Source organism: Hevea brasiliensis, chromosome 11, assembly GCF_030052815.1.
Source record: "Hevea brasiliensis isolate MT/VB/25A 57/8 chromosome 11, ASM3005281v1, whole genome shotgun sequence".
Taxonomy (NCBI): domain Eukaryota; kingdom Viridiplantae; phylum Streptophyta; class Magnoliopsida; order Malpighiales; family Euphorbiaceae; genus Hevea; species Hevea brasiliensis.
The window spans coordinates 93,765,356-93,837,444 of record NC_079503.1 but is presented as its reverse complement, the minus strand read 5'-3'; the positions used below and the strand labels follow the sequence as shown (position 1 = coordinate 93,837,444).

At 36.6% G+C, this 72,089-nt stretch overlaps 3 protein-coding genes and 1 non-coding gene across 4 annotated transcripts; all 4 read right to left on the bottom strand.

The window, feature by feature from the left end:
- Window positions 1-32,168: 32,168 nt before the first annotated feature.
- LOC110666066 (G-type lectin S-receptor-like serine/threonine-protein kinase At1g61390) lies at window positions 32,169-33,682 on the bottom strand. The gene is made up of 5 exons (XM_058129411.1): window positions 33,499-33,682; window positions 33,193-33,403; window positions 32,834-33,071; window positions 32,565-32,715; window positions 32,169-32,474 (listed from the first exon to the last, which is right to left on the bottom strand). The coding sequence occupies exons 1-5, from the start codon at window positions 33,631-33,633 to the stop codon at window positions 32,169-32,171; spliced, it is 1,041 nt and encodes a 346-aa protein (XP_057985394.1). The 5' UTR covers window positions 33,634-33,682.
- A 3,833-nt stretch (window positions 33,683-37,515) lies between these two features.
- Window positions 37,516-51,943, bottom strand: LOC110666054 (uncharacterized). Its single transcript, XM_058129410.1, has 15 exons — window positions 50,102-51,943; window positions 49,873-49,995; window positions 49,079-49,251; window positions 48,773-48,983; window positions 48,412-48,649; window positions 48,142-48,292; window positions 47,748-48,050; window positions 47,578-47,646; window positions 40,055-41,381; window positions 39,826-39,948; window positions 39,051-39,223; window positions 38,745-38,955; window positions 38,378-38,615; window positions 38,108-38,258; window positions 37,516-38,016 (listed from the first exon to the last, which is right to left on the bottom strand). The coding sequence occupies exons 1-15, from the start codon at window positions 51,408-51,410 to the stop codon at window positions 37,711-37,713; spliced, it is 5,106 nt and encodes a 1,701-aa protein (XP_057985393.1). The 5' UTR covers window positions 51,411-51,943; the 3' UTR covers window positions 37,516-37,710.
- Window positions 51,944-59,063: 7,120 nt separating this feature from the next.
- Window positions 59,064-61,438, bottom strand: LOC131170356 (G-type lectin S-receptor-like serine/threonine-protein kinase B120). Its single transcript, XM_058129409.1, has 7 exons — window positions 61,426-61,438; window positions 60,788-60,873; window positions 60,495-60,705; window positions 60,150-60,390; window positions 59,909-60,056; window positions 59,520-59,786; window positions 59,064-59,306 (listed from the first exon to the last, which is right to left on the bottom strand). The coding sequence occupies exons 1-7, from the start codon at window positions 61,436-61,438 to the stop codon at window positions 59,283-59,285; spliced, it is 990 nt and encodes a 329-aa protein (XP_057985392.1). The 3' UTR covers window positions 59,064-59,282.
- A 2,090-nt stretch (window positions 61,439-63,528) lies between these two features.
- Window positions 63,529-63,635, bottom strand: LOC131170793 (small nucleolar RNA R71). Its single transcript, XR_009141559.1, has one exon. It is a non-coding gene; the product is annotated as a small nucleolar RNA R71 (small nucleolar RNA).
- Between the last annotated feature and the right edge of the window lie 8,454 nt (window positions 63,636-72,089).

Genomic DNA, 72,089 nt, shown 5'->3' with positions numbered 1-72,089 from the left:
GCCATCCAAGAGAAGTCCTCCTCTGGGTAACGCTTCTGGAGTTCGGTCAAGAGATCCTTGTGAGCATTCACATAGGCACCGGCTATTCCTGTCACCATCTCTTCATCTTTTGCCTTAAGCTCCTCAGTAAGGTGAGCAACCTGAGCAGCTTCGTTGGCCCGGAGCGCCTGGACTTCTCCAAGAGCATGATCCCTTTCAGCCAGAACATGAGTCTGTTCGGCCAGCTTATCCTCATAGTACTTCATACGCCCCTCAATTTGAGATATGTAATCCTGAGCGGATGAGAGTTGGGATCGGAGGGATGCCACTTCTTGACTCTTCTTCTCGACCTCCTTACCTGTGCGGGAGCCTTTTCCTGACTACGTGCTAGTTCACCAGGCACTCTACATTCAAACTCATGGATCGGGTCAGGATGTCGTCAAGATTGTCCGGAGACAGTCTGTCCCGATCCTCCTGAAGGCAGATAGAAGACCCCAAGACTTTGGCAAAATCGGGGTTCTCCCGATCAGTCCGGTTGTTCTCCAGGGAAGCGATCAGCACTTGAGCGCCACGAGAAGGGGGCCTCGCAGGAGGTCGAGAACGACCCCCTTCTGTGCTTGGAGCAACTGGAGGACGTGGAGGCGGCACTTCTCGTCGAGGAGGAGATCGGACAGCTTTTGCGATCGGCGGTCCCGAAGGTCGAGGCGGGTCCCCTTGTATCTCCCCAGGTTCATGGCCGGGTGTTTGAAGTAGTGCCGAACGCTTCATCTCTTTTACTTTCCGGGAAATCTCTCTTTCTTTCTTCCGCTTCCTGGAACCCTCACCACCCGCCATACCTGCACAAAAAAGAGGTCAGTGAGATCGCTAAGGTCCTGAGATCTGAGATGTAGAAAATACCAATGCCGAGGTCAGAGAGCGAAAGTTCGCGATCTTGGCCGGTGATCAGCTGTATGGTCCAATGGTGCAGCTCGGCAGTCACCGCATCTAAATAGGAGAACTTCTGAGTGGCCGCCTGATTCTTCAGTTCCATCACTATTAGGCTTTCCTCCTTGTTCAGGGTAATACGCTTCAGAATCAAGGGCCCCTGGTGCCACCAGCTACGGGGGAAGTCCTCAAAGCAGGTCGGATTTTTGCTCCACCAGACACGATCGAGATCCGCGATCCAGATCGGTTAATTGGTCCAGTTCTCTCACCATCATCAGACAATGTTATGCGATCACCAGGATCGTAAATTTTCAGTCGAGGAACAAAGAAGTCTATCGGAAAGGGATCAAAAACCACAATCATGAACGGAACGACCGCCGGAGCATCTAGAACTGGAAAGTGAGAAGGAAGACAGGAAAATCAGATGAAGGAAAGTTTCTTTCGTCAGGGGTATATATAGGGGAAAACTGGCATTTATTGCTAAGCAGAAAACGAAGCGGACACTTCGGGAATCGAGAGGAATTAATGCTTTGACCGGACCAGGGTTGATTAAGGGATCGGAATAATAGAGATCGGAAGATGGGAGATCCGCATGAGAGGTCAGAAGAGGGCGTGCCAAGAAGATCTAAAGGGGAGGGATCGGAAGACAAAAAGAATAAGACAAATCCCAAATAACCGTCGTCAGAATCAGAGCCGAGGTAGTTAAAGCGTGGCAGACGAAATCTCCACCGCACGCCTAAGAATCGCCCGCAATGTTGACAGATGCCAGGGTATGCCATGACAGTCCTGTACATCCCAATCTCCACCGTTGATCTCACTTGTAAGGACAAACCAGGAACCCTTGGATCAAGAGAGAAGACGACAAGACCAGCGGCTTTCGCTCTTAGCCCTCAGATCGCTCCGGACAAGAGGATTTGAGACCGTCAGATTGAAAGAAGAAAAGGACGAATATTCTGAAAAATAATCTCAGCCGTTCATTTTGGTTCTCTTTAATTCTCAAGCATCCGATCATGTCCTTCAAAATCCAGACCCTCCATCTCCCTCAAAATAAATCCTGACCCTTCATGGGGAGCACCCGATTCCTATAAATACCTGCCTGAAAACTGTTCAAAGGGAGGAGGGGACGAAAAAAAGAAAAAAGGTTGTTACTATAGTGGGAGAACTCTGAAATTTAATTCAGATTATTACTCTGCTTTCATAAGAAGAGCTTTTGGAACCAGTTTCCTGAAGTGTTTTCTTAAAAGATTTTGAACACTGGAACTTTTCATTTTCAGCTCGTTCATTATCCAAAGAGCATTCCCATTTTTCGCCTCGGTTATCTCAGATTTTTATTTCCGTCGTCCATGTTCTATCTCATTTAAACTCGGGTATAATTCTGACTCGATTGCATTTAGTGAAGTACTCTTTATTCCAAGGCGTACCTTAGTCTCCTAGCTACCAACTTGCGATTTTATCACGTTCTGTGATTCTGCAGTTAGCTCACTAGATCCGACTCCTTACAGGTCAGTGTTCATATTGACATTTTATTTAGTTCTTGTTTTACGTAATTCCTTTTTTCTTTTTCATGCATGTTATTTTCTTTAAGGTCATATCACACTTGAGAATGCAAAGGTAGGTCGTGCTTCAGTTGGCTTCTGCGTCGGCCAAATCATATTTTTGTTGATCTTTACTATTTTGGAATGCAAGTCATCTAGTCTTGAATAATATATATGTGGTTAGGATAAAAATAGGTAACTGTATTTTAGGAGTCTCTTTGAAAAAAGAGGGTCTAAATAACACGTCAGGAGAAATAGCTAAATTGAATCATTAGGCTGACGTAGAAGACAGGCCGGCATAACACCATAAGATTGAATAAAGATCAAATCTCAGATGAGTAAAATGGAACAGAGGGAATACTGGTAAGGCGACCACATGGGAGGTCGGTAAAATTCAGTCCGGCATCCCTTATTTAGTCACAAAGTACCAATAAGTTAAAGGAAGCCTTATTACGACCCTTGGCATCTTTAAATACTAGAACTCTTAAACTTAGGCTTTTAAGATATACAGCTGTGATCAAATTTCGAAGAGATCGGAGGAGAGTTCTTATCCGGTCTCAACTCAAAATTTTAATAAATATTAAGTAGAGATCGGAGGAGAGTTCTTATCCGGTCTCAACTCAAAATTTTAATAAATATTAAATAGAGATCGGGGGAGAGTTCTTATCTGGTCTCAACTCAAAATTTTAATTAAATAGAGTTCGGAGAAGAGTTCTTATCCGATTTTTAAATTAAATTTTAATAAAATATTTCTTTCAAATAAAATTAACATACAACAGTAACTCACTAAGGTTGTCTCATTTACTTATGTATCTGGGTAATCCAAATTTAGTGAAAAATCAAATGTTCCTTTTCTCAAAAGGATTAACATGTCCCTTCACACACTGAACACTCACACGATGTCCTCACACACTTCGGTCTATACCTGGGCTTTCTTACCCTTTTAGGAAAATAGGAGGGGGTCATGTAGCGGTACCCGTGGGTTTTACCCCGTTAGTATCCGTGAAGGCTTCTGCTCAGATTGAAACTCGTTCTATCCACTGTGATACTCGTGGAATTTTTCCCGATAATATCATGGTTATAGAACGGGGCTCTACTGTTACAGTAGGGGCAATTTGGGAACCTGTGGCTTTTAGAAAATTAGACATTGAGCTAAACTATCACAATAGCTGAAAGCCGTAGTAAGCTACCTTATAAGATAGAACTATCCAATTAGGTAGCACTCATCCGGTATCAGGAGTCTCCCTATGCTAGGACAAAAGGGGCATACTTACTCTTACCCTGTCCTACTTTAATTTCCTTTTGTTCGTTTTTGTGAGGGTAATCTTGAATTCTACTGAAACACCTACACATTTTCCTACTTTGATAAATGTGTATGTGTCATCCTGCCAACAGTATGATTCAAAATTACCCAAATTTATCTTGCTAACGAGTTTTTCCGCAGGCATCATCAAACCAAGAGTCTGTGAAAAGGATAAGGCATCATTTTTATCATGGCATCCTCGAGTCAGTCGGCAGAAGAAGTTCAGAATGCTAAACTTTGGTCCAAATCAACTCATACTCCAGTACCCTCGTAAAATAATGTTTCCAAGGGACATGCTAGCTTACTACCCTCATGGGATCTGAATAAAATTGAGGTCAGAATGAACAGCCTCGAGGGTCTGTCTAATGGTTGGAGGTCGTTTCCGATCAGGACAAGGCACGATTTGAAAAGAAATACGGGAGAATTGCAACCCTAATGCGAGTCAAGGTCCAAATCCCGGCATTAAAGGCCATGCTGTCAGTTTGGAATCCTAAGTATTGGGTATTCTCTTTCAATGACATTGATACAGTTCCCACTATGGAAGAATATCAGGCATTACTAGAGATTCCTTACTCAACACAGAATCGGATTTACCTACACCTTGAGCATAGGCAGACCTGGAAACGATTAACACATTTGTTGGGTATTCCTTCGGAGGAGGCAAAGTCAAAAGAAATTGTCAAAGGGAACATGCATGGATGGTATTGGACCTACCTCCAGAAGCGGTTAGATCAATACCTCCAAGAGAAACAGTGGGATCAAGCTTCAGTAGCACTCGCATTGGGAATCTATGGCCTGATTTTGTTCCCGGGACCATTAGGAATCATAACCTGCAGCATGGTGGAAGTATTCTGGGCGGTAGAAAGGCAGGAGGTCAATCCGATACCGGCAATTCTTGCGGAGACATTATTTACCCTTACCTACTGCATAACAGGTAAAGGGTCCATCAAGTGTTGTTCTCAATTGTTATATCTCCGGATTATCACACATATGCCTGTGGAGACATATGGATTGACTTGTTACCTTGACCAGACTCCCATCGAGAAGATGACCAGGTTAATAATCAGCCCTAAGTATGAACATCAGTGGCTGGAACAGATTTTGAGTTTCAATATCCATGATTATTGTTGGAGGAAGCGTGGCGTGCCAATCCGTTTTGATCAACACGGAAGTAATCGATCGGTATCCACGATCGGAGTGACGGATACACAAGTTACACTCCGGCATTGGTAATGAGGCGCTTTGGCTCAACACGCACTGAATCGACATTGAAGAATACCACCAAGGTCATTTCTACCATGAGCTCAAGGAAGAGGAAGGGTTAAAAATGGCTCGCAGATCCTGGGAAAACATCTCTCTGATGGAAAGGTCGCCTAAAGGTCCAAGTGCCACACGCGATTATCTTGAATGGAGGGCTGACAGAGACCGAGAACACTCAACTGTAGAATTTGAAGACAGCGACCCTCACCGAAACGTCCTATTAGAAGAAGCTGATAACCGTCTGGATGACTCATTACAAAAGGCAAATACCGAGAATTCACAACTGCAAGAACAAACAAAACAGTTGGAAGACCAACGGCAGCGCCTTAAAAGAAAGGTGAGAAGACTCAGGGAAGAGGCAAGGGCCGAAAAGATAAGGTTCGAAGAGCAGGAAGTACGGTGGGAAAAGGAAAGAGACTCTCTTCAAGCTGAGGTCAAAGAAATGAAAGCGCAGAATAGTAAGCTTCAGGAAAATATGAAATACCAAGAGGTACTCGTTGAAGAGTATAAACAGGAAAACAAAAAGAAGAAGCTCGAATTAAAAGAACAGGCACTACTCATCAACGATATTTTGAAAGAGTGTGCTAAGGAAAGGAAAGAGAAAGAAAAACAAGCTGCTCTCTATCAAGAGCTGAAAGAGAATGTTGACCAGCTGGAGAGAACGATAGCACAGGGAAGGCAAGAACTCCTACCTGAATCCGAGTATGCTCTAAAAGCATTCAACCCTGCCAAACAAGAAGAAAGGTTATATGAGTATCTCAGAAAATGTCATCTCATTATAAAGAACCTTCCAGAGCCTAGGCCGATGTAAAGAATACGGTGTACAAATTATTCAGTTAATGAAATGATTTTTGGACCATTGTTTAGCAAATTTGTGAATGAATAATATGACTCCCATAGGAACTCCCTCGCTAGGGTTATATGAAAAATTGAATACGCTATATGGACAGGTATCATAAACGCGCATTCAATCCAGTCATTCACAGTCAGACTATCGAACGATGCCATGATAAAGTTGATGCAATCATCCTTTCGCAGATTTCATTCTGGCTCCCAAATGCCATCAGATCCTTCGCCCGCACAGTGACTTTTAGTTTCTTTACAAAATTCAAAATTCATTAAAAATCCTTTTTTTTTCGACGCCTTACAGGAAATCAACATTGCTTCAAACAAGGCAAGTCCGACCAAACACACGGTTCAACCCAAGCGAGTGTACTTAACAAGATCTCGAACAAAGAAGATAATGGAAGATCAGGAACAAGTACAGAACCTACAAGGGCAGGTTTCCGAATTGAAAGATCAGGTCTCAGAACTTATGAGACTAATGAGGGAAATGTCCCAGAATAAACCCACAGCAGAGCCTAGCCTACCGCTACCTCCTCCACCACCTCCAACAAATGATCCACACCAAGCTTCAACTTCTTTTACCTTTCATTCACCAATTCCGAACCCGACAATCACTGTCAATCCGGCTGCCATGAATAATGACTTACCTTACTCTCATTACTCAACCGTTTCAAACACCGACCCATACCCTTCCATTCTAATCCCTCCAGTTCACTCCACCCCTCATCTCCCAGCTGGCGGAGCATTTCATACAGTGGGAGGAGGAAATAAGACAAGAGAAAACGAGAAACTATCTGCTCTAGAAGAGAGATTGAGAGCGATAGAGGGGCTGAATATGTATGGCTCAGTTGATGTGGCATCACTTAGATTGGTTCCCGATGTGGTGGTGCCACCCAAGTTCAAGGTACCTGATTTCGACAAGTACACAGGGAATTCAGATCCTCGCATTCACCTGGCCACCTATATCGCCAAGATGTCTGCTCTGACAGAGGATGACAGACTGCTGATCCACTTCTTTCATGAGAGCCTCGCCGGGGCAGCTTTGAGGTGGTGTATTCAGTTGGACAGGAGCAAATTGTGCTCCTGGAAGGATTTAGCTGATGCCTTCTTAAAGCAGTACAAATTTAACTGCGATGTGGCCCCCACAAGGAGGGATCTTCAAAACCTGGTGCAGAGGGATAGGGAAAGCTTCAAGGAGTATGCCCAGAGATGGAGAGAAAAGGCGTGTATACACCCTCCTGGATCGACAATGAGTCAGGTTTCTCTGTTCATTGAGACTTTGAAAGCCCCTTATTTCAATTTGATGATTGGGAACACTTCCAACAGCTTCTCTGACATCATACAGGCCGGTGAAAGAATAGAGGCCAATCTAAGAATGGGACGGTTGCAAGAGTTGGCTGAGAACCCTGCGAAAAAGACTGCCAGCTTTGGCAAGAAGAAGGAGGGTGATGTGCATTCTCACACCACAAAACAATTATTCCCATTCCTCAAAACAATTATCGCCATATCCTCCCCCTCACGGCCAAACAGTCACAAACATTCCACCTCCTTTCCCTAACTATCCACACCCGCACCCACAATATCCCCCACCTACAAATTACCAATCGAGACCACCTCCTCCTCCTGCTCAACCAAGACCACCACAAAACAACCCAAGACCCCCAAGAAACCCTGATCCACCTCTTCCCCTCGCACTCAGTGAAATATACCGATACCTTGTCGGTATCAACCAAATTGTACCAGTCCCCCTAGACCCAATTCAGCCTCCATATCCCAGGTGGTATGATGCCACTGCTCATTGTGAGTATCATGGGGGAGCACAAGGGCACTCAATCGACAATCATGGAGCACTCAGAGGAAGGGTGCACGCTTTAATCCGGAATGGATGGCTAAAAATTGAGGGAAATGGTTCCCTCCCCAATGTTACCTCAAACCCACTGCCTAACCATAATGCGGGCAGTGGTGTAAATATGATAGAGCCTGATGGAGAAGGATCAACACTGGAAGTAGACAAGCTGGTTCCTTACTTTAAGGAAATTTTTGCTATGGTAATGAGGGAAGGCTACCTTTGCCCTCAGGTAACGGGATTAGAAGAAGGTACGGGGTGTCCTTATCATGGAGGGGCAGCTGATCATGAGCTGCGGGGCTGTGAGGGATTCAGGCAAGAGGTTCGGAACTTATTGTCTCTCAAGGTTCTGAGATGCCAGACAAGGTCGAAGATGGAAGAGGGAGTGAACACAACTAGATACAGCCAGAATGCTTCTACCTCTAAACCCAGAATCACCTTCTCACCCCCAGTAGCCTCGCCGCCAGTAACGGTTATCCGAGCCCCATCTCAGCTCCCTATTACCAACACCCATGCCATACCTTGGAACTACAATTTCCAAGTCTTCACCCAAGGAGCGTCAAGCAGTACACCGGCTCCTAGCCTTGCTTCACCCCCGGCACCTCCTAAGCCATGTTTCACTCCTCATGAACACTTTCAGATGACTTATGCCGGACCTGCCACCAGCGCTACTCCCCAAGTTGATCCCCAACCCGTCACTGCCACAAAACCCTCCTCCCTTGAGCAAGAGGTCGAGTTCATAACTCGAAGTGGGAGGTGTTACGGGAACGAAGAGAAAGAAAAGAGAAAAGGGAAAGTAAAAATGGGAGAGTCATTAAAGAATACTGAAGAGGAGGTCGAGAAGAAGGAGGAAGTAGAACCCGCCGAACATAAGGAAGAGGAGGAGCTGTTGCTCCAAATAATGAAACAAAGTGAGTATGATGTGGTGGAACAGCTGAGAAAGACACCTGCCCGAATTTCACTGTTATCGCTGATCCTGAGTTCAGAAGTGCACCGACAAGCCTTGCAGAGAATCCTGGATCAGGCCTTTGTAAACCCCGACATCACTCCGGGGCAGTTTGAGAAGATAGTGGGACAAATCCAGGCATCCAGTTTTGTTACTTTCTCGGAGGACGAGATAGACCCTGCGGGTTTAAGGCACACTAAAGCTCTGCATGTGACAGTGAAATGTAAGGGTTGTATAGTAGCCAAGGTACTTATTGATAACGGATCAGCTCTCAATGTACTCCCTAGTGCCACCTCGGCTAGGTTGCCAGTTGACCAATCAGATATACGTCAAAGTGCTATGGTGGTAAGAGCCTTTGACGGTACCAGAAGAGAAGTGATGGGAGATATTGATTTACCACTCCAAATTGGCGCATGCACCTTCAACGTCACATTCCAAGTGATGAATATTGAGCCGGCCTATACTATGTTGCTGGGGAGGCCTTGGATCCATTCTGCGAACGCCGTTCCCTCAACTCTGCACCAAAAGATAAAGTACATCATGGACGGCAAAATCATCACGGTGAGAGGAGAAGAAGCCATATTAGTCACCAAGCCACAATCACTTCCTTACGTAGAAGCTGCTGAGGAGTCGTTGGAAAGTTCTTTCCAGGCTCTTGAATTGCAAGACACCGGAAATGAGGGGGCTATGGCTATGGTGGCCAAGGTAATGTCAAGGAATGGGTATCAAGAGGGCAAAGGCTTGGGCACCGCATTGCAAGGAATCGTGGAATCCATACCGGCTATTCAGAAGGTAGGCCGCTGCGGTTTGGGTTATGAGGAAGATGCCTTCATGGATGGGCGATTCTGGATGAGAAACAGACTTCGGGATCAGAGGTTTGACAAGAAGAGGGGAAAAGGAAAGGTAATCCCGAGAATCACGAAAATCTTCACTAAACCGGTCATTGAAAATCCGGAAAATGCAGAAGAATCACCCGATGAACCATCCATTGATGTCATCCAACTGGATTCCTTATATGAGGCCCTGGTCTCGCCAATGGCTGAGGGGCAAGAGCTGAACAACTGGACAACAGAGAACATCCCTGTACTCAATTTCGAGTAAAGTACCTTTGGTTATCTACACTTGATCATTTTGTCCATGGTGACAAGTGTAATACTGTAAATGGACCTTTTCTTATGGCATAAACGTTAATGAATTAATAGCGCATTTTAAATCTAATTCTCTCTTTCTTTCCTTTGAATTCCATCCTTATAATACGTTCTATTTTTATTCATTCAGGACCATTCATCAATTAACACCTAATAATCCAATAGACTCAGAAATTCCTCTGGTTAATTTTGAAATCCCCATAACTGCCATTACTTCAAGTGATTCTGAGGAAGACCTTACACAAGAAAGCAGTGAAAAGGACGAGCCCTCCCTCGTGCCTTGTGGAGACGAAACGCATACCATAAACTTAGGCACAGAAGAAGTAAAAAGGGAACTTAAGGTAGTGGAGAGCGAAGAGTTGGGAGATATGATCAGTTTGCTTAGGGAATTCCTTGACATATTTTCCTGGAGCTATGATGATATGGTTGGTTTGGACCCCTGGATAGTGACGCACAAAATTCCCCTAATTCCGGGGATAATCCCCGTAAAGCAGAAGTTAAGGAGAATGAATCCCGACACACTGCTCAAAGTTCGGGATGAAGTCAAGAAACAGTATGACGCTGGGTTTCTGGAGGTGGTCAAATATCCTCAATGGGTAGCTAATGTGGTCCCGGTAATGAAGAAGGATGGGAGAGTCAGGGTGTGCGTTGACTACAGGGATCTTAATAAAGCAAGCTTGAAAGACGATTTCCCTCTCCCTCACATTGATGTGTTAGTTGACAATGCTGCGGGTTTGGGCAGGTGTTCATGTATTGATGGAGCATCTGGGTACAATCAAATCCCAATGGATGAGGAAGACAAAGAGAAAACCGCTTTTATCACTCAATGGGGGGTATTTTGCTATCGGGTCATGCCCTTCGGGCTAAAAAATGCTGGTGCCACCTATCAGCGCGCTATGGTCACATTATTCCACGATATGATGCATAAAGAAGTGGAGGTATACGTGGACGATATGATCATCAAATCCCGGGGAGAAGAAAGCCATGTGCAGGTGCTGAGGAAAGTATTCGAAAGGCTCAGGAAATACCAGTTGAAACTGAACCCTGCCAAATGCATATTCGGAGCTAGATCTGGAAAGTTGTTGGGATTCATAGTAAGCGAGAAAGGAATAGAAGTAGATCCAGACAAAGTTCGAGCTATTCAAGAAATGCCGTCCCCAAAAACAGAAAGGGAGGTGCGCAGTTTTCTGGGAAAGTTGAACTACATTTCAAGGTTTATTTCCAATCTCACCGCGAAAGCTGAGCCTATTTTTAAACTGCTCCGGAAGAACAACTCCACCCAATGGGATTCAGTTTGCCAAGAGGCTTTTGAGAAAATCAAGCAATACTTGTCAAGCCCACCAGTATTGGTTCCACCCGTGGCAGGGAGGCCTCTTATCCTGTATATGGCGATCCAACAAAACTCGATGGGATGTGTTTTGGGACAACATGATGATACCGGTCGAAAGGAGAGGGCTATTTATTACCTGAGCAAGAAGTTCAATGATTGTGAGTCAAGATACTCTTTCTTAGAAAAGACTTGCTGCGCGTTAACCTGGACAGCAAACCGCCTCAAGCACTACATGTTGAATCACAAGACATGGCTCATCTCCAGGATGGATCCTATCAAATATCCAGGATGGATCCTATCAAATATGTATTTGAAAGCCCACTCGTACCAGGAAGGATAGCTAAATGGCAGGTCATACTCTCCCAATATGACATAGTCTATATGACCCGGAAGGCAGCGAAAGGTAGCGTGATCGCTAACCTCCTAGCAGAAAATCCTATCCAAGATTATGAAGCTCTGGATTTTGAGTTCCCTGATGAGCATATTAATGAAGTAGACTGCGAAGAAGAGGGGCCAGCCGATGTATGGGAAATGTATTTCGACGGAGCTGTCAATTTATCTAGTAATGGAATTGGAGCTGTATTGATATCCCCAAATGGAAAGCACTTCCCGATAGCCATTAAGTTGAGATTTGACTGCACCAACAACGTCGCAGAATATGAAGCTTGTGTGAGGGGTCTACAGGCTGCAATCAAAATGAAAATCAGGAAGTTGGAGGTGTATGAAGACTCAGCCCTGATTATATACCAAGTCAAGGGAGAATGGCAAACCAAGGATCCCAAGCTAATCCCATATCAGAAGTACTTACTGGAGCTGATTAAGAAATTCGAAGAGATCTCTTTCACTCATCTTAGTAGAGACAAGAATCAATTTGCTGATGCCTTAGCTACTCTAGCTGTTATGGCCCAAATGGAAGAAGGGCAGACAACTCAAGCGTTGAGGATTAAAGCAAGGGATGAGCCAGCTTACTGCTTAATGATTGAAGAAGAGCCCGATGGTAAGCCTTGGTATCATGACATCCTGGCCTACTGCAGAACCAGAGAATTCCCTTTGGGAGCAAGCAAAAACGAAAAGAGGATGATTCGGAGGTTAGCGTTGGGATACTTTCCCAGTGGAGAAACCCTATACAAGAGATGGTCCAACGGTGAACTGTTGAGATGTGTGGATGCAGAAGAGGCGAAGAAAATCCTTTTTGAGACTCATGAAGGAAATTGTGCAACCCATGCCAATGGGCACATGATGGCTAAGCAAATCATGCGACGGGGATATTTTTGGACTACAATGGAAAAGGATTGCATCGAGTATTTCCGAAAATGCCATAAGTGTCAAATCTATGCAGATCCGATAAATGTGCCGCCTCACAAATTGTTCAACCTCGCCTCACCATGGCCTTTCGTAATGTGGGGCATCGATGTGATTGGTCCCATCAACCCTAAGGCATCCAATGGGCACAGATTTATCCTAGTAGCTATCGACTATTTTTCTAAGTGGGTCGAAGCCACGTCATACGCCCATATCACGCAGAACACGTTTCTCAAATTCCTCAGAAACAATATCATCTGCCGGCATGGCCTCCCTAATGAAATCATTACTGATAACGCTAAGAATCTGAATGGCCTCCCATATTCAGAAATTGTGTGATCAATACAAAATCTGACACCTCAATTCCTCCCCATACCGTCCCCAGATGAATGGAGCGGTGGAAGCTGCAAACAAAAACCTCAAGAGGATAATCCGGAAAATGACGGTCACGTATAGGGATTGGCATGATATGCTTCCTTACGCTCTCCACGCATACCGGACTTCTGTAAGAACCTCAACCGGGGCAACTCCATACTCACTGGTTTTCGGGATGGAAGCGGTATCACCTATTGAAGTTGAAATTCCTTCCCTAAGGATTCTGAAGGAATCAGGGATTGATGAGTCAGAATGGATCCAGTCAAGGTTGGATCAGTTAAACTTGCTAGATGAGAAAAGGTTAGCAGCAGCATGTCATGGGCAGTTATACCAGATGAGGATGGCTAGAGCATTTGATAAAAGCGTTCGCCCACGCGAATTCCAACCCGGGGACCTAGTTCTGAAGAAAGTGCTGCCGAATCAAAACGATCCCCGGGGCAAATGGTCACCAACCTACGAGGGACCCTATGTGGTTAAAAAGGCATTTTCTGGAGGAGCCTTGATCTTGACCCACATGGACGGTGAAGAGTTTCCGAGACCTGTGAATGCTGACACCGTCAAGAGATACTATGCCTAACAAAAAAAAAAAAAAAAAAAAAAAAAAAAAAAAAAAGAGGGGGAAAAGTAGGAGTGAAAACCCGAAAGGGCGCTCCTAGCAAAATGTGTGAAAGAAGGCGAAAACCCCGAAGGGGCGCTTTCTGTAAAATGAGTGAAGGATGAAAACCCGAAAGGGCGTCCTGAAAGAGCGCAAAAAAAAAAAAAAAAAAAAAACCTAGGGGTGAAAACCCGAAAGGGCATCCCACGAACCAAAAGGGAGAAATAAGGAACGGGGTATGAAACCGAGAATGGAGAGGCAACCGTCACGGCATGAGGCTTCAGAAAACTTGAAATAATGGCAGTTAAGGGATTTCAAAATCAGCCACAGGGAATATGTGAGAGCTATCCTTGTACCCTTCTTCTTTGAAACTTCTTCTTTGTTTTTATTAAAACCGTAATAAAATCACACTTCATTCCCCATGTTCCTATCTTTCCCTTATATTTATCTTTCTGCAATCTCGTTATTTAATGCGCTATTTAAATCAGTTAAAATTTTTGCCATATGATTAAGATTTGACAATTGATAACCTCACGTACTTTACTATGAGATTTGCAGGGAATGACCTAAAAAAAAAAAAAAAAATAGAGGTGAAAACCCGGAAGGGCGCCTTTAGTCATATAAACGAAGGGGAAGTGAAAACCCGCAAGGGCGCTTTTCGGGAGAAAATCAGAAAACAGAAAAGGGGCATTTGAAGAGATGGGGTCATAGGTTAAGTCTTGCAACTCGTCCTCCATTAATCATTGGCCTTCGAGATTCAGTTAAGTACACTTCATTGGGGGAGAACTTCTTGTCCAGATTAGGCTTGCTTTGTAAGTTGATTTTAATTTTCTGCAATTTACATTTCCTGTTATCAACCTCTGGTTCCTTGATCTAAGTTGATTTTAATTTCCTGCAATTTACATTTCCTGTTATCAACCTCTGGTTCCTTGATCTAAGTTGATTTTAATTTCGCAATTTACATTTCTGTTATCAACCTCTGGTTCCTTGATCTAAGTTGATTTTAATTTCCTGCAATTTACATTTCGTTATCAACCTCTGGCTCCTTGATCTAAGTTGATTTTAATTTCCGCAATTTACATTTCTGTTATCAACCTCTGGTTCCTTGATCTAAGTTGATTTTAATTTCGCAATTTACATTTCTGTTATCAACCTCCGGTTCCTTGATCTAAGTTGATTTTAATTTCGCAATTTACATTTCGTTATCAACCTCTGGTTCCTTGATCTAAGTTGATTTTAATTTCCGCAATTTACATTTCTGTTATCAACCTCTCGTTCCTTGATCTAAGTTGATTTCAATTTCAAAGAATTTAAATTTCCTGTTATCAACCTCTGGTTCCTTGATCTAAGTTGATTTTAATTTCCAAAGAATTTAAATTTCCGCCAATTTTAATTTCCTGCAATTTAAATTTCCTGTTATCAACCTCTGGTTCCTTGATCTAAGTTGATTTTAATTACCTGCAATTTACATTTCCTGCTATCAACCTCTAGTTCCTTGATCTAAGTTGATTTTAATTTCCAAAGAATTTAAATTTCCCGCCAATTTTAATTTCCGCAATTTAAATTTCGTTATCAACCTCTGGTTCCTTGATCTAAGTTGATTTTAATTACCGCAATTTACATTTCCCCGCTATCAACCTCTGGTTCTTTGATCCAAGTTGATTTTAGCTCAACTTTGCCAATTTTAGGTCACCAACTTAAGTGTGCTTTAGCTCCTAACTTCAACACCTAATCGCCCAAAATATGAGTTCAATCTTTACATAATTCCTACACGGGAAATTTTCCCTTTAATAGAAATTATGTAAAGAGGGGCAGCTGTTGACACCATATTTTGGCCGATCCCCAAAATCAATAAAACTTCGAAACCGATCCCCAGTACTAAGTCTCCTTTTGACAGCTAATCACATTTCCGATCCCTCTTTGATAGACAGTCACATTTCCGATCTCTCCTCACAAAGAATTGAATCAATGCTAAGTCCTCAAATCAGTCAAAGCCTTACCAGTCTATTAAATCGCTCACCGATCTCTCAAATCTATTGTCGAATCTCCGGACCAGTCAAGTATATTCCTGATCTCTGTTGACAAACGAAATAAACTGACAATAGATCTTCTCTTACCAGTTTTTATTGCCGATCTCTCTTTCAAAAGTTTAAGACTGATTAAAGGTTCCGTACCGGTTTAATGATGACCCCGATCCTAAGTGTTTAAGCCGATTTTGACCAAGTCCCGTTTACCGATCTCATGCTCATTGTGTTTTTCGATCTCTCACACTTAGGTTAATAATCATTTTCAGTTATTTCGACATACTCTGACAATCAAGTGTTTAATAATTCAGAGATTTTCCAATCACATCCAATCATTGAACAAAGAGCGATTTCATTTCATACCAACATTTGTACAAGTCATTCGGCTGGGGGATCACCCCCAGCCTGATCTACATTTTGCTCATTTTCTCTCTCACCCTCGGCCTCCTCTTCGCTTTCCTCCGCTCCGGAGCCGTCGGCCATCCAAGAGAAGTCCTCCTCTGGGTAACGCTTCTGGAGTTCGGTCAAGAGATCCTTGTAAGCATTCACATAGGCACCGGCTATTCCTGTCACCATCTCTTCATCTTTTGCCTTAAGCTCCTCAGTAAGGTGAGCAACCTGAGCAGCTTCGTTGGCCCGGAGTGCCTGGACTTCTCCAAGAGCATGATCCCTTTCAGCCAGAACATGAGTCTGTTCGGCCAGCTTATCCTCATAGTACTTCATACGCCCCTCAATTTGAGATATGTAATCCTGAGCGGATGAGAGTTGGGATCGGAGGGATGCCACTTCTTGACTCTTCTTCTCGACCTCCTTACCAAGGCGGTGAGCCTTTTCCTGGACTACGTGCTGGTTCACCAGGCACTCTACATTCAAACTCATGGATCGGGTCAGGATGTCGTCAAGATTGTCCGAGACGTCATCCCGATCCTCCCGGCGTATAGAAGACCCCAAGACTTTGGCAAAATCGGGGTTCTCCCGAACAGTCCGGTTGTTCTCCAGGGAAGCGATCAGCACTTGAGCGCCACGAGAAGGGGGCCTCGCAGGAGGTCGAGAACGACCCCCTTCTGTGCTTGGAGCAACTGGAGGAGGTGGAGGCGACTTCGCCGAGGAGGAGATCGGACAGCCTTCGCGATCGGCGTCCCGAAGGTCGAGGCGGGTCCCCTTGTATCTCCCCAGGTTCATGGCCGGGTGTTTGAAGTAGTGCCGAACGCTTCATCTCTTTTACTTTCCGGGAAATCTCTCTTTCTTTCTTTCGCTTCCTGGAACCCTCACCACCCGCCATACCTGCACAAAGAAGAGGTCAGTGAGATCGCTAAGGTCCTGAGATCTGAGATGTAGAAAATACCAATGCCGAGGTCAGAGAGCGGAAGTTCGCGATCTTGGCCGGTGATCAGCTGTATGGTCCAATGGTGCAGCTCGGCAGTCACCGCATCTAAACAGGAGAACTTCTGAGTGGCCGCCTGATTCTTCAGTTCCATCACTATTAGGCTTTCCTCCTTGTTCAGGGTAATACGCTTCGGAATCAAGGGCCCCTGGTGCCACCAGCTACGGGGGAAGTCCTCAAAGCAGGTCGGATTTTTGCTCCTCAGAATGAAGAAGCGGTTCTTCCAATTCTTAAGGGAGGAGGGCAGATCGGTAAAGAGCCCACAATGAGGCTTCACTGAAAAACCAAAGGCTCATCATCCTTTCGGCGAAGTTAGCCTGCAGTGCGAACACCTTAGCCAGAGGACTGATTCCTTAGCTCGCACAGCCCTGAAGGCTACTAAGATCCGCCATGAGTTAGGGTGAACTTGAGCAATGCACACTCGGTGATATTTTAGGACCTCCTTGAAGAAGTCATCCAGAGGGAACCGAAGACCGGCCTTTAACTGTTCCTCGTATACCATAACCATGTCATTCTCTTCAAAGAAGTAATCGGCTCGGTGATAGCCGTGACACCGGATAAGTTCATACGAATCAGGACGAATATTGTACTCCTGGCTAAACGATTGCAGATCGGATTCTTGCAAGATCGATGGCAGCTCGTCCATAGGAAGATTCTCCCTCCCTGAAGAAGGTGCATGCCTTGATGGTGCGATCCGCCCCCGAGCTGGAACGGAGACCCTAGGAGGTTCTGGTTGTGCGCTTGGCCCGACCACCTCTTCTTCATCAGACGACCACGAGAACTGAATGGAAGGAGGGCTCGTCGCTCTCTGACCTTCGGCGCCGCTCATTTTCAAAGGAAATAAAGAATTTAAACTAAAAAGAAGATCAAAGCCCTTACCGGAGTCTGATCGGCGTCGGAAGAACTTGAGAAAACGAGAGAACTTTGAAGTTGTGAGCAAGAGATTGAAAATGGAATGAGAGAGCAACTGGCTAACCCCGCCCCCTATTTATACTCGTCCGAGCATTTAATGCTCACGATGTTCCGTGCATCAGATCGGTTAGCGGGACTCGCCAGCTGTTCTGACACGTCTCACGCATATTCCCGAGATTCCATAAAGAGATCGGTTAATTATAGAGCGGCAGATCTAGGTGTTTCGAATTACAGATCGGATAAGTGTCATTCAGGTAAAGAATCAGATCAGATAATCATATTAGAGCTCGAAAAATAATTAATAAGATAATAATTGACAAAATAAAATCTTTATTTCCAAAAGATCGGATTACATCATTTGGGCGATCTCAAGAGATCGGAATACATTTCCAAAAGTCAGATTACATAATTTGGGCGATCTAAAGATCGGAATACATTAGAGATCTGATTACATCAAAAGGCCGATCTCTAAAAGATCAGCGGAACATCCTATCTAAAGAGGCCTGTGTCAATAGTCAACATAGTGACTGATCCACAGGGTGTCGCCGACCGGAGCTTAACCCGCTGTCGGAACACCCAATGTGGAGGAAAGCCGCTGTCGGAACACCCAATGTGGTGAGAAGCCGAATAAACTCGGAAGAGCAACCGCCAAGGGTCGGCGGAACATCAGCAATTTGCTCGGCCAAAATCGGTTCGCCGATTATGCTGGTGGAACGACTCGGGATCGACACGATCGAGATCCGCGATCCAGATCGATTAATTGGTCCAGTTCTCTCACCATCATCAGACAATGTTATGCGATCACCAGGATCGTAAATTTTCAGTCGAGGAACAAAGAAGTCTATCGGAAAGGGATCAAAAACCACAATCATGACCGGAACGACCGCCGGAGCATCTAGAACTGGAAAGTGAGAAGGAAGAGAGGAAAATCAGATGAAGGAAAGTCTCTTTCGTCAGGGGTATATATAGGGGAAAACGGGCATTTATTGCTAAGCAGAAAACGAAGCGGACGCTTCGGGAATCGAGAGGAATTAATGCTTTGACCGGACCAGGGCTGATTAAGGGATCGAAATAATAGAGATCGGAAGATGGGAGATCAGCATGAGAGATCGGAATAGGAGCGTGTCAAGAAGATCGAAAAGGGGGAGGGATCGGAAGACAAAGAGAATAAGACAAATCCCAAATAACCGCTGCCGAATCGAGCCGAGGTAGTTAAAGCGTGGCATTTAAATCTCCACCGCACGCCTAAGAATCGCCCGCAATGCTGACAGATGCCAGGGTATGCCATGACAGTCCTGTACATCCCAATCTCCATCGTTGATCTCACTTGTAAGGACAAACCAGGAACCCTTGGATCAAGAGAGAAGACGACAAGACCAGCGGCTTTCGCTCTTAGCCCTCAGATCGCTCCGGACAAGAGGATTTGAGACCGTCAGATTGAAAGAAGAAAAGGACGAATATTCTGAAAAATAATCTTAGCCGTTCATTTTGGTTCTCTTTAATTCTCAAGCATCCGATCATGTCCTTCAAAATCCAGACCCTCCATCTCCCTCAAAATAAATCCTGACCCTTCATGGGGAGCACCCGATTCCTATAAATACCTGCCTGAAAACTGTTCAAAGGGAGGAGGGGACGAAAAAAAGAAAAAAGGTTGTTACTATAGTGGGAGAACTCTGAAATTTAATTCAGATTATTACTCTGCTTTCATAAGAAGAGCTTTTGGAACCAGTTTCCTGAAGTGTTTTCTTAAAAGATTTTGAACACTGGAACTTTTCATTTTCACTGCTTCATTATCCAAAGAGCATTCCCATTTTTCAGCCTCGGTTATCTCAGATTTTTATTTCCGTCGTCCATGTTCTATCTCATTTAAACTCGGGTATAATTCTGACTCGATTGCATTTAGTGAAGTACTCTTTATTCCAAGGCGTACCTTAGTCTCCTAGCTACCAACTTGCGATTTTATCACGTTCTGTGATTCTGCAGTTAGCTCACTAGATCCGACTCCTTACAGGTCAGTGTTCATATTGACATTTTATTTAGTTCTTGTTTTACATAATTCCTTTTTTCTTTTTCATGCATGTTATTTTCTTTAAGGTCATATCACACTTGAGAATGCAAAGGTAGGTCGTGCTTCAGTTGGCTTCTGCGTCGGCCAAATCATATTTTTGTTGATCTTTACTATTTTGGAATGCAAGTCATCTAGTCTTGAATAATATATATGTGGTTAGGATAAAAATAGGTAACTGTATTTTAGGAGTCTCTTTGAAAAAAGAGGGTCTAAATAACACGTCAGGAGAAATAGCTAAATTGAATCATTAGGCTGACGTAGAAGACAGGCCGGCATAACACCATAAGACGGAATAAAGATCAAATCTCAGATGAGTAAAATGGAACAGAGGGAATACTGGTAAGGCGACCACATGGGAGGTCGGTAAAATTCAGTCCGACATCCCTTATTTAGTCACAAAGTACCAATAAGTTAAAGGAAGCCTTATTACGACCCTTGGCATCTTTAAATACTAGAACTCTTAAACTTAGGCTTTTAAGATATACAGCTGTGATCAAATTTCGAAGAGATCGGAGGAGAGTTCTTATCCGGTCTCAACTCAAAATTTTAATAAATATTAAGTAGAGATCGGAGGAGAGTTCTTATCCGGTCTCAACTCAAAATTTTAATAAATATTAAATAGGGATCGGAGGAGAGTTCTTATCCGGTCTCAACTCAAAATTTTAATAAATATTAAATAGAGATCGGAGGAGAGTTCTTATCTGGTCTCAACTCAAAATTTTAATTAAATAGAGTTCGGAGAAGAGTTCTTATCCGATTTTTAAATTAAATTTTAATAAAATATTTCTTTCAAATAAAATTAACATACAACAGTAACTCACTAAGGTTGTCTCATTTACTTATGTATCTGGGTAATCCAAATTTAGTGAAAAATCAAATGTTCCTTTTGTCAAAAAGATTAACATGTCCCTTCAAGCCCTCCTAACTAATGCAAAGTTAAATCTACTTACCCTTATTAAGGGACGAGGTGGGGTGCCTAACACCTTCCCCACCCGTTTACAGACCCCGAACCTAAAATCTCTGTCTTGAAGTGGTTTCATTTCAATTTATCTTCATAAACGGTTTTCTTTAATTTCCCTCAAAATTAAAGTGGCGACTCCTCACTCTTTCCCACTTCGGTGAGGGTTCGTTCAGGCGACCGCAAAACACCTTGCGACATTTAGTATACAACTGTTTCTCCCTTAGAGTCTGTAGCACAATCCTCAGGTGCCTATCATGCTCCTCTACATTCTTTGAATACACTAAGATGTCATCGATACCACAACAAACTGATCTAAATATGGCCTGAAGATAGTGTTCATCAGGTCCATAAAAGCAGCTGGAGCATTGGTTAACCCAAATGGCATAACCAGAAACTCATAATGGCCATATCGAGTTCTAAAAGCAGTTTTTGAAATACTCTGCTCTTGCACCCTCAAATGATAATATCCCGATCTCAAGTCAATTTTGGAGAACACTGCTGCACCCTTTAACTGATCAAACAAATCATCTATGCGGGGCAATGGATATCTGTTCTTTATTGTCACCTTATTCAGCTGTCTGTAGTCAATAAATAGATGGAGAGTGCCATCTTTCTTCTTAACAAACAACATTGACGCTCCCCAAGGTGACACACTAGGGCGAATGAAGCCCTTATCAAGCAACTCTTGCAACTGCACCTTTAACTCCTTCAATTCAGCAGGTGCCATTCTATATGGAGTAATAGAAATTGGGTCCATACTAGGCATAACCTCTATTTCAAACTGCACCTCTCTTTCCAGAGGTAACCCTGGCAATTCTTCAGGAAACACATCCAGAAAGTCGCATACTGTAGGAATATCCCTCACTGCAGGACTCTCTACTTGGGTGTCTATCACATGAGCTAGGTAAGCTTCACACCCCTTTCTGATTATTTTTCTAGCAAGTGCAGTAGAAATAAGGTTTGATGGCAACAACTGCCTCTCCCCATGTATTACCACATCATCATACTGAGGGAGACCAAAAGTGATTGTCTTCAGTCTACAGTCAATCATGGCGTGATGCCTGGCTAACCAATCCATGCCCAAGATAATATCATACTCTCTGAAGGGCATTTCTATCAAATCAGACAGAAAAGTATGTCCTTGGATCACCAAAGGACAATCCTTGTACATTTTGTTAACCCTAACCTCTTGTCCTAACGGACTAGTTACTAGCACCTCAAAATCCATTTTCATGCACGGAACAGTAGTAAGACAAGCAATGCTGGCACTAACATATGAATGTGTAGATCCCTAGTCAAACAAGACATACACATCTTTATTAAAGATTGAGAAAGTACCAGCAATAATGTCAGAAGTCTCAGCCTCTTCTCTCTGTTTCATTGTGCGCACTCTAGCAGTACCACTTTGTTTTGGCTGATTCATAGTACTCTGACTTCCAGGTGTACTACCCCTACCTCTGCCTTTGCCTCTGCCTCTGCTAACTGCTGGTGAACTCCTTGGTGTAGAAGCTTGGGCTAATCCCTCTGATGTAGCAGATGGTCCAGAACGGCGTGCACTTGTACAATCCTTGGCAAAATGACCAGTCCCTCCACAGTTAAAACATGCTCCTGTGGCTCTATAGCATACTCCACCATGTGTTCTGCCACATGTCTCACATAGACGGACCGATAGTGCACCTCTGGGTGTCTGTTGGGTTTGCTGACCAGATCGGGGTGGTCTCTATCCAGAAGATCTGCCTCTACCCGACTTGTGTGAACTGGATATCTCCCAAAATATTTCCTTTTTCCTGATCCACTATCAGGAGCTTGACCAGTAACCTTTCCACTTTTCTCTCTCTTTAGAACCCTTTTTAACTGTTCCTTCCTTTTCAATCCTCTCTAGTTCCAGGACTTGTGAGATTAGCTCTGAGAAATTCTGGTGTCGAAACCCCACTACTTGCATTCTCAAATTAGGCCTTAACCCAGCCTCAAAATGTTTACACCGATCTCTGGTAGTGGTAAGCAGGCTTCCAGCATAATGACTCAGCCTGGAGAAGTCTCTCTCATACTCTGCTACTGTTCTGTCCCCTTGTTTCAAACTCAGGAACTCTTGCAATTTCATATCAACATAAGTGTCGGGGACCCATTTCTGCCTGAACTCTCACAGAAAATCTAACCAGGTGAGGATTGGAGGCTCAACTAGGTTGTGGGGGATGGTTTTCCACCACTCATAAGCATCCCCTTGAAGTAGAGAAATGGAGTACTCAAATTTCAGTTCTTCTGTACAATGCAGCTTCTTGAATACTCTCTCCATCCTTTCAATCCATTACTTGGCTTCCGGTGGATCCACAGTCCCCTTGAATTCAGTAGCCCCAAACTTCATTAGTTTGTCATACTGCCTAGCTGGAGGCTGTGGTTGTGCTGCTGGGGTTTGAATTGGGGCTTGGGTAGGTATACCTCCAGCTATTTGCTGAAACAGTGCAGCCATCTGCTGAGCAAACTGAGCAGGAAACTGCGACATTGGAGGAGCAAGAGTGGCTGGCCCACTCATATTCTGGAGAGCTGGGGCTTCCCCCGGTGCTTCTGTTAGTAGTATGCCCTAGAGCATATCATATAAAATGCATCTTGTACATATTTTATTAATAAAAGGCATTTTCACTTTTCCGTTTACATAACATATTTATGTGTAACAGAAAAGGTCCATTGATATTTTGTTAGGAATTCTATTCTTAAGTTGTTAAGAATATGAGTGACAGTATTTCTAGCATAAAGTATCATAAATTGGTTCATAATCGAGGATACTTCACAATAAGGACATGACTTATCCAGAAAGATTGTAATCATGTTTGTTCCCAAGTTATTTATATGAGATGTAGATAAGATGGAATGGTGAGTTTCATGCCATATAACAAATATGATAGGCACTTATACATGATAAGTAGGCCGAACCAGTGACATTTATGATAAGCACATGGAGTTTACTCTTGTCAATGTATTGTCATAAATCATATTAGTGCATATAATATTTAGACCTGAGATAACACATTTATCTTGTATATAGGTGGTTTGAGTTTGATACTGCTTTCATACTTGTACTATGTATGGGTATATGGGCATGTGCTGGCTCCTACTAGTTATATATGAAGGTAGGTGTTGATCAAGATGAAATTTGTTCCTCTAAGTAAATAGAGATAAAATCCTATGTTCATTTAATTATTCTTGATGTTTCAAGTTCCTAGCCAGGACAGATAGATTTATTCAGAAAAGAGTTTCTGATGAGAAAATCTTTTTAATCAAGAACTGGAATTAAAAGAGAACATAATATTCATAGCAAATGGGGTTTGACATAAACCATGACTCCAGCTCGAATTGGGATTTTATAATAGAGAGATTCTAGTGCATGGTAACATATGATTATAGGTTCATTTAAGGTAAACCTTATTACTAATTAGGTGGCCATGACATGCTATGCTAGGTGTTAACCATGGTCTATGAGGTGCATAAAATGATTTAGAGAAATCATTTATGGTAAGAAAGAGTTCTGATGATATTAAGAGTTAATATCATATCTCATTACCAATTAGTGATGAGCCTAGTAAGTCACACACATATACAAGTAATCACCAAATTAAATATGATTTAATAAATTAATTAAAGAGTTTAATTGATTAATTAAATAGGTTTGGTTTGCAATTAGATTGCAAAGTCCTTAGCATGGCTTGAAACCAAATCTAGGTTATTGGATGTATAGTGTAAGTTAAATTTATATTTAAAGTGTTTAAATATGAATTTAATTAATGAGAAATTAATTAATAGAGATTAATTAATTAATTTATATTTGATATAAATTGATTAGAAGAAGAGAAATAATTATTTTGGATTGAGAACTCAAAATTAAGACACAGGGGTATTTTGATCATTTCACAGGGGTATTTTGGTCACCATGAGATGGTGACACATGGCATTACACATAAGCTTGCCATGTGTCTTTTAATCATTTAAGATGATCAAAGTCAAGATTAAATATAGGTTTGACACTTGGCACAATGTGATTGGATCAATTAAACCTAGAGCTAATCAAAAGGTGACATGTGGCAAGGGTTTTAAGTGGTGACCTAGCTATATAAGTGTAAGGATAAAAGAACAAATTACACAAGCTGCTCAATCTCTTTGTGCTACCACCCTTGGCTGCCATTCCCTTCTCTTCTTCTTCTTCTCTCATCAATTCAAAGAGATTAGCAAACAATCTCTTGAATTAAAAAATACTAGAAATTGTTTCTAGTGTCCTGTTTACATCTGTAATCTCTCAAAAGGAAAAACTTGATTTTCTAATTCATAGAAAAAGCTTTAAAAGCTGTTCAAGGGCTGCCATAGGTGATCTTGGTGTGAACAAACTAAAGGGACAACATCTGGTGTCCTAAAATGCATCCCAAAGGTGCTAAATATACTGCGGTGCATCAAAAGGCTAGTGCACTTATTCTTGATCTAATCTAGGATTCTAATGTATTAATCTGATTAATTCTAAAATCTTAAATGGCAAATCTAGATCCAAAAACATATTAAAAGAGTTTCAATATGCTGTTTATCATTGAAATCAAATAGATAAAAATGAATCTTGCATTATGTATGTGACCCTAGGTGAAAAATTTTTGAATTCAATGATATAAACTTGTGTTTTTTATGCTTTCGCTCCTTCAACTTCAGCCTCAACAGACTGCTCGACGGAATAATCTCCTTCTTCCATCCGATTTAAAGAGATTATCTACTCCCTGACAACAAACACAAGGAGGATTATCTCCATTAGTTCACATTCATGATGTAAATGCATCATATGTATCAATAAATGACATTGAGCAGTTGTACTAATCAAGAAAATAATTCAAATACATAGTTCAAAACTCATTCAAAACATAGCTCTGATACCACTAAAACATGTCACACCCTACCCCTCTATAAGGCATAACATGATCCCGTAGTATACCTAATAAATTATCAAACTTCGCATACCGATAACCCATTAAATGTACTACAAGGGATTTTAACAATTTCAATTCATTTCACATTGAAGAGTAATGTTGAAACATTATTAAAAAGCCTTTATTTTGAAGTTTTTATCATATGTGAATGTTTTGGTAAATAGGATTTTCCGCATATTCTATAAAAATTTCGGCAGAGTCCCGACTATATTTTGAGAAAACAGTTCTTCAAAAACCTGAAAAGAAAACACTTCCAATATATTTTTCTCAAACCCAACTCCATTAAGTCTCAACTCAACACAAAGTCATTTCAATCCACACAACTCCATACATTTTCAATACTCATCAATTCTTAATTCAACACAATAAACAAAAACCATCAATTTTATTTCATTTAATCAAATTTACATGCAAAAGTCTCCACTTACAATAAAGAAACCAAAAGTAATATCATTACAATTATTAATGTACAACTGCTCAACTAGTGCCATAAATACATATGAACATAAATAATTACATCAAAAGTAATTACAAGGATATAAATAATATACCCATATAAAATCTCCAAATCTGCTCCCCTGTCACCCTAGCAGCTCACTCTGCTGCTTTATCCTTACCCCTATCTGCGATAGTAAACAAAAGCTATCGCTGAGTAATTTATACTCAGTGGTGCACAATAAAAATTTAAAATAGCTGAATATAAAACAAACATTGATAAACAGTTATTTAACCACTTTCACAATCACATTTCATGAAATGGGTGTTAACTTTTTCAATACCATTTTATCAAAATAATTTACAATTCACAGTGTTGCCAATCAATACACAACTTAGGTCATGACACAAAATTTCTGATCAATGCCGTGTTGTACACCACGACAAAGCAATCTCAACCCCACTAATCGAAATCAATGAGGGAGGTGGCTAGCTAGCTATATGAGTACTCATCCGATCTCAACCTCAATTGGCAATCTAGAGAGGGAGGAATATAGTCTATCTCAACCCCATAAACGGAAAAGGAATACAGTGATACTGTCATGCTAAGTGTGAATCCAAAACCCATTCAAAATCATGTAGCTCAAACATTTCATGCAAAGCATTAAACAATTTTCATTTCAATATCCATTTACAAAGTAGGCAACACCATATTTAACAAGACCATAATAAACACAAATTATTCATAATACACATTTCAAAATGTTTCCAAGTAGAAAACAAGGAATTGAAAATTTATCGTGCACAAACCTCGTATGAGTCGCCTCTAGGCCTTGACTCACTTTTTCCTTATCCTTTCCGATATGTTCTTCTACTGAAACCCAAAATTTACAGTGTTTCAATATCATGCCTCATAAGTAATCCAATAATTAATTTCATACACACTTGATTGTACTTTTAAATTTGCTTAAAAATGGAGTTCTTTGTGTTTGGTATTTTGGGGTTACTATTTATTTTACTATTTAAGTCAAAATGTTGACTTTTTCATATTTATTAGGTATGTTAATTCTAATTACACCCATATACCACATTTTGAGTTATATTTTTGTTGGCATTGATTGCTAGTTGTCATTCAAAGTCCATTAGGGTTAAATCTCAAAATTTCAGTTTTGGGTTACTAGATTGTACTGTTCCATTGTTTGTCTACAGTGGGAATTTGGCCAACTTTCCTTTATCAAAGTTGTTCCTTTATGTCTTAGTTTTAATTTCCTTTTTGAATCACTCTATTTGAAGTTTGGTAGCTCAAGTTATGACCATTTAACCATAACTTGTCAGATTGGCCAATTCCAGAATTCTGGGTAAATTTTAGGTTCTAGCAGATTTAGTGACCCAACTTTGAGTGGCAATTTGACTTAGTTATAGTCAGAATCTGGGTTTGTGTTCTTCATGAAAGTTGTAGTACTTTGTCTAAGCTTCCCATTGGTATAAAATTTAGGTTATTTGGACCTTCCTACATCAAGTTATGGCCATGTGAACATGTACTGTTCATATGGTCAGTTTTGTATAGGGGCAGTGTGCATTACCCGGATTTGACCTAATTTTACACCACTTTGTGTTCAGTTTTAGGGTTGGGTTTCTACATAAAAATTGTAGCTTTGGGTCTTAATTTTATCTCCAATTGGCGTGACACCAATTGGAGCTACCAATTTTCAATTATACTCATTTGAATGGGCAAGGGTCAAGCTGCCAGCATTAACCCTTACACATTCACCATTCCATTTCCATTCCAACCATTCAAACCCATTCCATTTCATACCAATTGATCATTTTAAACCTCAATTAGGTCAATTTGCATCAAATCACCATTTCCCCCAAATTTTCCCCAATTTTCCCTTGGTTCAAGAACCCTAATTATGCAAATTGTTCAATTCATGAAATTCAAGTATTCTAATAACATTTATTCACTTAATTGAACCTATATGCATGATCTATTAAACTAAAACATATCATTTCCCCAACATACCAAGGCTGGCCGAAATTCACCCAAGCTCCCTTCATGCAAATTTTTTTCAAGTTTCATCCTATAATTTCATTTATTTCTACTCTAAATCAATCATTTCTTCATTAAACTTAGTCAATTCTAATAAAGGATTAAATTGAATGAGCTTACCTCTTATAAAGTTTTTCAAAAGTTCCAATCCTTGCAATTTCTTCTTCCTTTTTGCTCTAACTATGCTTGCCAAGATCCAAGGACAAGATTTCTTTAAAGAATTTATGGGATTAATGGGTTAAATTCAAGCTTTAAAAGCTTGAAATATATGGCTATGTAGGAAAACTAGAGAGAGAAGAGAGAGTGAGGAGAGGGACGGCACACATGGGTAGAAGAAGACTAAATTTAGTCTTTTATAATTTGTAATTATCTCATAAAATAGTTAATTTAATTTTAAAGGCTTAATTATGTCATTCATGAGGTCATAATTCACTTATATTTTGAAAATTTTTTTTCTCTACACTTCTTTTTAATTAATTTTTTTGTCTTCTTTTACACTTATAATTATCCATAAAAAGCATAATTAACTTTAACTTTTAATTGCATCATGCTTACTTCACAATGATGTCATAACTCTTTTTAAAATTTGAATTTTCTTTTCCTTTTTCATTTTCTTTCATAAACCTCTTCAATTTGAATCTATCTTTCAAAATTTTAATTTTCTACATTTTATTGAACAATTATGCCAAAAGTCATCTCTAAGGGCGAATTGATCAAATTGCCCCTTACCGGCCTAATCCGATTTTCTAATAATACTGTATTGCTTCCTGAACCCTGATCTAATTATTTGATTTTGTTCTCAACTCTTTTCTGTGGTTTTCACAATTCCCCTAGTTTCACAATAATTCTTAGGCTTGGGGTGCCATAATGTCCCACTCGAAAATAGGACAGCGACTGACCTCACAGTCACTTCCCGTTTAGGTCACCCATCGCTGTGGCCTTGACTCATTTAACCCATTATGCATAGTTTTTTAATTTTCATTTCATCTTCATGTAATGGCTATTTATTTTCATTTATGACTTTTCTAGGTGACTTAAATATGATCCTAAGCCTCTTGACTATCCGGACCGACACCGGAACAGTAAAATACACAGGACTATGCATGTAGGGGTGTTACAGTTGTGTTGCGTCTTGTGTTGTAAGTTGTGTAACTTTCTATCCGAGAAAAAACTTCATATCTGATAACGACACAACCTGTGATACAAGCTGTGTCATAGGTTGTGCAACTTTCTGTTTCTTTAACTCAACTTCAAAATTTTGCAATTCAACTCTAATTTCCTCCAAATGGCTATTCTGATCAAAATATACCAAAATTCTCCAAATTTAATCTACAAAATAAATAAATTCCAAAAATTAAACTAAGAAGTATAAAAAGGCAAAATTAATTAAATATATGGTAATATATACAGTAATAGCTATAAACAATGATAAATTATATGTAAAAATTATACCTAAATGATGATATAAAATGCATCTATCAACTCCTATAATGCTAATCTCCCATCTAGAGCAAATAATTTGGGTATTTTGCACGTGTATTAAATAATTTATTGTTATTATTGTTATTTATATAAATAAAGATTATTTTTCATTCCATAAAAATAAAATTACTTTTCTTTTTCAGTTGTTTTAAATTATAGTCTTTTTTTAAGAATATTTAACGTACTAGTAATATCTATTTATTATATATATATAAATTAAAAATAATTAGTTCTAAGACTAGTTTAATAATATAAATTATTTAAATTTAGTGAATTAATGTGTCATCTAATATTAATGGAGTGATATATTAGGAATAGAAAAAGTAAAATTTATTATTTTAATTATATTAATTATATATTTTTTAATTTATGTAAAAACAAAAGCTTACCTTTCTTTATAAAGCCAATGAAGTAAAAAATTAATTACACAAAAAATTCAAACTTTTGTGTGAATTTATCCGAATATTTTTAATTTTGGTGCAATTTTATCAAAATGATTAAATTGGTTAAAATGTAGATTAAAAATAATATTTAATTCATTTAAAATAGAAAAATTATTCAAGTTGAATGATATTTTATTCAAAATGAGTAGGCAAATAAATAAGTATTAAATGTAGTTATTTAATTTACAATTTTAATTTTAATATAACTTTAGTTTACTATAGTAAATTTAAAATTTACCATTACAAACATATTTATATAATAAAAATAGTTTATATGAGGGTAGAGAATATTTCAAATCAAATGTATTTTTTTATCATCTCAAATTTAAATGTATTTAAGGCTTTTATAATAATATTAATCATTTTTAATATAAAATAACTATACATAATTTCAAATTAAATAGTGCAAAATTATAAATAAAAATATATTTTCATAATTGTAGGTCTTTTACAAATTAAATACATACATTTAATCATGTACTTTTAAATTAGTTCACAAGTTCTCATATTATTTATACTTTGAAACACATACATTATGTGTGCATCTTTTGATTTTTTTTAACCCATAATTATAATAATTAATAATATTTGTGCTTTAAATATTTATTATAATATTAATTGTTCTAGGAGTGATAAAAAATTATTTATGATTTTATTTGGATTAAAAAGCCAAACCCAGTCCCCAACCTACAAATTAAGTCCAAAATAGCAGACCCAGCCTCTAACAGAAGCAACTAAGCAAAACCTAGCACTTCAAACCTAGTTAGAGAACTAAGGCTTAAGCACCGACGCGCCATGGGAGAGAGAAAAACAGGCATACTTCAAACCCTGTCTTTTCCTCTACAACCATGAAAACAAGAAAAGAGAATCATCAATTTACCATCATGCAATCTTAAAAAATTGTACTTAACATGTACAAACTTAAAAAATTCATTGGATAAGTTTCTGATAACTCAACTAAATTATTAATTTTTTAAATTATGTAAAACGTTTGTAACATTAGCAATATTAATAGCATTAATAAGTGGAAGACTAAAAATTTTAAATTTACATAAATTTTTAAATTAATTTAAATAATATAAACAATAAAAGGTATTTTTGATAAATCGAATGTTTTTCTTTCCAAATTTATAGATAAATTCTAGATTAAAAATATTATAAAATTTTTTCAAATATATATTAAAATATTAACATATGAAACATATATTCTTAAAAATATAAAATTACCTTTTAAAAGTATGTGTGTGTCTAAATATTAATACCACAACTAAAATAAGAAAAAGAATAAAATACCCTTAAATATATTAGTCATTTATAAATTCAGTAAAATAAATATGACAATCTCATTTCAAATTGCTATCATATTTATATCATATATTTTCTCCAATACTCATTGGTTAACTTTATAAGAAAGAAAATTATTGAAAAGATTTTAATTAAATTGTAGCTTAAAAAAAGTTGCACCTTTATTCTTTATACATTAATAATTCTCTAAATAAATTAATTCTTTTTATTTAAATTACCACCGTCAACTATTTTTTTAATTTTTAAAATTATCAAGTATTATTAAATAATTTACCAAAATACAATAATAAATATTTATATTAAGAAAAATGTTAATAATACTCTTTAATCGAAGTATGCATTATTCACTCATTATTTTATATATAATTATTTTTAATATTAATAATTATTTAATTATTCATAAGCAAATAATTTTTATTTAATGAAAGGAAAGATATAGAAGTATGTTTTTGAATTGCAATCATATGTTAAAAGACAAATGTTTCTTTGCAATGTTCAAAGGAATAAATAAAAAAAAAAAATTATTGAAAGATTTTCTTAGCTTTGCCCAATGGCCCAATTTCAATCGAGGATAACTGAATGAGGTGACATATCTCTTAGTCTCCAAAATATTGACTATGCATTTCTCATCTACTTATAAACTCAATAATCTAAAACTTGGTATGACTCCAGTATAACACAAGGATAAGCAAAAGATTATTAAAGTCTAACGCAAGGATAAACAACAGATTATGCAATCGTTTCTACAATAAGCTGGTTTTTATCGGGGTTCAATGATTGATTCAATAACATTATTTGCAGACCATGTAGAGTTGCTTTGTGATTGAAAATTGTTGTTGGAAATGTTTTTAAACATAAATGTAGGCTGGTTTGGTTCAGGAGGCTTTGTTTGTTCACCACTTAGCATAGAAACGATGGTCGCCATGGTTGGCCTATCAGCAGCATGATCTTGCACACAAAGAAGTCCAATATTTACACATCTACTTACTTTCGATGAGGAAAATGAGTCTGCCAATGCTTCATCTACCATTTGTACACCCTTGCTCGCAGACCAACATTGCCATGCCTGCAACAATTTGCATTTTTTCCTAATGAAATTCCAATTATATAAAGGGGAAAAAGGATCACATTGAGATGATCCTTAGTGCTGACTTACATAAGCTAGAAGACTCGTGTATTGTTTGTCATATTTGAAGCTGTTAGCCTTCCTACCACTAATGATTTCCAAAATTAAGACTCCAAAGTTAAAAATATCAGATTTCTCTAAAAATACGCCTCCAAGCATATATTCTGGAGCCATATAACATCTGTATTGGATCAGAGAATCATAGTATTTAATACTTGTACTTTCAATATTCTTGATGACTTTACTAGCTATCTTGAAGTAGAAGCATTTGCAAGTTTTTGATAAGATAAACTGCTTACATTGTTCCTACAACTTTGTGAGTGCTTTCTAGATCTTGTGTGCCTTCAAAAATTCTTGCCAATCCAAAATCTGATATTTTTGGATTCATTTTCTCATCCAAAAGAATATTAATAATTTTTAAATATCTGTGTATAACCCTTAAACAAGAATCACGATGAAGATAAAGTAGCTCTCGAGCAACTCTAATTATAATGTTGAAGCGTGTAGTCCAATCAAGCTTTGCCTTTCTTGCTGGATCTGATCAATGCATACAAGGATTGAATGGATATTGTAAGTTCCATTTACATGCACCACAAAATGAGGTGATTATTAAAAATAAGCAAAAGAAAATCAAAAGAGAAAGTATGCCAAAACCAACCAAATAGATAAGTGTCCAAGCTTTTGTTGGGCGTGTACTCATAAATTAATATCTTCTCTTCTCTTTCAATGCAGCAACCTAAGAGTCTAACAAGATTTCTGTGTTGGAGTTTGGAGATCAACTTCATTTCATTCTTGAGCTCTCCTATGCCTTGACTGGAGCTACTAAAAAGCCTTTTAATCGCCATAACCTTCCCATCTTGTAGCGTTCCCTATACAATCCCAACAAATTAACCCTTTGTGCAAGTTTTATTTTCTCCAGTGAAGTAAACATTTTTGACTTAGGAAAAAAAATGCAAGTACTTACCTTATAAACTGGACCATAGCCTCCTTGCCCGAGTTTGTTCTCCATGTCAAAGTTGTTGGTTGCAACTAATATGCTATGGAAGTCAAACAAAGGCAGCTCAACTGAATCTTCATCTTCTGAAGGGCTTCTCAACATGATTTCTTGTGAATTTTCTATTGAAGTGTCAATTGGAGCTGCCAAATCAAAGTGTTTGGGTTTCTTTAATATCCATGAGTAAGCATAAAATGCAAATCAAGATGCTTATCCTTTCCTAGCACTATAAGCTATCAAACCTTTTAAGGAAAACATAAGATGAGTGTTCTTATTCAAAGAACTCTCAACTTAACTCAACTCAACTAAGTCTTTATCACAAAAATATGGGGTCAGCTATATGGATTCTCTCTCTTCACTCTAAACGATTTTGGGTTAAATCCTTGGAAATGTGTAATGTTTATAGATCATGTTATACTACTTTCCTCCAAGTCAGTTTAGGTCTATTCCTTCTTTTATTTCTATCCTCTAACCTAATATGCTCTACTTGTCTAACTGGAGCCTTCATATGTCTACGCTTCACATGACCAAACTACCTCAATCTCCCTTCTCTCAACTTATCCTCAATTTGCACCACTCCTACCTTTTCTCTAATACTCTCATTACGGACTTTATCTAGTCTAGTATGGCCACTCATCCACCTTAACGTTCTCATCTCTGCAACTCTTATCTTAGACACATACGACTCCTTCAGTGCCCAATACTCACTACCATATAACATGACCAGTCATATGGTTGTATGGTAAAACTTTCCTTTCAACTTATTGAGAATCTTGCGATCACATAAAACTCCCATGGTACGTTTCCACGTCAACCATCCGACTTTAATCCTATGACTAACATCCTCCTCACATCCCCCATCTACTTGAAGAACTGAGCTTAGATATTTAAAGTGATTACTTTGAGATAGTACCACTCCATCCAAACTAACTCCTTCCCTATCACCAGTTCAGCCTTCACTAAACTTGCAATGCATGTATTCTATTTTCATTCTACTTAACTTAAAGCTCTTTGACTCTAGAGTACTTTTCCAAAGCTCTTTGACTCTTGAGTACCTTTTCAAAGCTCTAGCTTTCTATTGAACTTAAAGAACTCTATTTCTTTTTTTTTTTTTTTAAAAAGAGAAATATGTTATGTTCCAATTCTTTCTTCTTGCATTGGGTGAGTTCTAAAGTTGCTGAAACCACAATAGCTAATTTGGTTTCGTATCTTGAAATGCACTAACTCCTTCCCTATCACCAGTTTGGTATTCACTGAACTTGCAATGCATGTATTCTGTTTTCATTCTACTTAACTTAAAGCTCTTTGACTCTATAGTACTTCCCCAAAGCTCTAGCTTTCTATTGAACTTAAAGAACTCTATTTCTTTTTTTTTTTAAAGAGAAATCTGTTATGTTTTAATTCTTTCTTCTTGCATTGGGTGAGTTCTAAAGTTGCTGAAACCACAGTAGCTAATTTGGTTTCGTATCTTGAAATGCACAACAGCATTTTTATTCTAGTTCCTCTGTTATCATGAAGAGTCACACTGATTCCATCATTATTTTTCTTACTGATGCACATTGATTTAGTATTTGTTTCACAACGTTGATTTCCTTAAGGCAGTAATTATCTCAATTAGAATCTAATTTATCAAGTATAGAAGTCACATTCTAGCGAGTTGGTCACATATATCAAAACTAGTGTTGTTGTCCTGTAAATCAAGGGTTTTTGTTCCTAGTTATACGAATATGTTAATCCAAATTTAAAAATTAAGTCTAGTTAGCTGAGATTATCCACCTATGAAAGTGTGAAAAGTTAGTAGAGAAGAAATTAAAAGAAAAAAGGGGAGGCTTAAGATGACATGCCTGATCATTATTGTTATTGCCTGAGATTGTCCATCTTGAGAAAGAAAACAAGTTCAACTAAAGTCAACAAAGTAGCAACGTTTCAGTTTCTTACCATTTTTTTTAGCCCTTTTGTTGGCTTTCCACTTAATGAAACAATAAATCATGGCACCAATGAGGGCAATACTTGTAACAGTAACGGCGCTGATAATGATCTTTACTTTAGTCTTCTGATCACCTATAAGATAACAAACGATAATTATATATTATATATTCCCCAATTGGTAATTGCTGTGTAAGAAAAGAATAAAATGGTAAAAAAAAAATCACAATTTGCTCCAGTGTAATTACTTTCACCCAATTCCGTATATGCAAGGCGGAGATTAAGATCTTGTCCACCGAAGGGTAACTCGTACACATCCAGAAGGTTTCCTGTCCAAACCAAACACCCTATCCCATTTACATATGCATAACCTAAGCAGGAACAGTTATTCAAGCAACGCTGGTGGCACTTGTTTTCATCATCAACCTTCAAGAAGTCGGACAAATCTGGAAGTTTTAACCCGCCAATCTTCAGGAATCCATCTGGCTTTCCTCGTTGTGTGTTAATGGAACTTGTGTTTCTCCTTAAGGTTTATTGACAATCAAGTCAATTTGAGATATCAATCAAACGTGAGGTCTTAATTAGCAATTATGTAAATTTCAAAATTTAATTAGTAATTATATAAATTTCAGAGTTTATTCTCAAAAATTTGACAAACTTTATATTTTTTTTTTTTTTGACAATTAATTCTAGAAAATAATCATATTGTTATCGATATTATACACCCTAAAATGCCCCAAGAACATAGTTCATTAATAAATACTTAAAGAAACATGACTCGAACCATATCATGGTTCGGATTTGCAACATGTTTCTCCTAAGTTCATGATTCGAACTCCCTATTTTATGGTTCACACGCGATACTCGCCCAGCTGAACGGAAGAATCCTAGTTTAAGTGCAACTCTATCTACAGGAGATAACAATCTCTTTTGTTTGGAATGTCAAATACCACTCCTAGCTATTAGGATTCCTCCTAAACAAAAATCTATCGTGTTTTACATTCTTTGTACCAAAAAGGCCCATCTAAGCCTTATATAAGTTGCTCATAGCCTCCATCGTAAGGTAGGTATGCCACTTCTTTTAGATAATTCTATACCATATTTGCCGGTGCCTCTCATTGACTTAAATATGGAAGAAGTTGCCAAATAAATCCATTTATGTTCTTGTTATTATCTCGCAGATTTGTACCCACTAGTGGAAGTCCATGAGCAACGCTAGCGCATATTAAAAAATTTTTAAAGATAAAATAGATTAAATAATTTATTGCCCCCCTAATTTACTTCAAACGCCTAGAATCCAAGTGGATGGAGGTCATCTTATAATTAGTGTGTAGTGGCAGTCTCCATAATACGATCCATGGCAAATTAGCATCTTTCGCTAGTAAATCACCATGGACAACCCATAAAATGGGCTGACGGCCTATGTGATTTGAAGCCTAATCACAATTATTGTCCTAATCCCCTAGAACGGCCCATTAATGAAATATTCTTATTAAAACTCCAACTTGAAAAAAATGTAATTACCTATTAAACGAATAAAAATAAAACTAATTATTTGAAGAGAAATTTCAAACACTAAATCCAAAATTTTTTGTCAATAGTCCCATTAATAAAATCTAGCTAAGACCTTGAATTATTTCCTGTGTCAGCTTTGATGATAAGGATGAGGACATTTGCCAATTCAAAAAGTTCAATATCTCAAATTATTAACTAATAAAATTCACAATATCATATTAATATCTCATACATCACAAATTTGATTAGAGGGACAGTATTATCTGTGGCCATAGAAAATAATTTCCCTGAAAGAATCGATGATACTCCAAGAACCAATCTTAACAATCAGGGTGAATCGAAGGGTTTTTACTTTTTTTTTTTTTTTCCTTCCCTTTCTTCTTTTATATAATGAAAGGAAAGAGATAGATGCATGTTTTTGAACTGGAAACGCCATATATTAGAAGACAAATATTTCTTTGTAATGTTAAACAGAATAAATGAAAAGTAATAAAATTATTGGAAGATTTTCTTGGCCTTTTCACCAACCTAATGGCACAAATTCAATTGAGAATGACTGAATGACATATCTCCTACTTTTCCAATATCATTGATAATGAATTTCTCATCTCTTGTACACTCAATGATGTGAAAGTTGGTATAACTAAAGTTTAACACAGGGATAAGCAAAAGATTATCAAGTCTAAGACATGGACTGCATAAGCAACAGATTATGCAATTGTTTCTACTACAAGTTGGCTTTTATCGAGGTTCAATGATTGATTCAGTGATATTATTTATAGACCTTGTAGAGTTGATTTGTGATAGAAAATTGTTGCTAAAGATGCTTTTAAACGTAAATGTAGGCTGTTTTGGTTCAGGAAGATTTGTTTTTTCACCACTTAGCATAGAAACTATGGTTGCCACGCTTGGCCTATTAGCAGCATCATCCTGTACACAAAGAAGTCCAATATTCACACATCTGCTTACTTTCGATGAGGAAAATGAGTCCGCCAATGCCTCATCTATCATTTGTACACCCTTGCTTGCAAGCCAAGATTGCCATGCCTGTAACAATTTGCATCTTTACCAATGAAATTCCAATTATTTGAAGGGGAAAAAAAGGGCCAGATTGAGATGATCGTTAGTGTTCACTTACATAAGCTAGAAGACTCATGTGTTGTCCATCATAGTTGAAGCTGTTAGCCTTCCTACCACTAACAATTTCCAAAATCAAAACTCCAAAGCTAAAGACATCAGATTTCTCTGAAAATATACCACCAAGCAGATATTCTGGAGCCATATAACCTCTGTATTTGATAAGAAAATCTTAGTATTTAGAACTTGTACTTTATGTTTACTTGATGACATTACTAGCTATCTTGAAAATACAAGCATTTTCAAGTTTTCGGTAAGATAGATTGCTTACATTGTTCCTGCAACTTTACGAGTGCTTCCTAAATATTGTGTGCCTTCAAAAATTCTTGCCAATCCAAAATCTGATATTTTTGGATTCATTTTCTCATCTAAAAGAATATTACTGACCTTTAAATCTCTGTGTATGACCCTTAAACAAGAATCACGATGGAGATAAAGAAGTCCTCGAGCAACTCCAATTATAATGTTAAAGCGTTTTGTCCAATCAAGCTTTGCCTTCCTTGCTAGATCTGATCAATGCATACAAGGATTACATGGATATTGTAAGTTCCATTTACATGCATCACAAATAAAGAGATTATAAGAAATCAACCAAAAAAAAATATATATATCAAAAGAGAAGTTATGCCAAAACAAACCAAATAGATAAGTGTCCAAGCTTTTGTTGGGCATGTACTCATAAATTAATATCTTCTCTTCCCTTTCAATACAACAACCTAAAAGTTTGACAAGATTTCTATGTTGCAATTTGGAGATCAACTTCATTTCATTCTTGAACTCTCCTATGCCTTGACTGGAGCTACTAGAAAGTCTTTTAATCGCCACATCCTTTCCATCTTGTAGCGTTCCCTATATAATCCCAACAATTTAACCCTTTGTGCACATTTTATCTTCTCTAGAGAAGTAAAACATTTTTGCATTTGGATAAAAATGCAATTACTTACCTTAAAAACTGGACCATAGCCTCCTTGCCCGAGTTTGTTCTCTTTGTCAAAGTTGTTGGTTGCAAGTAATATGCTATGGAAATCAAATAAAGGCAGCTCAACTGAATCTTCATCTTCTGAAGGGCGTCTCCACATGATTGGTTGTGAATTTTCTCTTGAAGTGTCATTTGGAGCTACCAAAATCAACATGCTTGAGTTTCTTTAATATCCATGAGTAAGCGTAAAATTCAAATCAAGAAGCTTGGCTTTCATAGCACTATAAGCTATCAAACCTTTTGAGGACAACTTAAAATAACTTTTCTTAATTAAAGAACTCTGTTTTTTTTTTTTTTTTTTTTGTAATTCTTTCTTCTTGCATTGGGCGGGTTCTAGAGTTGCTGAAACCGCAAAAAGCTAATTTGTTTTGGAAGTGGATCGAATTAGTGACCATAGAATCCTAGTATCTTCAAATGCACAACAGCATTGATTCCATCATTATTTTTCTTACTGGCACACATTGATTTCGTATTCATTTCACAAAGTTGAGTAACTAAGGGAGTAATTGTCTCGATTGGAATCTAACTTAATCTAGTACAGAGGTCACATTCTAGGGTGTTGGCCATTTATATCAAAACTAGTGTAGCTGTCCTGTAATTGGAGGGTTCCTATACAATCATAAAAACGTCTCAATCGAAAATTCAAAATTAAGTCTATCTGGCTGAGATTGTCCATCTTGAGAAATAATGATAATAAATTCAACTAACATCAGCAAAGTAGCGGCGTCTCAGTTTCATACCATTTGTTTTAACCCTTAAGCTGGTTCTCCACTTCATGAAACAATAAATCATGGCACCAATGAGGGGGATAATTGAAACAGTAGTGACGCTGATAATGATCTTAACCTTGGCCTTCTGGTCACCTATAAGATAACAACGATACTTATATATTCCCAATTGGCAATTGCTGTGTAAGAAAAGAATAAAATGGAAGAAAAAAAAAATCACAGGTCGCTCAAGTGTAATTACTTCCACCCAATTCTGTATGTGCAAGGCGGAGATTAAGATCTTGTCCACCGAAGGATAACTCGTGCATATCCAGTAGGTTTCCTGTCCAAACCAAACACCCTATCCCATTTACATATGCATAACCTGAGCAGGAACAGTTATCCAAGCAACGCTGGTGGCACTCGTTTTCATCAAAATCCTTCAAGAAGTCGGACAAATCTGGAAGTTTTAACCCACCAATCTTCAAGAATCCATCTGGTTTTCCTCCTTGTGTGTTAATGGAACTTGTGTTTCCTCCACAACTTAATTCGGTTCGCCTGATACAGCCTCTTGTCCAGTTTCGTTTGCTCCATTCCTCATCTGACTTTGGCACAAACCCTTTCAAGCATCTACAAGTTAGATTTGGTTCATCCCTTTGGCAAACCCCAAAAGGTCCACAAGCTGCATAAAATTCACAGGGAGTGACAGGTGCCTCCCACCTAGCATACCAGCCCCTCACTTTTACCCAACATAAGTACTTTAAAACTCCTGTTGGTGAAATCACAAACATCGAGTAAGTGCAGTTCCTAAGGACACTAACAGTGATATAAGCAATTCCCGGCGGAAGACCTTCTATGAATGTGAATCCACTTCGATAATCAGATTCCATTTCTGGTATCCCGATGAACTTTGTTTTGTCCCACGGCCCACTTCTCCAATGAGGTTTCGATCCCTTCCAAACGAGGGCTTGTGGAGGTGTCTGTGGTAGTACACTTAAAGTAAAATCCCCAATAGAAGGATCGTTGTCACTTTTCCAGGAAGTGAGAGTAAGTCTCACCCCAGATGTCTCATTGTAGGCCAACCATGATGTGCCTGGGAACAAAGAATCGGTAGTATGCTGAGAGCTATCCCATATATCTTCTCCTGTTATATTGTTCCTCAAAATGAACTTTCCGTCATCGGAAAGAACAGCAATTGAATCATTCGATTGGCCAGAAATATTAGTCGACCAGATAGAGTTCCGCTCCCCATCCAGAAGCCTCAGATTCCCATCGCTGCCAATCGTGAGACTCGCCGATGAGTTTGTAACTGGCATCTCTCTGTTTGCCACCCAAATCACAGTCTGAGGAGAAACTTCCTTGAACCATATTCCCACATATTGATTATGGGAATTATTATTGGGAGTAAAGAAACCTAACTCAAAAATTTGACGTGGAGAGTTGAGAGTTTGTTCTGGTGAGACTGCTCTGGTTGTAGTTATGTTATAAATTACAGAACAATACGCAAATGATGACAAATTGAGCAAGAATAAACACAAAAATCTAGATTTCACCAAGAACTCTATTCTACCCATCTGATTCCTAAAATGCTGTTACCATCTTCAATGACACGATGAGAATATAAACAGCAAAAATCGAGATTATTCCAAGAAATGATTGATCTTGATGGGAGCAGCAGACCCAGGTGCTAATGAAGTCAAAACTTTTAAGGAATCAGAGTCTTCCCCATTAATAGAGCTTCTAAATAAGGGCAAGTGAAGAGATCTAATGGGAGATTCTGGCAATAATTGCAGAAGTCAGATGAAGTAGGCCAATGATTTTCTGTGTTTAGGAATGTAAGGGGATTCTTACCGGTAGACAAACCAATAAACTGAGAGACTGGCTGGCCCAAGCCGGTATTAGGAATTTAGTAACCTTTGAACACGTGAATTAGACTATAAATATTCCTTAGCTTTCACTTTCTTCAGTTTCTTGTCAAACAAGTGTGTTTTATTTGTGGCCACAACCAATTTCACCGGTTCCATAATGTTGAATTGTTTGTACGCAATCGGCATCGACTAGACTTCATAAGCCATATGTGACTTGTTTCTTTGAATTTTAGTATCATCACTCATTAAGGGGTTATACTCAATGAACAAAACCAAAGCCCAAGGTATTCAACGAACGAAAAGGCAAGAAGAAAAACACAGAGCTATTATTATTATTATTTAAAACAAGACGGTAGCTACAGTTTTAATTATTTTAATTGAGCTATTATAATTATATTGTTATTAATAATATTTGTTCATGAAAGTTTATAGTTCTACATCATTCTATTTCTTCATTAATAACTCATCAAGTTCCAGCTTTTAAGGTGAAGCCGTAGGATTTATTTAGGGGACTTTTTCTTTTAACTTAGAATCAGATGCTTCTTTTAGATTTGCAGAATGAAATTATTATCTTATTTTCACTTTATTTCATAAAACAACCAAATATTATAAAACTGTACTATAAAAAATCATATTCTTGTCTGTTTTGGAACAATTAAAGAAGTGCAAGAATGAAAGAATCGCATGAAAGAAATTTCTATTGAGCATTAATGTGCCTATCCAATAGCTTTTTCCTTCATGAGCGAGCATTTAATAACATCTCACATCATTAATGTAACGTTTAGGCTCTGTTTATTTATTGAAAAAATATCAATAAAAAATATTTTTTAAATTAAAAAAAAATAACTTTTTTTAAAAAAAAAAGTCATTTTCATTTTTCTTTTTAAGATTTTAATAATCTTATTAAAATATAAAAATATTCATACATGCATAATATAAACACATATCTTTAATTAGTATTACAACCAAATAACATAAAATATTTTCATAAAAAATATATTTTTAAAAATATTCTATATATAAATTACTTTTTTCAAAGTAAGTAAAACCTTAAAACATAGCTGAAAATAGGAATATATATGATTTTATCCCTAATCCAATCGAATAAATGTATTGAATGCATTAAATTTATTTTTATTGTCCCTTGTAGCAATTCAAGAGGAGAGTGAATTGGGTGTTAATTAAAAAATTTGAAGAATAAGTGGAGATTTATAAGTGAGATATACGAAGAGAAGGAAAGAAAAAATACAATAGATTTTATAGAGGTTTGGTTATTTTAAGCCTACGTTCTCTCCTCAAGGCCCTCTTTGAGAGTTAATTCTACTAAAATTTTTATTTAGGTGAAAAATAAACCTCTTACAATCACCATAAGAGCAAATCCTTACTCTTTTATAAATTTCTTTATACTCAAGAGTAATTTAATGCTCTATCACACTCAAGTTACAATAAATATTCACAACAACCTTAAACTAACTCTTAGAACAAATAAATTACAGCTCAAAATATCAAGCTCTAAATAACCAATTATAGTAGCTCAAGTTTTAGAGAGATAAAAGAAGAAAAAATCTGTTGAACACAATAAATTATCATGAAATAGTTGTTTTTTTTTCTCCAATCATAAATGAGGTCTATATATAGTTTTGACAAAAAAAAATAATCGTTAGGAGTGCATTAAATGCAAATATAGCCGTTCAACCACCAAAAACTCTGTTTTATCCAGTTTTAGAAACTCAGTTTTGGCTATCGAAGTTCTTTACTTCGGTTGCCGAAGGTTAGAGCGCCAAAAAACACAATTCAAAAAGTAAATTTTGGCCGTCGAAATTCCTACTTTTGATTGTTGAAGTGCTCTCTGGACAAAAAGAATTTAAACACTAAAAAAACCATCATTTAAGGAGTGAACTTCAGCTGCTGAAATTTTTACTTTCAGCTGCCAAAGTACCCTCTGAACAAAATGGCACTTAGGTTTCAAAAACTCGTAACTTTTTATCCGAACTCGAATTTTTAATCTGTTTGAACTGTTGAAAAGCTAATTTGATAAATTTTTCAATGAAAACACTTTAAAAAACAAATTTACATTTTTCAAAAGTAAAAATTTTACTTTACTCCTTCTTAGTCAAAAAAAGTTAAAAATAGAGACACTAAGAAGTTTACAGATTCACAAACTCGTAACTTTTTAACTTGAACTCAGATTTTTTATCCGTATAAATCGTTGAAAAGCTAATTTGATAAATTTTTTAATGAAAACACTTTCAAAAATAAATTTACATTTCTCAAGAGTGAAAATTTCATTTTACTCCTCCTAGTCAAGAAAAAATTAAAAATAGAGATACTAACAAATTTAGAGAAACCTAAACTTGAGTCATCATAACCAACTATTTAAGATTCACATGATAAAGGAAAAATTTACATTGTAGTATGTTCTTGATCCTTGCTTAAATTTTTTATTCTTTTTCAATATTGATTTGAAGTAATTTCTCAATTTTGAGCTTCAGACCTATAATCTCAACATAAACACTTCCAAGGTAGATTAGTAGCACACTGATTATTTATTATTATCAAAATATAAATTAAAATCCTTAAATCCAACAACTTTATTATTTTATTTTAATTCTGTTCTTCACTATGAACTAAATCAAAATCACAACAAATATTAAATTTAACAGAGAATTGATATATATATTTTCTTACCGTGAACTGCACTAAAGTTGTACTATTTTATTCATATATATATTTCTGTTCCACATGTCATCCTTTCTCCCTCTGGCTCTTTGGCTTAACTTTTCAACTTGTTTCCTTCCTTGGCAAGCCCCCAATATATACTTCCAAAGAGTCTTGCAATTATGTACCGTAACTCATAAATAATTTTAGTATTAATAAATAATACTATTCAATTTAAAGACTTAATGTTAAAAAAAAATAATTTTTAAAATTTTTACAATTATAGTTAATTTCTTTTATAATGTTAGTTTGATTTTAAAATTTTCAAACTCATAGTTATAATTGATTTAAATAAACTAAGATAGTATAATTTTAACTATTGATTTCTCTCTCAGTCAATTGGCATATTATATTTTTGTCTATTAATTTATTTTAATTTTTATCATTCACTAAAAATAATAAATATTTAAAATCAAGTTAAATTTTTAAAAATAGAGAATTTACTATAAGAATAAAAAGTTTTAAAAAAATATTTAATTTTTTATTATCAGAAATAATTTAAATTTTTCTAAAAAATTATGAATAATAAAAAGTTTTGGAGAATAAATATTATACCTGATTCTTATTTCAAATCATGCTTAGAAAAAAACAAAAGACTATTGGTAAATAAAAATACATCTTATTTTCTTAAATACTTATAACTACAAAGTGTTTTTTTTTTTAAATATTTGCATAGTTTTAATTTAGATATATATATTTTTTAATTTTGATGTATTATTACACTTATCTTGAAAGAAAATTTCTATTAGTTTTGAAAGGTCTATTAATTAATTAGTATGAAAATTTTTCTAAAATTGCATTCTTAATTACAAATGCACTACCATATATTAACAAAGTTTATTCATTATTACTATACATATGCATAATAACATAATACAACCCTAAAAACAGAACAAAATAAAATCAAATAATTTTTTTCCTTCTCTACACAGTCAACTCTTTCTTCAAATAAATTATTTCATCTTTCAATTTTTTTTTTTTTTATCTTTGTCAACGATTTAACTTTGCTATGCAAATTATTAATCAATGTATTATTTTTATTACACTTTTCACTGAGTTACATCTATTTCTCAGAGATTTTATTTTTAATATCCTCCAATTCTGTAACCTTCTACTTAAGAGAATTTCTTTGCCGAAGCAAATGCATCAGTATTTCCTTCTTCTGGCCATTGCAAGGTGAATTAAACCATTGAAAGAAAGAATAATCATTATTATTCGCCTAAATAAATTGCCCATTAATTTCAGCTATTAATAAACTCAATTATAAAATGCAGCTCCCAATTAAAATAGTTAAAACAAAAGCTATTATACTTACCTCCTAAGCACCACACATTAACAGTTTACTAATGGTAAGGTCAATTTGAGACATCAATCAAATATGAGGATTTAATTGGTAATTATATAAATTTCAGGTTAATTGCAAAAATTGACAAATTTCATAGTTTTTTTTTTTTTTTGGCAATTAACCTAAGTTAAGGTTTTTGATGTAGCTTATCCAGTGATAATATAGTAGTTGATATGGAACTCTCATTAAGTATACTAAGGTTTATTGACAATCAAGTCAATTTGAGATATCAATCAAACGTGAGGGCTTAATTAACAATTATGTAAATTTCAAATTTTAAATAGTAATTATATAAATTTCAGAGTTTATTCTCAAAAATTTGACAAACTTTATATTTTTTTTTTTTGACAATTAATTCTAGAAAATAATCATATTGTTATCGATATTATACACCCAAAAATGCCCCAAGAACATAGTTCATTAATAAATACTTAAAGAAACATGACTCGAACCATATCATGGTTCGGATTTGCAACATGTTTCTTCTAAGTTCATTATTCGAACTCCCTATTTTATGGTTCACACGCGATACTCGCCTAGCTGAACGGAAGAATCCTAGTTAAAGTGCAACTCTATCTACAGGAGATAACAATCTCTTTTGTTTGGAATGTCAAATACCACTCCTAGCTATTAGGATTCCTCCTAAACAAAAATCTATCGGTTTTTACATTCTTTGTACCAAAAAGGCCCATCTAAGCCTTATATAAGTTGCTCATAGCCTCCATCGTAAGGTAGGTATGCCACTTCTTTTAGATAATTCTATACCATATTTGCCGGTGCCTCTCATTGACTTAAATATGGAAGAAGTTGCCAAATAAATCCATTTATGTTCTTGTTATTATCTCGCAGATTTGTACCCACTGGTGGAAGTCCATGAGCAACGCTAGCGCATATTAAAAAATTTTTTAAAATAAAATAGATTAAATAATTTATTGCCCCCTAATTTACTTCAAACGCCTAGAATCCAAGTGGATGGAGGTCATGTTATAATTAGCGCGTAGTGGTAGTCTCCATAATACGATCCATGGCAAATTAGCATCTTTCGTTAGTAAATCACCATGGACAACCCATAAAATGGGCTGACGGCCTATGTGATTTGAAGCCTAATCACAATTATTGTCCTAATCCCCTAGAACGGCCCATTAATGAATAAATTCTTATTAAAACTCCAACTTGAAAAAAATGTAATTACTTCACAAAATTTGATTAGAGGGACAGTATTATCTGTGGCCATAGAAAATAATTTCCCTGAAAGAATCGATGATCGATACTCCAAGAACCAATCTTAACAATCAGGGTGAATCGAAGGATTTTTACTTTTTTTTTTTCCTTCCCTTTCTTCTTTTATATAATGAAAGGAAAGAGATAGATGCATGTTTTTGAACTGGAAACGCCATATATTAGAAGACAAATATTTCTTTGTAATGTTAAACAGAATAAATGAAAAGTAATAAAATTATTGGAAGATTTTCTTGGCCTTTTCACCAACCTAATGGTACAAATTCAATTGAGAATGACTGAATGACATATCTCCTACTTTTCCAATATCATTGATAATTAATTTCTCATCTACTTGTACACTCAATGATGTGAAAGTTGGTATAACTAAAGTTTAACGCAAGGATAAGCAAAATATTATCAAGTCTAACATACGGACTGAATAAGCAACAGATTATGCAATTGTTTCTACTACAAGTTGGTTTTTACTTTTTATTGAGGTTCAATGATTGATTCAGTGACATTATTTATAGACCATGTAGAATTGATTTATGATAGAACATTATTGCTGGAGATGCTCTAATGGCACAAATTCAATCAATTGAGAATGACTGAATGAGGTGACATATCTCCTACTTTTCCAATATCATTGATTATGCATTTCTCATCTACTTGTACACTCAAGTGATGTGAAAGTTGGTATAACTAAAGTTTAACACAGGGAAAAGCAAAAGATTATTAAGTCTAAGACATGGACTGGATAAGCAACAGATTAAGCAATTGTTTCTACTACAAGTTGGCTTTTATCGAGGTTCAATGATTGATTCAGTGATATCATTTATAGACCATGTAGAGTTGATTTGTGATAGAAAATTGTTGCTAAAGATGCTTTTAAACGTAAATGTAGGCTGTTTTGGTTCAGGAAGATTTGTTTTTTCACCACTTAGCATAGAAACTATGGCTGCCACGCTTGGCCTATTAGCAGCAGCATCCTGTACACAAAGAAGTCCAATATTCACACATCTGCTTACTTTCGATGAGGAAAATGAGTCCGCCAATGCCTCATCTATCATTTGTACACCCTTGCTTGCAAGCCAAGATTGCCATGCCTGTAACAATTTGCATCTTTACCAATGAAATTCCAATTATTTGAAGGGGAAAAAAAGGACCAGATTGGGATGATCGTTAGTGTTCACTTACATAAGCTAGAAGACTCATGTGTTGTCCATCATAGTTGAAGCTGTTAGCCTTCCTACCACTAACAATTTCCAAAATCAAAACTCCAAAGCTAAAGACATCAGATTTCTCTGAAAATATACCACCAAGCAGATATTCTGGAGCCATATAACCTCTGTATTTGATAAGAAAATCTTAGTATTTAGTACTTGTACTTTATGTTTACTTGATGACATTACTAGCTATCTTGAAAATACAAGCATTTTCAAGTTTTCGGAAAGATAGATTGCTTACATTGTTCCTGCAACTTTACGAGTGCTTCCTAAATATTGTGTGCCTTCAAAAATTCTTGCCAATCCAAAATCTGATATTTTTGGATTCATCTTCTCGTCTAAAAGAATATTACTGACCTTTAAATCTCTGTGTATGACCCTTAAACAAGAATCACGATGGAGATAAAGAAGTCCTCGAGCAACTCCAATTATAATGTTAAAGCGTTTAGTCCAATCAAGCTTTGCCTTCCTTGCTAGATCTGATCAATGCATACAAGGATTACATGGATATTGTAAGTTCCATTTACATGCATCACAAATAAAGAGATTATAAGAAATCAACAAAAAAAAAAAATCAAAAGAGAAGTTATGCCAAAACAAACCAAATAGGTAAGTGTCCAAGCTTTTGTTGGGCATGTACTCATAAATTAATATCTTCTCTTCCCTTTCAATACAACAACCTAAGAGTTTGACAAGATTTCTGTGTTGCAGTTTGGAGATCAACTTCATTTCATTCTTGAACTCTCCTATGCCTTGACTGGAGCTACTAGAAAGTCTTTTAATCGCCACATCCTTCCCATCTTGTAGCGTTCCCTATATAATCCCAACAATTTAACCCTTTGTGCACGTTTTATCTTCTCCAGAGAAGTAAAACATTTTTGCATTTGGATAAAAATGCAATTACTTACCTTAAAAACTGGACCATAGCCTCCTTGCCTGAGTTTGTTCTCTATGTCAAAGTTGTTGGTTGCCAGTAATATGCTATGGAAATCAAATAAAGGCAGCTCAACTGAATCTTCATCTTCTGAAGGGCGTCTCCACATGATTGGTTGTGAATTTTCTCTTGAAGTGTCATTTGGAGCTGCCAAAATCAACGTGCTTGGGTTTCTTTAATATCCATGAGTAAGCGTAAAATTCAAATAAAGAAGCTTGGCTTTCATAGCACTATAAGCTATCAAACCTTTTGAGGACAACTTAAAATAAGTTTTCTTAATTAAAGAACTCTGTTTCTTTCATTTTTTTGTTTTAATTTTTTTTGTTTTTTTGTAATTCTTTCTTCTTGCATTGGGCGGGTTCTAGAGTTGCTGAAACCGCAAAAAGCTAATTTGTTTTGGAAGTGGGTCGAATTAGTGACCATAGAATCCTAGTATCTTCAAATGCACAACAGCATTGATTCCATCATTATTTTTCTTACTGGCACACATTGATTTCGTATTCATTTCACAAAGTTGAGTAACTAAGGGGGTAATTGTCTCGATTGGAATCTAAGTTAATCTAGTACACAGGTCACATTCTAGGGAGTTGGCCATTTATATCAAAACTAGTGTAGCTGTCCTGTAATTGGAGGGTTCCTATACAATCATAAGAACGTCTCAATCGAAAATTCAAAATTAAGTCTATCTGCCTGAGATTGTCCATCTTGAGAAATAATGATAATAAATTCAACTAACATCAGCAAAGTAGCGGCGTCTCAGTTTCATACCATTTGTTTTAACCCTTAAGCTGGTTCTCCACTTCATGAAACAATAAATCATGGCACCAATGAGGGGGATAATTGAAACAGTAGTGACGCTGATAATGATCTTAACTTTGGCCTTCTGGTCACCTATAAGATAACAACGATACTTTTATATTCCCAATTGGCAATTGCTGTGTAAGAAAAGAATAAAATGGAAGAAAAAAAAAATCACAGGTCGCTCAAGTGTAATTACTTCCATCCAATGCTGTATGTGCAAGGCGGAGATGAAGATCTTGTCCACCGAAGGATAACTCGTGCATATCCAGTAGGTTTCCTGTCCAAACCAAACACCCTATCCCATTTACATACGCATAACCTGAGCAGGAACAGTTATCCAAGCAACGCTGGTGGCACTCGTTTTCATCAAAAACCTTCAAGAAGTCGGACAAATCTGGAAGTTTTAACCCACCAATCTTCAAGAATCCATCTGGTTTTCCTCCTTGTGTGTTAATGGAACTTGTGTTTCCTCCACAACTTAATTCGGTTCGCCTGATACAGCCTCTTGTCCAGTTTCGTTTGCTCCATTCCTCATCTGACTTTGGCACAAACCCTTTCAAGCATCTACAAGTTAGATTTGGTTCGTATCTTTGGCAAACCCCAAAAGGTCCACAAGCTCCATAAACTTCACAGGGAGTGGCGGGTGCTTCCCAACTAGCATACCAGCCCCTCACTTTCACCCAACACAATAACCTTAAAACTCCTGTTGGTGAGATCACATACATCGAGTGACTGCAGTTCCCAAGTACACTAAGATTGACGTAAGCAATTCCCGGCTGAAGACTTTCTATGAATGTGAGTCCACTTTGGTAATAAGTTTCCATTTCTGGTACCCCAATGAACTTTCTTTTGTCCCACTGCCCACTTCTCCAATAAGGTTTCGATCCCTTCCAAACGAACGCTTGTGGCGGTGTCTGCGGTACTACACCAAAAGTAAAATCCCCAATAGATGGATCGTTGTCGCTTTTCCAGGAAGTGAGAGTATGTCTCACCCTAGTTGTCTCATTGTAGGCCAACCATGTGCCTGGCAAGAGAGAATTGCTATGAAGCTGATAGCTATCCCATAGATCCTCTCCTGTTATACTGTTCCTCAAAATGAACTTTCCGTCATCCGAAAGTACAGCAATTGAATCATTCGATTGGCCAGAAATATTAGTCGACCAGATAGAGTTCCGCTCCCCATCCAGAAGCCTCAGATTCCCATCGCTGCCAATCGTGAGACTCGCCGATGAGTTTGTAACTGGCTTCTCTCTGTTTGCCACCCAAATCACAGTCTGAGGAGAAACTTCCTTGAACCATATTCCCACATATTGATTATGGGAATTATTATTAGGAGTAAAGAAACCTAACTCAAAAATTTGACGTGGAGAGTTGAGAGTTTGTTCTGGTGAGACAGCTTTGATTGTCGTTATGTTATAAATTACAGAACAATATGCAAATGATGACGAATTGAACAAGAAGAAACACAAAAATCTAGATTTCACCAAGAACTCTATTCTACCCATCTGATTCCTAAAATGCTATTGCCATCTTCAATGACAAGATGAGAATATAAATAACAAAAGATAGAGATTATTCCAAGCAATTGAAATATTATATACTCTTTATTAGTTAATTATCCGCGAAGTGGGTTTCTGAGCAATTTTCCTATTCCATGATGTTGAATTGTTACTGGGTTTCTTTGAAAAACAAACAAAAGAATTGTTTATGCGCAGTTAACCCACAAATCACAATTCACGTCGACTGGACTTCATACGCCATATGTAGCTTGTTTCTTAGTAAGTGGGAGTGTGGGACCTTGGATTTTTCTTTCTGGCAAATTGCGTTCAGACAGGAAACTATTAGGCGCAAGCGTGTGCATAAGACGTTCAAGCGGTCAACCTTTCACATCTGATTCCGTGGGTCTTTGGCATTTGGTGGTGGCCAATGAAGGAAGATGGGTGAAATCATTTGCAGGCCAAAAAAGTCTTGAAGTATCCATTTAAGGTCAAACAAGTCCGACTCAAATAAGTCCAGCTTTTGACAAAAATAGGCGTTTGTAACTGGCGTGCAAAGAAATGAATAAAAATAAAAATAAAAATTAATAATATAATAATAAAAAAAATTAATACTTTGTAAAGTTTAACATCCATTCTCACATCCATCGTTCCCATAGCCTTCTGAGCAAATTTCCTGGTCTCCTTAATGGCAATTGGAGCCTTCTTCTATTCTTTAGCTATGTACTGAACCTCTTGTTAAGAGAGCTCCATGGACCAGATGGAAAGTTGACACAAGCTTGTGCTGATGCCTTACCCATCTGTTCCTTTCCAATTCTTGCATTGCAGAGGTCTGCAAGAGAGCACATGTGCTTATTCCATATAGAGACAAGGATCCACAATGTATCTCAAATATCTTCACCTGCGATGCAGAAACGAGACGGGTAGTGTTCCCCATTCCGGAAACGTTTCCGTGTCATAAACGCGAAGACACGACAAATATACATCTCCAGGCCGTTTTCTGCAGTTCTTTGAAATTGAAAACACATTTCCTTTGCCAAACACACGTTTCTTTAGCAAAAAAATGCTAAAATCAAAACTTAAAAACGCTCTCAGTCCCGCTAGATCTAAGTTAAAATAGATCGCACTGCAAGAAGAAGAAAAAGAAGAGCAACACTTACCTAGTCGCGACGAATGGCGACGCGGCTCAAGTGATTTTCGCCAATGCTCTGCCTTCCCCCATCCGATGCTCTGCATTCCCCCATCTCATGCTCGGCCTTCCCAACCCATGATGTGTGATGACCTATGCTATTGAAGAGGAAAATAGTTATTATTTATTTAATTTTACACTCTATTTTTAGAACCCATGCTTTACTTCGGTACTGCTTCCCATGCCATGCATCTTAGTTTTAGGTATTCAATATTACACTATAATGAAGAGAAAAATAATGGTGAAATCAGTTTGATTAATTTTAATTTATCTTATATATTTAATTAATTTATTATTCTATATATTTATTATTCCAATTATTTGTAATTATAAATATATAAATAGTCTAATTAATTAATTTAGGCATATATTAGTTATTTTATATGGAAATAGATTCCAAAGTAATTTATTATTTTGTATTAATTAATTTAGACATATATTAATTATTTTGTGTTAATTAATTTTGACATGCATTCCTATATTTTTTAAAATGTCACTTATTCGTGTTCATTTCTACATTTTTCCACATCAGCATTTCTGTGTTTCCGTATACATAGGTCCTCACCAGTGTTTTGAGGCAAGCCTAGTCATTAAAAGAGGTTGCCAACAGGATGAATGTGTTCAGCACGTCTGAGGCTTTTTCAATTCCAAATAGAGCTTCCCAACAAGTTTAATGCTATGGTCTATATGCGTCCTATGAGATATTGTTTCAACAAACTGCTTTTGAGCTTGAACCTTTTTCATGAAGCTATCAGGGCCTTACAGTACTGCAGAAAATATAAATGGCAGCTAGTGTTGCAATTGATGCATGACTTCCTCGTTCCTACAAAAAAGTTGGAAATTAATCTTCTTCTTAACTTTGTATCTACCAGCATAGCATATGATTGCCACCGTGTACACACGAAATAGATTCGGCAATCATATGCTCTGCATTCCCCCATGGCATCAGACATCTCAGCAGCAGCATCCATATATTAAGAGTGGGCTCCAGCTCAGCAAGGTGACGGAGAAGGGAGAGGAAGGAACGGAGAGAGAGTGGGCTCGGCTCCAAAGACCAATTAAAGATTGCGGTGATGAAGCATGTGGGCTTGAATTGGTCCTCCTCGTCTCCTTGGCGAGCATGGAGGACCTGGTGGTGGAGGCTTGGAAGATCGGACGCGACCAACGAAGAGCTGCTTTTGTTGTTCAATGCCCATGAGTACAGAAGGACAAAATCAAAGCATTCTTTTAATTTTTGTTTTCTCTCTCTCTAATGTATTTTTTTTTTTAGTACAAAAAGCATTATTATTATTATTATCTGTTAAATGAGACGTGAACTCAGCATATTGAATTTTCTGATGAGCTAGGCCTGTGATATGTTAACTGTGGACGTAGACTGGGCTTGTGAACAATGGGCCGAAGAAGCTAGGGAAGGATTCGAGTGGGATTTGCGATTCCAACAATCCAACATGAGGGTCCGGCTGGAATCTGCGATTCAGGTTCAAAATTTAGGGTAATTGGAATCAGATGATACGTTTCTCTTACTTCGATTTCAAATGAAATTTAACAACTAAAATTTTTATTAATTTTTAAAAATTTGATTTTAACTTGAAATTGAACCAAGCAATTCCAATTACGAATAGAATCTTAGCCGAATTTAGGTGCACTCTCTGAATGGATTTAGAGTAATTTTCAGATCAAGTTTATATATATATATATATATATATATATATGGGTTTCCTATTTTAAATTAACTGAAACTATTAATTATAAAATCAAATCAAATATTACGGTCTGGTTTAAATTCATACATTTAAATATAATTTTTATTTATAAATTAAAGAGTCAACAACATTATTTACAATATAATAATGTTATAAAAATTCTTTAAATATACATTAAAATAATAACATATGAGAAATATATTTTTAAATTTGTTATATATATATATTTGATTTCCTAAAAATAAAAAAAATAAATCATAAATTATTTTTTTATTTTATCAAATGGAATTAATTTAGTTAAAATTAGCGGTTAAAAAAAAATAGTGCATAACCTTGAGTACAAACAAGAGAGTCTCTAAAGCAATTTTTAGTCCTGTTTTTGCTAATAGTGGGGTCTTTTTTATTAAAAAAAAAATCAATAAGCTTATCAAATAAATTTAAAATTAAATTTTTGTCATGACCCAACCTATGGGCCGGACCGGCACTAGGACCTGGGCCAGCCTAGAGCCCCCGAGGCTCGTAGTAAGCCTAACTATTCCTCAACCCATAACCAAGCCCACAATTTAGGCCCAATATGCATATAAAAATAATTTAAATTAAACTGTTAAAATTTTATTTCGGGTCAACTTAGCCCAGAAATTATCAGAAACAAAAATTAGGAGAGTCCAGCTCAACCCTGTTATCTCATTTATAACCATTTAAAACTTATTAAATTTTTTCTTTTCATTTATTAATACGAAAACTTGAATTCATACAGTCCTTGACAGGTTTAATACTACTACTAGCACATGCGGAGTCCTAAATTACAAATTTAGAGAATAATAATACAATTAAGTAATCTTTTCATAACCTGAGAGGAAAGGGACAGGTTATTCTGAAAAATGTCTCCTCCTGTAGCCTGGAAAAATATGGTGAACAGGAGTGAGCGTTCGACTCAGAGAGTAAAATATCAATTTTAACCATAATCTCTATAACTATCTAAAGCTAATGCACCCTGTAGAGTGAAATGCAACATCAGCAATAATTTTCACTTCATAACAACAAAAAAGTAATTTGGAGCACTTACACACCCAGTAATAGCAATCATAATATATGTGAGCTGATCCCTTATACAGCTCTCTTAAATCCAACCTGTACCAGCGAAGAACTCAGCTCGGACTTCCACTTAATAACCAAATCGGGTCCCAAAGAAAAACCTGCCGTGTCTACCCCAAGGACCGGTCCCAGAGAAGATCTCAAGCCGTGTTTACCCGTCCTATCATAGTCCACACAACATCACACGCACGCCAACGCACGCACACTGCTCCAAATTACCACAACAACATCCATGGCACTTTAACAGTTGTGAATGCAACATAAAACGTGCCTAGAGTTTAATTACATAGATATATACATATAAGTGATGCATGGGCATGCTTGAACATATAATAATATCGAAATTACAATTAAAATTAATATTTTACTCACAGTACATCGATGACTATTGTGGCTGCTGGATGCAGAAAAATAACTGATCTCGATCACCTAATAATTAAATTATAAATTTATTAGTACTAAGTCAAAATAAAACTCTAAGGAGGCAACAGACAAATTTAATTTATGCCTAAATCCAAGATAGTTTTCCCTATACCTGGGACCTACCCAACCTGCAAAAAGGCTCAAATAACACTTCTAAATTCAACTCATATCTCATCATCATTATATGGCCCCTCCTAGGCCCTTCAAACCAAGCAATACTCAAAACCTTAAAAATTACGTTTTAGTCCCTATAATTAACATTTTGTAAAAATCCACTCAAATATGCTCCAAAAATTCTAAAATTTTGTCTCGTGGTCCTTAATAATATTATAAGGCTATTGCAAAATGAATTGTAATTTTTTAATCACCCATGAATATTTTATTCAAGAATTTTACTCAATTCCATAAGTTTCCAATAGCTAACATATTCTTAATTCAACCCAATTCAATATTCACATATTTAAACCTCCATCCTCAAGCTTCAACCAATTATATAAAATTTAAATATCTTAATTTCAAATAATCTTATATGCCCATATGCTAAAAATCTAACTAAAATCCATCTATATTTTTCAAAAATATTCTACAATCACTCAAAAATTCAACAAACACCATAGAATATCTCCAAATAATTTTACTTTCATCATATATTTTTCTTAGAATTTTTTTCTAATTTTTCCTGTTTAAGAAACACTGTATTTATGCCCCACAGACAGAGAAATAATAAAAATAGTCTTACCCGAAGTTTATCTGTGTCTCAAAAATTCCAAAAATTTATGAGGAAGCCTCTGGAAGTTGAATCATCTCCATAGCCCACCGGAGCCACCGCGCACGGTGGCCGGCCGCCGGTCGCCGGCGACATTTGCCGGATCTGATCATACCATCATGTTCCTCTCCTCTTCCTCAGTCCATAGGTGGTCTCGGATCGTCGATCCAACGGTCGGATCGTCCTAGATCTGACGAAAAAGCTTGAAAAACCCGAAACTTCTCTCCTCCATATCTCACTCATTCGACCTCCATTTGCTGCAAAATTGGTATCAAAAGAAAGCTATCGGAACAAGCTTTCCAACGTCACCTGAATCGCCTCGATCAAACGTCGGATGAAGCCGGAATCGCGCCGGAAAGCCGCTGCCATCAGGCGCTGCTTTCTTTTCTCTCTTTTCCCTCTCTTGCCGCCGTTTCTGGTGGTTCTTGACATCGCTGGAGGGTTGCCGGCCAGTCACCGAAGAAAGGAAGAAGAAGAAGAGAGGGAAGGAGAGTAGAGAAGAGAAAATTGGGGGGGGGGGGGTCCTCCTCCCGATTTTTTTTTGACCTTTTTTTTTTTTTTTTTTAAGTTGGCAGTGACAGTGGAAATCCACTGTCACACGCCAAAGTCCTATCTTTTTTTTTTTTTGGTTGTTACAATTTTGAACTAAATAAATCTATGTTCTTTTTAATTAAACTCAAATAAGTCATCGCCTAATAAAATATAATTTTTCTAATGATAAAATAATTTAACTCTCAACTGAAAATATAGTCATACAACTTTGCGGAGACCTGTGTTTTTGATAAACAGTCGCCTAAACCTAATCACTACAACCCCCTTTATGAGGAGGCATCTCTTCTCCCGAAGTTATAGGACTGTTATGCCGAGTTCCTTAAAGAAAATTGTCTTGCACTTTATTTTTCTATTTTTTTTTAGTATAATAGATTAGTAACTTGAAATTGAAATATTACTGACATTATGAAATTAAAACTAAACTAAAATTCATTGGTAGAATTTAAATTTCTTTTATTTAGAGTAGTTGAACACAGCACAGCTCAAACCCAACTCTTAATTGTTTTTTGGTTACAACTAACATTTAAACATAAACTATCACAGCACAAGTTCATTTTACTTATATGTGTCTTCTGGGTCAGAATTTATAATGACCTGTGCTTGACTCTGACCCAGCCTTATCCTATGATCATATTTATTTGCCCAAGGGGCCAAAACACACATATTGATATTCATTAGGTGGACATAGACAATGATATGTGCAATTTAGTGATATATGTTACTGATCGAGATGGGTACATTTTGTCCTCAACAAACATTGACTTTTTTTTTTTTCATAGATTCTGCTTCCAGAAATGCAATTCTCTTGCTAACCCCATGTCACTGATAGTTCTGTAATGAGAATGCTTCTACTCAACCCCATGTTATTGCTAGTGCTGGAATTTCTTGCTAGCCCACATAGACTGGGGCTGAGATTGTCTGCCTGAGAATCAAGATTCAGGCCAGAGGGAGAGAATGATTCAAGAGGTGACAAACTGAGAATTTGGTTGGCAGTGTCAAATAAAGGATTTGACTGCATGCACATGTATATGAGATAAAACTTTGGTTCGAATCGGTTAATTTGATTTTTTTTATTGAATTAATCAAATTAAAATTTTTAGAAATAATAATTAAAATCGAACTGAATTAAAAAAAAAAATTCAATTGATCAATTTGATTTTTCAATTATACTACTAAACCTAAAAATAGGGGTACATGTGCCGATTTGATATAGTAATTTTTAAATTAAACTAAAAAAATATGATTTGATAATTTTTAATTAAATCAAATCATTTATTTATAAAAATTAAATTAAATCAAATATTACAATTTCATTTATTTTTAAAATGGTTTGAATTTAATTTTTATTTAAAAAATAAAAATTTAATAACATTATTTACAATATAAGATTTTAATAATATTAGAAAATATTATAAAAATTAATTAACCATTAATATATGAAATGTATGTTTATAATTTGATTTGATTCCTTAAAAATAAAATAAATCAGATTTTTTTTTTGATTTTGTCAAATCAAATTGGATCAAGAGTCAACTCAAGTCAAATTATTAAAATGGGTTTAGTTTAGCTAGAATTGAAGGTTTAAAATATATTGTGCACAACCTTAATTACAAACAGGGGAGTCCCTAAAGCAATTTTTAAGTCCTGCTTTTAAGCTCTTGTTAATAATGGCATTTCTAATAAAAACTTCATTTATTTGGAGTAGTTGAGCTCAGGACAGCTCAGACCCAACTCTTAAAAGTTTGTTTGTTACAACAAACATTTAAACATAAACTACCAATGATGGAAGTCATATCCAGGATTACGAGGTCTCGAGTTCGAATATCAATAAATGAAGTTCATTTGGATCAGAATTTAGAATTTAGAATGACCAGTGGTTGACCACATTTCCTCTGATCCAGCCATAACTGCATATGATCATTTTTAATTGCACAAGAGGCCAAAACACACCATTGATATTCATCAGGCGGACAAAGACAAAGACATATGCAATTTATGTTACAGATGGAGATGGGTACATTTTGTCCTGAGCTGATCAACAAAAATTGACTTCTTATATTAAATTCTTTTCTTTGTTTCACAGATTCTGCTTCCAGAAATTGCAATTCTCATTCTCTAGGCCTGTAATGACAATGCTTCAACTCAACCCCATGTCACTCTAGTTCTGGAATTTCTTGCTAACCCACGTAGAAAAGTTAATGGAAACAAATTCCAGTATGAAAACAGTAATAAGCAAGATGCAGGTCCAAAATTGACTGACAAAAACGCTACACAGATGTTGATAAGTATATTGAATTGAAGTACATATAAAAATAGCGCAAAGGGAAAGGAAAAAAAAATGTTAATCATCTTCCATCAATCATTGTAACAGTCACATCATTTGAGGATACAATTTCCTGGCCTTCAAGATCGATTTCAAGTGTGTCCATGGAGGTTCTCATTGAAGCATAAGTAGGTTGCCTAGGCAATGGCAGAGTTGGATTATTGCTTTCAAGCATTAACACCACAGATGACATGGTTGGTCTTTGAACTGCAGAATCTTGCACACACAACATCCCTACTTGTATGCATTTTAATACTTCATTCTCGCAACACGAATCTCGAATTGATGGATCAACTGCCTCCATTGCTTTATCTCCGTGCCAAACTTCCCATGCCTGAGATGAACCAACAATAACCTTTTATGGATGAACATTGATAAATGGAGAACAAATGACATGAAAATTTGGATTATATCATTAAAGTAAGCTTAACTAGAAAACATTGCAGATGTACTTACATAGGCAACGAGGCTGACATGATCAGTTAAACGAAAGCTGGTGTTCCTCCGGCCACTCACAATCTCTAATAGTAACACTCCAAAGCTATAGACATCTGACTTGACAGAAAATAGGCCTTCCATTGCATATTCAGGTGACATATAACCACTGCAATTTCGGAAGCGACAAGTTACATTAAGCTTAATTTAATTGTTTGACAGAGCTGAATTATGAATCATCCGATAGACAATTCATACTTACTATGTGCCAACAACTCGGTTTGTGTTCAATTCATTTTGGTTTCCCCCAAATATTCTGGCCATACCAAAGTCTGAAATCTTTGGATTCATTTCCTCATCCAACAAAATGTTGCTCGCCTTTAGGTCCCTATGAATGATTCTGAGTCTTGAATCTCGATGGAGATAAAGAAGACCTCTAGCAATCCCCTCAATAATATTGAACCTCTTCCTCCAGTCTAATAATGCCTGCTTTGCAGGGTCTGCTATTGTGTTCACAATAAAATGAAAATGATTAGCAATCTATAAGAAAACTTACTTTTGTGTCTTCACATGGATTTTAAGCAAACATCAAAGTACAAGAATCTACCAAAAAGAAAGAAGTCCAAGCTTTTGTTGGGCATATATTCATAAAGCAGCATCTTCTCTTCTCCCTGAATACAGCAGCCTAGTAATCTAACAAGATTTCTGTGTTGTAATTTTGCAATCAGTATGATTTCATTCTTGAACTCCTCTAAGCCTTGGCCAGAGATTCTTGACAGCCTCTTAACAGCTATTTCTTCTCCTCCAGGAAGCTTTCCCTGTCATCAAAAGTTAAAAGATATATGGTTATCTTCAATCCAGAAGGTTTCCTGTCCAAACCAAACACCCTATCCCATTTACATATGCATAACCTAAGCAGGAACAGTTATTCAAGCAACGCTGGTGGCACTTGTTTTCATCATCAACCTTCAAGAAGTCGGACAAATCTGGAAGTTTTAACCCGCCAATCTTCAGGAATCCATCTGGCTTTCCTCGTTGTGTGTTAATGGAACTTGTGATTCTCCTTAAGGTTTATTGACAATCAAGTCAATTTGAGATATCAATCAAACGTGAGGTCTTAATTAGCAATTATGTAAATTTCAAAATTTAATTGGTAATTATATAAATTTCAGAGTTTATTCTCAAAAATTTGACAAACTTTTTTTGACAATTAATTCTAGAAAATAATCATATTGTTATCGATATTATACACCCTAAAATGCCCCAAGAACATAGTTCATTAATAAATACTTAAAGAAACATGACTTGAACCATATCATGGTTCGGATTTGCAACATGTTTCTCCTAAGTTCATGATTTGAACTCCCTATTTTATGGTTCACACGCGATACTCGCCTAGCTGAACGGAAGAATTCTAGTTAAAGTGCAACTCTATCTACAGGAGATAACAATCTCTTTTGTTTGGAATGTCAAATACCACTCCTAGCTATTAGGATTCGTCCTAAACAAAAATCTATCGTTTTTTACATTCTTTGTACCAAAAAGGCCCATCTAAGCCTTATGTAAGTTGCTCATAGCCTCCATTGTAAGGTAGGTATGCCACTTCTTTTAGATAATTCTATACCATATTTTCCGGTGCCTCTCATTGACTTAAATTTGGAAGAAGTTGCCAAATAAATCCATTTATGTTCTTGTTATTATCTCGCAGATTTGTACCCACTAGTGGAAGTCCATGAGCAACGCTAGCGCATATTAAAAAATTTTTAAAAATAAAATAGATTAAATAATCCCACAAAGGTTTCATTAATGAGCTGGCAGAAGATTCCCACATAAAATTCATCCTAGAACATACCATTTTAGGGCTCCATGTCAGAAAATGCTATAAATAGTCCCATGTCCCATTTTAGAAATTGGAGACAAGGAGCAGAAAAGGAAAGGAAGAGGAGAGGCAGCAGCTGAAGGGTCACATTCACCTTCCACACCATTTCCAATCAGATTTGGAGATTTCTTTCTTTTCTTACATTTTTCCTACATTTCTAGTGTTTAGTTTCTTGTTTCTTAGCTTAGATTAAAGCTTTATTTCCTTATAAATTCAGAATATCTTGTAAACATTATGGATAGTGAGTAGTTTACCATAGATTCTGGAGTAAGGGTTATAATATTTGAGATATTTTGTGGATTTTGATTGGGTAATTCATATTTTGTGATCTTAATGAGTTTTATTCATTTCTTGTGTGCTTAATGACATGCTTAGTGTAGGATCCCATTAAGTGATGTTCTTAATCCATGGTTGAGGCACCGAAAGGAGAAGGCCTTGTGATAGATAATCAAGGAATTGGACTTAATTAACTTAGATCTAGAAATAGACTAAGGATTAAGAGGATTCACAGATTAATTAAAGAACTTAATGGGTCTTAATTAACTCTAACTCCACGAAAGTAGGATTAGATTGATTAAGGAACTCTTTGTCTAACTCGAAAGGGTATTCAAAGGATTTAAGAATTAATCTCCTTAAAACCCATAAGTTTCATAAGATTGGATAACCAATTTAAAATCCCAAAATAGCTCGAATATGAAATCCCGAACTCCGGAATCGCCTTTTTATCATTGTCAATTTTTAATTGAATTTAATTGCTTGCCATTTTAAAATCTTGCCATATTTGAATTTGCTTATTTTAATTTGATGCAAATTTAGTTTAATCATTACATTGTTGAATAGATTATTAATTTTGCACATATAGATTTCATACTCAAATACCCATCAATTTATTACTTTAATTTCAAGAATATTTCAATTTAGTCAACTTTTTATATCAAAAATTCAATCATTAACACAACTCCTCGTGGGAACGATATCTTTTCTATATTACTTGTACGACCCGTGCACTTGCGGAAGGGACACATCAAGTTTTTGGCGCCGTTGCCGGGGAATTGTTTGTTTTAGATTGAATTCTTGATTATTTTAGTTGTTTATAGTTTTATCTTTGTTATCTTTTCATTTTTGTATTTGTTTGTTCTTTTTCAGGTACTTTTAATCTTTTATGAGAAGAGCTAGAAGCACAAGTGACACATCCTTACTATTCAATCCTGAAATAGAGAAATTTTGTAAAGCCAACAAGAAAGAAACCAGAAAAAGAAAAGAAGCTTTGAGAGAAACTGAATTAGAAGCAGACATGGCTGATGAAAGAATTAGAATTGGTGGCGGTAATGCTGGAAATGGTCGAAACAATGAAAATGTAGCCCAAGGTGAAGAAGTTGTAAATGCTAATGTGCCTAGAGGGAGTATGATGGATCATGCTTTTCCTCGTTTTGATGACTTGAGAGAAAGCATAGCAAGACCAAGAATTGATGCAAATAGTTACAAGATGGATTTTGGAGTTCTTCAAATGATTCAAAACTCTCAATTTGGGGGACATCCTTCTGAAAATCCACACACACATCTGAAGAAGTTTGCTATGATCTGTGACATGCAAAAACAACCTGGAGTGTCTGATGATGCAGCAAGATTGAAGCTATTCCCGTTCTCTTTGAAAGATAGAGCATTGGATTGGCTTGATTCTTTACCTTACAACTCCATTACAAATTGGGAGCAACTCACTGATGCATTTCTTACACAATATTTTCCACCTGGAAAAACTCAAGAATTGAGGAATCAAATGACAGCTTTCAGACCAAGAGAAGATGAAACTCTCTATGAGTCATGGATGAGATGGAAGGAATTAGAGAGACAATGCCCACATCATGCCATTCTGAAATGGATGATAAACCAGAATTTTTACACAAATGTCACTTCTGCAATTAGAGGGATTATTGATGCTCAAACAGGAGGAGAATTTATTATGAAGCATGAAGATGAAGCTTATGAGCTGTTGGAGAAAATTGCAAAGAATACTCATCTTTGGAGTAGTCCAAGAGGACCAACTCCAACTCAAAGGAGGCAAGCTGCTGGAATGTATGATCTTGATCCATTCAACATGATTAATGCAAAGTTTGATGCACTTACAAATGTCTTGGCTAAGAAGATGGAAGACTTAAGTATGTTGGTTAGTTCATCATCATCATCTGGAAGTTCACAATAAGTGGCTTACGCAGAGGGAACTACCAGCTGTGGAGTAGATTATGGAGAGCAAGCAGCATATGTTGGTAATTATGGAAACAAACAAATGGGGAATCCTTATTCTCAAACTTATAATCCAAATTGGAGGAATCATCCCAACTTTTCATGGGGAAATCAGCAAAGTCAAGTTCCAAATCAAAATTTTCAACCACAACAAAGAATAAGGAATTCCATATCGCCAAAATAGGCAACCATTGCCTAATTTTCAGCAGAAAAATATGAATCCTCCACCAAAACAGCAAGAACAAAGTTCCACCACAGAAGCTTTATTACAACAGATTCTTGCTAACCAAAATAAGCATGATGAGGAGATGAGAGAGATGAAAGCAAGGCTAGAACAGATGCAAACACATAACAGAATGCTGAAAAATCAGATTGTACAACAAGCATCTTCCTCAGGTACCAAGTCTTTTGGAAAACTTCCAAGTCAACCAGAAAACCCAAGAGAGCAGTGTCAAGCTATTACTTTAAGAAGTGGGAAAGTTGTAGATAATGAGAATAGTGAAAAAAATGAGAAAAGTGAAAATAGTGAGAAGAGAGAAAATGAGAAAGAAAATGAGGAGAGTGAAAAATAAGAAAGTGCAGAAAAATGTAAAGAGAAAATTGAAGAGAAGGAAGAGAAGTATATACCTCCAGAGCCCTACAAGCCACAACTTCTCTTTCCACAAAGATTTCACAAAGCCAAGCTTGACAAGCAATTTGGAAAGTTTTTAGAGGTCTTGAAGAAGCTATACATAAATGTGCCGTTTGTTGATGCTCTTTCACAAATGCCCTCTTATGCAAAATTCTTGAAAGAAATTCTCTCAAACAAGAGGAAACTTGAAGATCATGAAACTGTAGCTTTGACTGAGGAATGCAGTGCTATCCTCCAAAGGAAACTTCCTCCAAAGCTCAAGGACCCAGGGAGTTTTTCAATTCCATGCCACATTGGGGAATCATGTTCTACAAAAGCTCTATGTGATTTAGGGGCTAGTGTTAGCCTTATGCCCCTCTCAATTTATGAGAAACTCAATATGGGAGATCTTAAGCCAACCCACATTTCTCTTGAATGACAGATCAATTAAGTATCTCAAGGGATTTTGGAGAATGTGCCTCAAGGTTGGGAAGTTCTATATACGTTGACTTTGTCATTTTGGACATGGAAGAGGATTCTAATATTCCAATTATCTTGGGAAGACCCTTTCTAGCAACAACAGGAGCATTGATTGATGTTAAGGGAGAAAAATTGACTCTTAGAGTTGGTGAGGAGCAATTGGTTTTCAATATTAATAACACTATGAAGAAGCATCATTCTGAAGCTGATACTTGCTTGATAGTTGATATTATTGATGAGTTGGTTGAAGAACACTTCAGAAAGAAATATCCAAAAGATCCACTTGAAAATTGTTTGGTTCATGGAGGAGGCATAGACTATGACAACCCTCATGTGGCTGCATATGCTCAACATTTAGAGGGAAGTCCACCATTCATTTCTGCCCCAGTTTTTCAACTCACACAAAAGGACAAAGCAGAATCTAAGCAACCATCATTCAAGGAAGAAGATGCACCTAAGGTAGAACTTAAGCAACTTCCTTCTCACTGTGTATGAATTTCTTGGCACCAATAACACTTATCCAGTAATTGTAAATGCAAACTTGAGTACCTTAGAGGCTGATAAGTTGTTAAGAGTGTTGAGACAATTTAGGAAAGTCTTAGGATATACCATAGATGAAATTAAGGGAATAAGCCCACACTTTTGCATGCATAGAATCAGTTTGGAAGAAAATTGTAAACCATCTATTGAACATCAGAAGAGGTTGAACCCAAATATGAAAGAAGTTGTTAAAAAGGAAATTTTGAAGTTGCTTGATGCAGGGATCATATATCCTATCTCAGACAGTACCTGGGTGAGCCCAGTACATGTTGTCCCAAAAAAGGGTGGAATGACAATGGTAAAAAATGAAAATAATGAATTAATACCCACGCAATGCAGTGAATAGTTGGCGAATGTGCATAGATTATAGAAAATTAAATGTTGCCACTAGAAAAGATCATTTTCCACTTCCCTTCATTGATCAGATGTTAGAAAGACTGGCTAGGCATTCTTATTTTTGCTATTTAGATGGATATTCAGGTTTTTTTCAAATCCCTATCCATCCAAATGATCAAGAGAAAACCACTTTTACTTGTCCATATGGAACCTTTGCTTATAGGAGGATGCCATTTGGGTTGTGTAATGCACCAGCCACTTTTCAAAGGTGCATGATGGCAATCTTCTCAGATTTCATTGAAGACATAATGGAGGTTTTTATGGACGATTTTTCTGTTTATGGATCTTCATTTGACATATGCTTGGCTAACCTTTCTAAAGTTTTGCGATGTGCGAATCGACTTGTGTTAAATCGGGAAAAGTGTCATTTCATGGTTCAGGAAGGGATAGTGCTTGGACATTTGGTATCTAATAGAGGAATAGAGGTTGATAAAGCCAAAGTTGAAGTGATAGAGAAGATGGCTCCTCCTACCAATGTCAAAGGAATTCGAAGTTTTCTAGGACATGCTGGGTTCTACAGACGCTTTATCAAGGATTTTTCTAAAATAGCTAAACCTTTGTCTAATTTGTTAAGTCATGACATACCATTTGTATTTGACCAAGAGTGTTTGGATGCCTTTTGCAGGTTGAAGCAAGCTCTTATCACTGCACCAATCATGCAACCACCTGATTGGAGCCTACCTTTTGAAATTATGTGTGATGCTAGCAACTATGCAATTGGAGCTGTTCTTGGTCAAAGAAAGGACAAAAAGGCTTATGCTATTTATTATGCTAGTAGAACACTGGATGAGGCTCAAACAAATTATGCAACAACTGAAAAGGAATTCTTAGCAATTGTCTTTGCATTGGAAAAGTTCAGACCTTACATTATTGACTCAAAAGTGGTTATATTTTCAGATCATGCAGCCATCAGGTATTTGCTCCGTAAAAAAGAGGCTAAACTTAGGCTCATTAGGTGGATTCTGATGCTATAAGAGTTTGATTTGGAGATTAGAGATAAGAAGGGAGCTAAAAATGTAGTTGCTGATAATCTTAGTAGGTTGAAATTGGATGATGAAGAATTGGATGAAATCCCTATTGATGAGTTTTTCTTGGATGAACAACTTTTCTCTCTTGTTGCTAAACTACATTGGTATGCAGACTTTGTGAATTATCTATCTTGTGGAGTTTTACCTCTAGGTATGACATGGCAACAAAAGAAAAAGTTTTTGCATGAGGTGAAGTTTTATAGATGGGATGATCCTTTACTCTTTAGGAGATGCTGTGATGGTTTAATAAGGAGATGTATTCCTGATGATGAGACACAGAGTATTATGCATCATTGCCATGCTTCTGATTATGGAGAACATTTTGGAATCTCTAAAACAGCTAGTAAAATTTTGCAAGCTGGTTTCTTTTGGCCAAATCATTTTAAGGATGTGAGGAAATTTGTGTTAGAATGTGATAAATGTCAAAGGAGTGAAAATTTGTCAAAAAGAGATCAAATGCCCTTGAATGATATTCTTGAAGTAGAATTATTTGATGTCTGGGGAATAAATTTTATGGGGCCATTTCCTCCTTCATTTGGTAATAAATACATTCTAGTTGGAGTTGACTATGTGTCAAAGTGGGTGGAAGCTATTGCAACTCCAACTAATGATGCTAGGGTGGTAGTGAAATTCTTGAAGAAATTTGTCTTGAATAGATTTGGAGCTCCTAGGGCTGTAATTAGTGATGGGGGTTCCCATTTTTGTAATAAGCAATTTGAGAGCTTAATGAGGAAGTATGGTGTAGTGCACAAGATAGCTACCCCATACCATCCTCAAACTTCAGGACAAGTTGAAATTTCTAACAGAGAGCTCAAACATATCTTGGAGAAAACAATGAGCAATTCTCGGAAAGATTGGTCTGTCAAACTAGATGATGCTCTATGGGCATATAGGACTGCTTACAAAACCCCTATAGGAACAACTCCCTTTAGGTTGGTGTATGGTAAGTCTTGTCATTTACCTGTGGAACTAGAACATAGAGCATATTGGGCCATTCAGACCTTAAATTTTGATCTTAAGCAAGCTGGTGAGAAAATGTTATTGCAACTTAATGAGCTTGAAGAATTGAGGATGGATGCTTATGAAAGTGCCCGTATTTACAATGAAAGAACTAAGGTTTGGCATGATAAGCATCTTAGGAAGAAGGAATTCAAAGAGGGTGATTCAGTTTTGTTGTTCAACTCAAGATTGAAATTGTTCCCTGGAAAACTTAAATCAAGGTGGACTGGTCCATATAGAGTTTCTAAGGTTTTCCCTTATGGAGCAATTGAAATTTGGAGTGAAAAATCTGGGAATTTTAAGGTCAATGGGCATAGATTGAAACATTACATAACTGGAGACCCAATAAAAGGAGCAAGCTGTTACAAGCTCTCCAATCTCTCACCTCTTTTCAGTAAAATACATGAAAAGTCCAGCTAAGGACTATAAATTAGCCCTCTTAGGAGGCATCCCAAGTTTCTTTTATTTTCCTTTTTGTTGATTTACTTTTATTTTCATTGCTTTTGTTTTTATCTTAAATCTCCCCAAATTCAATTTTTGACATTGTTGAATCTTGTCCCTTGTAGATGTATTTCAATGGAGGAAGGTTGGTGAACTGCTGGGGAGTGACCCTTAACCTGAAATTATGTTCTTTAAATCTCCTACAAATTGATTGATTTTTGCTGCATAACCTGTGCAGGTCTGCTACCTGGTTTATACAGAGAGGAAAAATGAAATTTGCAGCGAGGAAAGGTCTACAGCAAATGAATTATGCTCTTGGGTTGCTATCTGGTTTATGCAGAGCAAAAAAATGACATTTTGCAGCAAGGAAGGGTCTGCAGCAGATTATTTATGTTCTTGGTGAGGTTGGGTGTGTAACTTTTAAGTATTTGTGCTTATAATGTTAATATGGTGGTAAGTGAGTCATTTTTACAGTTTTGAACTTATTTGGGTTGTGGGATTCAAGGTGGATATGCTTTATTTTCTTGGCATGACTTGGGAAGTCCATTCTCATTTATGGATAAATGCAACTTTATGCAGATTTTATTGAGTTTTAATGTGCTAAATGTTGATTTCCAAAATTTGAGTCAAAATGGCATGGGTCACAAATGCCTTTTATGCATGATTCACTTTTACAAGCATGTGTGATGTAATTTTGATGGATTTTGTATATATTGATGTGTTTTTGGTGATAATTTCTCATGATTTATGCTTAATAGAATTATATTTCTTCATTCTAGGGTATTTTTCACACTTGCAAATCATTTTCCATTGCAATCTCAATCTTGTTGAATTGTGCATAAGCAACTGCATAGCTTATGCAATCCTGCATAACTGATGCGTCCCAACCGCAAGTGCACGGGTCGTACAAGTAGTATAGAAAAATATCGATCCCACGAGGAGTTGTGTTAATGATTGAATTTTCGATATAAAAGTTGACTAAATTGAAGTATTTAAAATAATGAATTAATGGGTAATGGAGTACGAAATCTAAATGTGCAAATTTAATATTCTATTCAACAATGTATTAATTAAACTAAAATTGCATCAAATTGAAATAAGCAAGTTCAAATATGGCAATATTTAAAATGGCAAATGATTAAATTCGATTAGAAATTAACAATGGTAAAAAGGCGATTCCGGAGTTCGGGATTTCATATTCGAGCTATTTTGGGATTTTAAATTGGTTATCCAATCTTATGAAACTTATGGGTTTTAAGGAGATTAATTCTTAAATCCTTTGAATTCCCTTTCGAGTGAGACAAAGAGTGCCTTAATCAAACTAATCCTACTTTCGTGGAGTTAGAATTAATTAAGACCCATTAAGTTCTTTAATTTATCTGTGAATCCTCTTAATCCTTAGCCTATTTCTAGGTCTAAATTAATTAAGTCCAATTTCTTGATTATCTATCACAAGGCCTTCTCCTTTCGGTGCTTCAACCATAGATTATGAACATCACTTAATGGGATCCTATACTAAGCATGTCATTAAGCATACAAGAAATGAATAAAACTCATTAAGACCACAAAATATGGATTACCCAATCAAAATCCACAAAATATCTCAAATATTACAACCCTTACTCCAGAATCAAAAGTAAACTACTCACTATCCATAATGCTTACAAGATATGATGAGTTTAAATGGAAATAAAGCTTTAATCTAAGCCAAGAAGTAAGGAATTAAACACTAGAAATGTAGGAAAGTGTAAAGAAAGAAAGAAATCTGCAAATCTTAGTTGAAAATGGTGTGGAAGGTGAAGATGGCTCTTCAAATTCTGCCTCTCCTCTCCTTTTCTTCTTTGCTCCTTTTCCTCTTCTCTAAAATGGGAAAATGAGACTATATATAGCATTTTTCTGACATGGAGCCCTAAAATAGTATGTTCTAGGAGGAATACATTAAGGGAATCTTCTGCCAGCTCATTAATGAACTCTTTATGGGACTGCATAAGTGGGTGCATAAGTTATGCAGATCCCTTATGCGATTCAGGGTTCTGGGTCACTTATGCGAAGCTGCATGACTTGGTGCATAGGTTATGCACAATTTCGTGAATGTGCATAAGGGAGCTGAGAATGTGCATAAGCTATGCAGTCTCCTTATGCACATTTAGTTGGTTACGGAACAATGATCTTCCTCCTTATGCAGATCTGCATAGCTTATGCGCAAGTTATGCAATTTGGTCAATGCATATTTCATCTTGAAAAATTGTTTTTGACATCTTTTTGCTGTAGAAGACACTCCTCAATGGCAAAATTCTCTTTAGTCCTTTAAAAACACCATTTTTCCTACAAAACAAAGTAAAAGTTACAAATTAATGCAAAATTGACAACTATGAAAAACTAACTAATTAACTAATGAAATTAGCTAAAAATGACTAATAATCAAATAAAAAGGGTTATAAAATTAGACCTAAATGACTATGCAAAATGTATGCATCAAATACCCCCAAACTCAAGCTTTTGCTTGTCCTCAAGCAAACTTAAAAATGTAATGCAAAATTTTTAGGGGTGCCTTATCCAAAGAGTTATGAAAATTACCAATTGAAGTAACTTAACACACCTTCAGCCATACCAGCAATCCATATACCCATCCTTCAAAATACAAAGAATTTAATGCTTATCCAAGCTTTCACTGCTTAGCCATTAAGTCAATTATCATTCAAAAATCCCCAAACCAACCAATCAAAAGAGAGAGTCATGCTCAAAAGAAATTCTAGAACAATCAATAGTCAAAGCGTCTCTATGGAATGATGGAATTGAATGAATGAATGAATAGTTTTCCAATCCCATAGGCAAATTCCCTACTTCTATCTCCACTAATGTAGCAAGTACTATCAAGAGATCAAAAGTCTTTTTTTATGGATGTAATGGGGCTATGGGGTTCAAAATGAGGCTAAGAAGAAAGATGGGTAAAAATGATTCAAAGCATGAGAAAATTTTGCAATTTTGAAACATAAGGTACACGTTATAATGTATATATATATATATATATATATATATATATATATATATATATATATATATATATATATATATTTTTTTATATATATATGTGAGAGAGAAAAAAACAATGAGTATTGTCAAGTGCTAGCATAGTTTACAAAACACATAAAATTTTATTGACATTTTTATACTTTAACTTGTATTTTGCATTTTCTTTTGATGCTTGTCCCTAAAATTGCCACCCCCAAACTCATTTCTTTTAATACTATGGGTGGATTTCTTTCATTTTGAATGACAATGGTGAAAAGCACATATACTAGCACTTTTACAAGGTGACAAGCATTTCTTCTCCCTTTTATTGTATTTTTTCTTTTCTCTTTTTTTTTATGTTTTTTTTTTGTACCTAATATTATGAATAATTAATCTCATGAAAAGGGTTGGAGTGTTTGGTTCATTGGCTAGGTAGCAATAAGGGATTCAAGAAAAATTAGGGATAAAAAGGCTCAAAAGGGGTTTGCAAGGGTCAATTTTAATTAGGAAAAGGGCCAAAGGTTTAAAATGAGGAGGTTTAAATCAAAGAATGCCTAATCATCTCTCTTTTCAAGT

What these genes read in the sequence shown, in the direction of transcription:
- LOC131170356 (XM_058129409.1), bottom strand. An exon ending in CTTGGACTTCTTTCTTTTTG is followed by an intron (nt 60,391 to 60,494) that starts GTAGATTCTTGT and finishes TGAACACAATAG; the next exon opens with CAGACCCTGCAAAGCAGGCA. An exon ending in AACCGAGTTGTTGGCACATA is followed by an intron (nt 60,057 to 60,149) that starts GTAAGTATGAAT and finishes CCGAAATTGCAG; the next exon opens with TGGTTATATGTCACCTGAAT.
- LOC110666066 (XM_058129411.1), bottom strand. Translation starts at nt 33,633, where the DNA reads ATGTTGAGAAGCCCTTCAGAAGATGAAGATTCAGTTGAGCTGCCTTTG. An exon ending in CACAAAGTTGTAGGAACAAT is followed by an intron (nt 32,716 to 32,833) that starts GTAAGCAGTTTA and finishes GATCCAATACAG; the next exon opens with ATGTTATATGGCTCCAGAAT. An exon ending in ACACGAGTCTTCTAGCTTAT is followed by an intron (nt 32,475 to 32,564) that starts GTAAGTCAGCAC and finishes AAATTGTTGCAG; the next exon opens with GCATGGCAATGTTGGTCTGC.
- LOC110666054 (XM_058129410.1), bottom strand. Translation starts at nt 51,410, where the DNA reads ATGGGTAGAATAGAGTTCTTGGTGAAATCTAGATTTTTGTGTTTCTTC. An exon ending in ACATACAGCATTGGATGGAA is followed by an intron (nt 49,996 to 50,101) that starts GTAATTACACTT and finishes GTTATCTTATAG; the next exon opens with GTGACCAGAAGGCCAAAGTT. An exon ending in GCTATGGTCCAGTTTTTAAG is followed by an intron (nt 38,956 to 39,050) that starts GTAAGTAATTGC and finishes GGGATTATATAG; the next exon opens with GGAACGCTACAAGATGGAAA.